Source organism: Urocitellus parryii, chromosome 4 (genome assembly GCF_045843805.1).
Source record: "Urocitellus parryii isolate mUroPar1 chromosome 4, mUroPar1.hap1, whole genome shotgun sequence".
Classification (NCBI taxonomy): Eukaryota; Metazoa; Chordata; class Mammalia; order Rodentia; family Sciuridae; genus Urocitellus; species Urocitellus parryii.
In genome coordinates, this window is record NC_135534.1 from 40,975,451 (window position 1) to 41,047,539 (window position 72,089).

Here is a 72,089-nt window from a genome sequence, read left to right on the forward strand (position 1 = left end):
TAGCGCTAGAAATCAAACCCAGGGCCTCAGGCATACATGGGAAGCACTGTACCACTGAGCCACATATTTAGTCCTTATGTGATATTTTCAGATAACTTGGCAAAGCTAATTTTCTTATTATTGTCATTGAAGATTCTGGGCAGTATGAGGTTAAATATGATGAAATTCACCGAGAAAATAAAGCTAGAGTTCTTCAAATTTCTAGCTCTATTCAACCTTTTGGAGTACTCCTATTTTCTTGATAAAAACCTACACATATTGTTTTTGATCCATTATATGTTGACACTCACAAATACACACCAGCGCCCATACATATACCGTGTCATTAAACTGATTTTTTTTTTTTGTGTGTGTGTGTGTGTGTGTTGTACTGGGGATTGAAACATGAGGTGCTCTATGACTGAGCTACATCCCCAGATCTTTTCATATAACTATTTATTCATTTTTATTTTGAGTCATGGTCTCACTAAATTATTGATGGTCTTGCTTAGTTGCTAAGGCTGAGCCCAACCTTGAGATCTTCCTTCCTCAGCTTCCTGAGTTTCTGGGACTACAGGTGTATGCCACCAGTTTTTTAAAGTGATTTTTTTTTAAAAAATTACATTTCTTTTTTTCCCAAATTACTTGCATTTCGCTTTCTTATTTTTTACTTTTTTGAGAAAATATATTTTTATACGATCACTGATACAATATTACTTTTGTACCTATAAATATTACCAATAGTTCATCAGCTTGTTGAGATATATGATACAAAAAAAGAAAATAATATGAATTAAAGTAACAATATCTAAAAGTATTGAGTTTCTTTGCTTCTTACAAAGAAGTTTATAAATTTTATCACATCTAATTCTCCTGACAACTTTGTGAGGTAGAATTTATTGCTTGCATTTTACCAATCAGGAAAATACAGCTTGGAGAATTTATGATTAATCACAGACTCTCACTTCTGTCTAGTGGTAATAACCAGAAACCAGTGTTTTAGAAACTAAAGTCTGAGCAATTTTCAGGGTTCTTGCTTTTTGCTCCCTCAATATCTTAATGGGTTTACACTTCTCTTCAAAAACAGTTCTTGTGTAATTTGTATTTACATGCTTGAATTTAGTTAGTAAAACATGGAAAATCCAGAATACTACAGTATAATAAAATGATATAAATCTATCACAATCCTCTTCTCTAAACCATTTCACTATTAAATACCTCATACCTTATATCCTATAATCTACGATGATCTGGTTTCTATAGACAGCACTGACATGTTGATATAGTGTAACCTTTCTGTTAACAGAACAATTAGTGACCAAAATATTCAACACATTGATGCACTGGGGTTTAGAGACCCATTTCTTCAACAATGCCTTGCATTGTTTGACATTGAAACAAAGTATATTGTTTTTCCTCTTATGAACCATGACTTTGTCTTCTGATTGCAAATATTAGTATTGGAAACAGCCCAACTTCATTTGGGTATCAACTGGGTAAAAGAAAGTAGAATCATATGTTCTAGGAGCAAAATATCTTTTTTTTTTTTTTTTTTTTGAAGAGAGAGTGAGAGGGGAGAGAGAGAGAGAGAGAATTTTTTTAATATTTATTTTTTAGTTCTCGGCGGACACAACATCTTTGTTGGTATGTAGTGCTGAGGATCGAACCCGGGCCGCAGCCACATCCCCAGCCCTGCAAAATATCTTTGGTACTAGAAAGAGGTTAAGCAAATCCAAGCTTGAAGCAAGTTATATTCTTTCAAAATCATTTGTGTTTGTCTTTGTTTTTATAATTTTTTTAATATTTATTTTTTAGGTGTAGATGGACATAACACAATGCCTTTATTTTTATATGGTGCTGAGGATCAACGCCGGCATGCAAGGCGAGCGGTCTACCACTGAGCCACAATCCCAGATTCTTGTGTTTGTCTTTTCAAGTAACCTGAAACAAATTCACCACCTTAGTGATTTCTCCACCACTCAGAGCCAGGGTCCCTTTGTTGTGGCACTATCCTTTGTCTACTTTCTAATTTGTTTTTTTTTTTTTTTTTTCAATTTATATGGATTGCTTATAAAATGTCACATAAGTTACTCTACTATAGATTGTGGAATAAAAATTGTATGTTTGTGAGGGAGAGATAGAAACAGAGAAAAAAGGGATACCCAGGTTAATTATATCTGGAATACTGGACTTGCAATCAGAATACTGCTTAATTCTGAAAGGTTGGGTTTGCTTGTGGTAAAAGTTGACTTTAGAAAATGAAAGACTATTTAAGAACTATGCCTTTCTATAATAGCTCTGGAATGATGTACTTTTCATGCATATCATACCAATGTTAATTACCAATTCCATGTCATTTTTCTCCCATACTGTGGAATAAAGAAACCAATGTTCCTCCATATAGTGAAAAACCTCGTGTCTATTCATAGCTTATTTCACTTCTGACATCTGGTATCTTAATCATGCCAAATTTATTAATTTCATGTTGCTGACTTAAAAAACAATCTTTTAAAACTTATTCCATAAAATTAAAAAAATTGCTTAGGAATTGTATGAACCAATCCACTTAAATATCTGCTAACACTTCACCAGTGATGACCTTTATAAAATTCAAGAATATAACTATTAAATTGTTTTTATTTGCCAGGCATGGTGGGATATATCTGTGACTCTATTTGTCCTCCATTTAAATTTTAGTATTTTTTAAATAATATCACTATTTGGGAATACAAAACCTTGACTCTGCTCTGAAATTAAGTCAAGTATAATGTAAGGAAAATATCTGAAAATAGAACAATTTTCCCCAAAATAAGTGTTTCTATTTTAAAAGGAACATTTTTCTTGGTACTGATAACTGCTGAAACACAAATGTGCTTCAAATAATTGTGGTTTATAGTTAGGCTGCATTTTTGAAGCCAGAATTTCTTTAATGATACTTGGGAGGATTTGCAAACAATCATTTTGACTAATGGGTAGAGTCAGGAGTTCCTTAAGTTCCCATCCATTACTAAGGGTAAATAAAAAAGCAGAACAAGAGCATATCTCTTCTTTGAAAGTTGTGCTAGCAGGTTCTGGGAGCATAAGCATATCTACCTTTCCCTTGTTGGATGCTGACTTTCCAACCTCCAATAGGAGACATGACATGGAGGAGCTTCCCAGAGGTAGAGTGAAGATAGGAGAAATAAGCTTTTGGAAATGATATGGTAATGTATTAAGACTGGTCGAAACTGTAACAGGAATGCAGGAAGTACAAATAAAATAGATAAGGTTGATATAAGCTAAGGGAAGGCTTCCTGTTCTATATATTTATGTCTCAGTGTCTCTAAGAGAAACAATTTCATCAAAGGATAAAAGCATCACCCACTTTGGAGATAATTATTTTATTACTAGAGGCACTATGAATCATTGTTACCATCTTCATCATTATCATCGTCATGATTGTCACCTACCTGTGTTACAGTTTAGGCACTGTTCTGAGCACTTCACCTGCACTCATTGATTCAACTGTCACAGCATTCCTATGAGATACAAAAAAATGTTTAGCTTCTTATTACTGAAGAAGAACTGAGAGACAAAAAAAGGGAACTAACATTTCAAAAACTTTCATAGATAGTAATTGTTGTGTTCAGAATTGAAGACTGTGATGACTCAAGAGTTTTAACAACCAAACTCTCTTGTTTCCCTGTAGTAACTATAGAATCAGCTAGAAGAAAGTTAAAGTATCAAATTAATTTAGGGACTGTGGTCAGATAAGAAACACATTCAGTTCCCTCATTCACAAAATTGAGTTAATAATTATATGACTGGAGTGGTGGTGCATGCCTATAATTCCAGATACTGGTTAGGCTAAAGCAGGAGGGTCACAAGTTTGAGACCAAACTCGGCAATCTAGTGAAACCCTGTCTTAAGGAAAACATAAAAAATGACTGTGAATATATCTCAGTGGTAGAACACTACTGTGTTCAACCCCCAGTATTGTAAAAAATAATTAAATGAATAAAATATGTATTATAAGTGTGGTTGTAAATAAAATTATTGTGCAAAATGCTTCCAAAAATATCTGAGAGAATTAACTTTAAGAAATCATTCCACTATTGTCATGTATGTAAGAAATAAATAAAGAGAAAAAAAAATCAAATTAATTAATTTAATAATAGTGTATGCAAGTGTGTGTGTCTGTGGGGGGTTGTGGAGGGGAGAATAGGCTGAAGGACAGAATTAATCAAATTTGATATTACCTTAGAGATTAATTTATACACTCTGAAAATCTTATTGATTGATCAACAGTAAAGAAGATTTTCAACTGAAGTGCTTAATTAAATTTAGCTAGTGGGATAAACAATGCCAGGAGACATAAAAAAATAAGGTGATTAAGAGTTCAGATATGTTTTTTTTTTTTTTTTTTTTTTTTGGTGCCGGGGAATAAACCCAGGGCCTTCTGCCTGCAAGACAAACACTCTACCAACTGAGCAATAATCATCCCTCAGACCCGCACCTGCCTCTTTTTGTTCTTACTTCCCATTTCTTGTTCTGCCTCCTAGCTTTATTTCCAGTTGTTGGAAAGGAATGTTATACCTAATACATACAGATCCTGGGAAGCAATGAGAAGCTCAGTTTCTTCCCCGGCCCCTCTCCACAAACACACTTGACTCCAGAAGCTGAGAAATGCGGAGATGCCCCTCAGGCAGACACGAGGGGAATGTTGTAAAGGAGGGTTGCAGTATTCTCCTGTCAATAAAACCTAGGGGACAGCCACCATTGCTGGTGTTACATTTTATCATTCACAATGTTTGTCCTGCACTGTCAACTTGACAAAGAGTACAAAGCCAATCACATCTGTGACATTACGTGACCATCAAAAACTGCTGAGTGGCTCAATCTTAGGACAAGTTCAGGCAGGGGATTTACTAATTTACTAATCAGCACAAATGGGCACATATTCTACCTTCTCATTTTCCTTTAAACTCATCACTAACTCTGAGAAAGTTAACAGGCATTTTTTTTTCCATTTACTGTATTTTTATATATCCCTTTGATCTTGATGGAACTACATAGTGTCCAAAATTTTTGTGCCACTGTATCCTTGAAAGGTTTTTAAAAAGGTCATATAAAATGTTCCCAAATAATACATGTTAAATACTACTAAAATATAAGAAAATTAATTGGTCTTTTGAAACAATTTCCTTCAGAAAATTCCTGTGTTCATCTTTGTTTTGTCAGAAATTTCTTCCCTTGATTCTTCCTTAAAGTGTTACCATGCCAGTAGCATTTATTTTTAGTCAAGCATATTTTGTGATTGTAATTTTACTTCCAAACACTTTATCTAAAGACATTGATCTTCTGTTTATGTACAACTCTCCAAATTGATCTCATCTATAATTAACAGGTTAAATTGATCTGCCTAAGTTCTTTGTTAGTTGATCTATTTAGGTTCTAGATCATGAATAAGTTAGCTGGTTAGCTTTTTTCAGTCTGATGCTTAAATGCAAGTTCTCTGAAAAGAATTTCCTTTATAAACCTATTTCTCTCTAGAATTTTACATAACAAAGGAAAATATTGACCTACAGAAGCAATGTAAAACTTATCAAATAAAAGATGCACTGGCCAGAGGCTTTTAGAAATATATTGTCTTAATAACAGCCGATGGATGAATAAATCATGTCTCTGCCTTGGGAGAAGAGCTGTCTGCTTTCTATGTTCTGTGCTTTCCAATTTCATTGACAGATAAAAAAGCATAGTTTATTCAGAGCTTCTAGTTGTGGTATGCTTATTTAAAATATTAGTTAGATGTTGTTGTTGTTGTTGTTATTTGAATTATGATCTAAAAACTATATGTAGTGGGCTGAACTGTATTTCTCAAAAATTCTTTGGTTGAATCCTGTAATTGTCAGCTTTTAATTATTGGAACAAAGGACCTAAGAAAGACAACTTAAAGGGAGAAAGATTAATTTTGGCTCATGGTTTCAGAAATTTCAGTGCAAGGTTGATTGACTCCATTTCTTTGGGCCTAACTTAAGGCAGAACATCATGGCAGAAAGGTGCAGTGGGAGAAGGCTGTCAGCTCATGGCAGCCAGGAAGCAGAGAGAGAGAGAGAGAGATAGTGAGGAAGGGGCTGGGAGAAAAATACCTTCCCCCAGGCCACCACCCCAGTGATTTACTTCCTCTAACTAGGCCCCACGGCCTATAGTTTCCACCACCTTCCAATAATGCCATTAGCTATGAATCTCTCAATGGATTAATCCATTAACAAGTCAGAAACTTCATGATCTAATTACTTCTCAAAATTTCCACCTCTGAACACTGCTGCATTGGGGAACAAGCCTTCAACAGATGCTGAGAGCCACAGCCGAGTCTGTATGGCCCCTGGCATTTTGCCAACAGTATTGATTGACAGGCAAGGCGTTAATATCCGCCTCTGCCGCTATTTTTGAGTTCTCGCGCTATTTTTAGTTCTCACGGGGATTCCCCAGGAGTTCCCATTGGTTGGCGAAGTGCAGGAGGAGGGATTTCCCGGGGAGATATTTCCGGCTGAGGGTTCCTGCAAGAGCCTCGTGGCTTTCGGGAGGATTCCCCAGGAGTGTGTGTGAGGTTTTTTCTTGCGGTAAAAAAAAATAAAGTTTGTTCCTGCTTCAGTGGCTTGTGATTTGTGCCCAGCCAGACTGTGGCAAACACATAAGTCTTTGAGGATAATTCATGTCCAAACTATAACCAAACCTCACCCTCAATACGACTATATATGGAAATGGAGCTTTCATGGAAGTAATTAAGGTAAAATGAGTTCATAAGGTCGGTCTATAATTCAAAAGAACTGGAAGAAGATGAAGAGTTACCAGGAATGCCTACACACAGAAAATAGGCCATGTGAGAATATAGTCAAAATGTGAGTATCTTGGGCTGGGAATGTGGCTCAAGTTGTAATGCGCTTGCCTGGCATGCATGGGGCGCTGGGTTCGATCCTTAGCACCACATACAAATAAAATAAAGATGTTGTGTCCACCAAAAACTGAAAAATAAATATTAAAAAATTCTCTCTCTCTCTCTCTCTCTCTCTCTCTCTCTCTCTCTCTCTCTTCTCTCCCTCTCTCTCTCTCTTTTAAAAAAATGTGAATATCTGTTAGTAAGGAAGAGAACTCTGCCGGCAAGTTGATTTGGGAATCTCAGTCACCAGAACTAGAAGAATAGAAATTATTCCATTTTGACTATTTCTTATACCTCCCTGTCTGTAGTATTTTATTATGACATCCCCAGCTGACTAATATACTATATCAAGAAGTGCAGATACTGTGTGGATGTAGTGGAAAAAAATAGCCCAAACTCAGACTCGATTTCTGCTACTACAAATTCATATTGCAGAACATATCTGTGACCTCCAAGGGTGTGAGTTCTCTGCCTAACATCAAGCAATCAATTCTGCAGCAGGCATCAGCTAGGCACCTTCTATTATAAATTGTTTCTGAAATTGTGTAACTGAGATATAGAGCCAGGTCCTACAGGATGAGGAATCAGTCCCCAAGACTGACCTCTTCCTCAGATGCCAATTGCCAGCCCCGCGTTGTTCCATCTGTGCTTCTGACTCACCAGCTATGAATTGGAGTTTCTATGTCTCCATCTTGGGTTCAATTAATTCGCTTGAGTGGCTCACAGTCCTCCAGAAAACACATTTACTGGCTTATGATAAATGGATGGCAAATGATATAGAAGAAGACATGCATTGAGGTATGGGCAAAGGGGCAAGAAACTTCCATGCCCTTTCTGGGGCAACAGGTCCAGGAACCTCCATTTGTTCAGCCACGCAGAAGCCCTTTGAACATTCTTCCTCTGTATTTGTATGTAGATGTCATCACCTGTCTAATGCAGATAGACTGGGTGGTAACACCTAGCAAGTCCTGTCTGTTCAGTTTTTCTTGGCTGGCCTGTTCAAGGACAATTAATCTCTCCTTAAATGGTGTCTTATTATCAACTATCAGACAAGGTAGATCAGAGAATTTCTTTATGGTAAAGTTTAAGGTAGGAGGAATATTGGCGTTTCTATGACTCACCTTGGAGAAGATGAAACTGAACTTCTATGACTTGCTTTCAAAGGGAGTTATGATCCAGGAACAATGAACGTAAAAACAAAATGCAAATACCACAGCATAAAGATACATTATTTCTTTTGATCTTTACGATGATGCCATAGAAGATGTGAATACTACAAGCTTTTTTGTGAAGGAGACTTAGAAATGTTTCGTGTCTGGAGTATTCCCAGGACTGTCCTGAGTGGGATCTCTATGGCAGCAGCATCATGATGGACTAGACCTCTGAGATCTGCCCAGAGCATGTTGTGGGCCCAGCTGCCTTCAGAGCCAACCCGGCCACAGGCCCTGGGCATAAGCCCTGCCTCCTGCTGCTGCCAGCTGCTCTTTGCTGCTGCAGCTGCTTGTCCTGTGGATCTGCACCAGGAACATGGCCCTATGGGCAGAAGCAGCTACATGAAGGTGCTGCTGTGAAATACCCGTGGTAGTATGTCATCAGAAAACTGAACCTGCAAAACTCCTCTGGCTGAGAGTGGTGAGCTGCTGAAGAGGAAGCTCAGCTCTTTCCTCATTGAAGTACCCCAATGTTGGCACCTAAGAGGAGTCATGGGATGGTCTGCTCTACATTGCCATGGGCTTCTGTAAAGGAGGTAATCTGTTTTAGAAGTTTGAGAAGAAGAACGGGAAACTGCTGCCTGAGAGTCGGATGGTAGAATGATTTGTACAGAGTGCCATGGATTTACAGTATTTACGTGAGAAGCATCCCTCATGGAGATATGAAAGCTCAAAATGTCTTTCTAACAAGAATAAAATCATCAAAGTGGCTGATCTAGGAATAACCTGAGTGTGACATGGCAAGCACCTCATTGGCACATCCTATTACATGAGATGCAAATTATTCTCAAATAGACCCTACAACTATAATATAAGTCTGATGTTTGGGCTTTGGGATGCTGTGTCTATGAAATGGCCACCCTGAAGCATGTTTTCAATGCAAAGAAACATGGATTCTTACTTTATTGGATTATTGAGGGAAAGCTGCCACCAATGCCAAGATTTTATAGAGTTTATAGCCCAGGGCTGGCTGAACTGATAAGAACAATGCTAAGCAAAAGGCCTGAAGAAAAACCCTGCGTGAAGAGCATCCTGAGGCAGCTTTATAGGAAATGCCAAATCTCCTTGTTTTGGGAAGCCACAAATTCAAAAATAGCACTAAAAATGGTGGCTCTACATCCAAGCCTCTTGCTACCATGGTTTTAAGAAAGAAAGGATTCAATCATGAAGTAATCCACTCCCAACCACATTCTGCTGAGGGTTCCAAGACATGTAATAAGTGAAGATAAATATTTGTCCCAGGAGAAACCAATAGTCATTGGTCCCTTGAAATCACTTGCTGATCTGAAAGTTTATACTAGCAAACTGTGCATGAGCAATACTGCTGAGACACTAGCCACCAATAAGTAGGGTAAATATTGATATCTTACCTGCAGAAAGAAGGCACATCATGAATGATGGCCCAGTTCATAATCAACCGGGACACTTAGAGGCCGGTAGTAAGCATGAAGGCAAATGCCACATTTCTCAAGTGAAGGGAGAGAGTCTACAGGATGACACCAAGTTCAGTTCCCATCCTGAAAACCTGATTCCCACATGGTCCTCTGCTAGTAGCAGTGAGGTTGACAGTGAACCAGTGAAGTTGTTGTTGTCCCTAAACAAAGACCAAAAACCAAAGGACGAGGATGGATTTGATGGTGAATGTAATATACAAAACAGGGCACAACCAACATTGGTTTATAGCCATACAATCTGCATCTGAACCTTTTCTGACTTGACAGAAATGGCAGAAAGCAGAGATTTTTGGTACTGGGGATTAAACTCAGGGCCACTCAACCACTGTGCCACATCCCTATCCCTATTTTGTATTTTATTTAGAGATAGGGTCTCACTGAGTTGCTTAGTGCCTCACCATTGCTGAGGCTGGCTTTGAACTCACAATCCTCCTGTCTCAGCTTCCTGAGCCCTTGGGATTACAGGCCTGTGCCATTGCACCCAGCAGCAGAGATCTCTTTGCGTTTCAACAGGTACCTCTTAACTTTTGCCTTCTCATCCTACTGTTGGAAAAGTGGTTATCATATCTGTACAACAAAATGCTGGAAAACAAAGAAGAAGGATCACTGTCAGGAAAGGTGGTGCATGCCAGTAATCTCAGCAGTTTGGGAGACTGAGGCAGGAAGATGGCAAATTCAAAGCCAGACTCAACAAATTTGTGAGGCCCTAAGCAACCCAGTCTCTAAATAAAATACAAAAAGAGTTGGGGATGTGGCTTAATGGTTAAGTGCACCTGGAATCAATCCCCAGTATCAAAAAAAAAAAAAAAAAAAAAAGAAAAGATGATCACTGAGTCTGGGAGCAGGTCAAGGAGCAGTGAGATGATGTCAGCAAAGAACCAATGATTATTCGCCAGAGACAGGAGGCGATTCCAGCAGTCCCAGGAGATGTCCAGCTCAGGACCTTCAGTGAGAACTTTTCTGAGTATGGCAGGGCCAGTCTGTCCCTGACTGCAGCATTGTTCAGGAAAGGAAATCGATTCCTTGCCTGTCTGAGGGTGAGTTAAATTCTACAAACTCAACTGGTAAGATGGGGATTCTGGGAAAAGGAAAAGTCATGCAAATGAATGAATGACTTGGTACAATTGATGAAGGAGATCTTTAAACTGGGCTCTAAAGTAAACTCTGAAGATCTCTAATTATCAAATCCAGTGTCAGAATTCAAACTTAAACAGAAATATCAGGAAACCCTGGAACTTCATGGAGAAGTTACACAGGAGACAGAAGAACTCCACTTTAAAGAGCTACTTTCAGCTATCATGCCAGGTTCTGAAAAGATCAGGAGAATAATCAAAGTCTTAAGAGTGGATGTCATCAGAGGCTTAGGGGCTTAGCTTTTAGAGCAGGTAAAGAGGATGATGAATTGGAGAGAAAGGTATGTATATGAAAGTACATGGATTAAAAAATGTACAATGTACAGTGTGAAAGTTCTCCAGTTGAAATTTTTTGAAGAAAATGTGAATTTTTGAGAGTTTATTCTTATTTGAAACATCTCAAGACCTATTTCCAAAGGTTTTTGGCTTTAAAAACAAACTATAATAAACAATTGTTTTATATTTCTTTGGGTTTTCTTAATGGAAAAAAATTGGACAGAACAGAGTAATATGAAGCAAGTTCACAAAAGAAAAAACCTTTGGTTTTCATATTCCTTTTATGAGAAAAAATGTTATGTTTTTTATTACTGTTTACTGAGCCTTACACAACTTAAATTTTGCATCTAGAACTTTATTTTATTAAGGTGTTAATTAGTTTAAAAACAGGGACATAAAACATTGCATTTGAAATTTTGTATTGTACTATAGTGATAAAAGCAAAGGAGAAATAAATGACATTATATGTCCAGTGGTAATATCTGCTGTTGTTAATAACTTTAGGGAGTAATTGACAGATTACAGTAGATTTAAAAACTAGGGATTTGTAGAGTTTGAACAACTAAATCCCTTTTTTTTACTTTATTTATATTTTTTGTAATATTTATTTTTAGTTATAGTTGGACCCAATACCTTGATTTAATATATTTATTTTTATGTGGTGCTGAGGATCAAACCCAGGGACTCACAAGTGCTAGGTGAGCACTCTACCTCTGAGCCACAACCCCAGCCCTAGATCCCATTTTTATACTCTAACGGATGTTCAACCTTTTTGTTTAGTATGTGCCCCATTTGGGGTATACAAGAATCGAATCTTAAGTATTTGGGCTTTGTAAAGCATTATGTTTTCACATACTAGTTTTGCTAGATTTATTTCTCCATCAATGAAAACATCTCTTAATTACTTTCCTAATTAAGTAATTTGTAAATAAAGTCCAAGCCTTTTTTATTATACTGGATATGTGTAATGTTGAAGCCAGAATTAGACAGGCAGTCAGTATAAATAATCAGATGGAGTCAGGTCAGATGGAGGAGGCCAATTTTGAGTGAGTCAGCAAGTTGGAGACTGTCCCCTGAGGGATTGAAATGTTAATTCCTTCAGAGCCCTTCCTCCACCCTTATCAAGAATCTGCCCCTGCTCCAACCTGTTGCCAAGGTAATCTGTCCAGGAATTTCCCCTACACTCAGAGCCATAAGGTTGTTAATTAATGTGTCCTGTGCTGCTCTGTTCCCCTTCAGCCCACCTGTTTCCCACCTTTTGGCCACCCTGAAAGGGTAAAGTTTCTAAGCTGGAAAGCTTGAATGTAAAAGATTAGGTATTATTAAGTTCCTCTGTTACACCCAGAACCTGAAATTCCTGAGATAGTTAAAACAATGCCCTACTGGCCATTTAGCCTAGGGCCCTGTGCAGTTCCTCACAGGGCCCGGACCAATCAGTTTGAATGTGTAACCCGCTTATGAATGACCAATCACCCCTGCCCGACCTGTTCCCACCAATGAATGTGCCAATCACGTCTCAGAGTTGTTGTTCAATTTCCCCGTGCCTCATGATGATTTGTTCTGATGTATGCAAAGCCCATCGCCCTCTCCAAAAAGTGTACTTAAGCTCTGCTTGACCTTTGCTCTGGGCTCTGGGCTGCTTTCCCTTCTTGAGTAAGCAAGGAGCCCCAGCGTGCTGGAATGGATCCCCAATAAATCCCCTTTTGCCAATTGCATGGAGTAAGTCTCTTGTGTGGTCTCTCCCTCCGACGCTCCGCCGGACCCCCCCTTACATTCCCACCAAGCTTTCCTGGACCTAGTCAAAAATACAGAAAGGAGAAAGACAAGGGGAAGAGGGCAGGAGAACCAATCAAGACTAGGAAATATAAAAAGGGCAGAAAAACTCACTTCTTGGGATGCCAGGATACCAGCTATGGCCCCTTCTCCCTCCTGGGAGAAGTCTATACTGCCCATTTTTTTTAATAAATCCTGCTTTATATGCTTTCCTCGGGGTGCTTCTCTTATGTTCAAACTTCAACATCTATAATCGGCAGTATCAATGTTTGTCTCTGGTAGAAAGTTTCTAGATCAACATCATAATGATGTTGGTTATCTTTCCATGTTTGTTTGTTTTAAAGAGAGAGAGAGAGAGAGAGAATTTTTTTTTTTTAATACTTATTTTTTAGTTTTCGGCGGACACAACATCGTTGTTTGTATGTGGTGCTGAGGATCGAACCCAGGCCACACGCACGCCAGGCAAGTGCACTACCGCTTGAGCCACATCCCCAGCCCCTCCATGTTTTAAATGTAGGATTTTATGTGACAATTTTTTATTAGTTGTTCTAGTAAATAGTTTTGTAAACCAGAAGTTTTGATTAATAAAAAAGAAAGAAAATGTTTAGTGTCCCAGTGTTGCAAAACTATGGTGAAATAAATCTGGACAACTCTTACAGAATCTTCCACCACTACACAAGAGGAAGGTCAGAAACATGTCCTTGGATGTTCACTAACCAGTCTTGGGCTCGACCAAATTATCCTTAACACTCCCCTTGAAGCCAAAATAAAAGACAGGCAGTCAGTGCAGACAGGTGATCCTGTGCAGGTCTAGAGAATGAAGGCCAATTTGGATAGGGAAGTTGGAGACTGCCCTTGAGAAATTTAAATGTTATTGACTTGAGAGTCCTTCCTCCACCTTCCTCAAAATAACCTGTCCCTGCTCCAACCTGTTGGGAAGGTAACCTGTCCCAGGAATTGTCCCTCCCTGCAGGGAGTTGTAAAAGTTGTTAATAATGCACTCTGGGCCCCCTTCCTGCCTGGATCACTCCACCTTGGCCTCTCCAGCCCATCTACTTCTGGCTATGCCACCTGGAGCATCTCCTGGACCAAGTCACATATGCAGGAAGGAGAGGTAAGAAGGAAGAAGGCAGAAGAACAAAGAAAATCTAGGATAGATAAAAGACACAGAACACTCTCGCTTCTTGGGATACCAGTGTTACCGCTGTTGACCGGTGACGAGTTCTTGCTCCCCGATGTTGAAGAATAACACCAAAGAAGCACGCCGAGGCAAGGGCAGGGTAGAAATTAGAAATTTATTAAAGGACAGAAGAAAAGACTTCTCCCGGAGGAAGAAGGGGACCCAGAAGGTGGAATCTGTGGAAGTGCAGTTGTCTCCCCTTTTTATAGTTCTTTCAGTGATGGAATGTAGGTTGGAAGGGTTGGGACACAGGTGAGCCAAAGAAGTAATCTGGGCATTTCCTGAGTCAAGTTTGCTGTTCATTAACATTTCTTTGGGATGGGCTATCTCCAAATCTGTTGGGGGCTGTATCCTGGGCTTCATTAACATTTCTTTGGGATGGGCTGTCTTCAAATCTGTTGGGGGCTGTTCATTAACATTTCTTCCAGGTGGACTTTGGCCTAGGGCCTTTTCGGAACTTTATTAACATTCCATGAGTTGTCCTGTTTTCCCTGAGTCATTCCCAGCATGGCTTCCATTTTAGATTTCACTTGGTATTAGACCCGATTTACCTAACTACACTGACTACCTAACTTTAAATCTGGCTTCACCAGGATACCAACTATGGCCCCCTTCTCCCTCCCAGGAGAAGTCTGTTTTACCCCTTTTTAAGTAAACCCTGTTTGCCTTGGCATGCTTCTCTAATGGTTTACTTCACATCTGAGAAAGTAGAACTCACCACTGATAACTGGAGGTATCACCCTCAAGTCAACTACATTTTAAAGAGGTTTAGTAAGGTTCCTCTCTTCTTAACACATTTTCTTTAGAAACTTGCAGTTTGGGGAAATCATTGTCAGCTCCTTTGAAATGTATGCAAATCAACCTCTTGTTAGTTTTACAGTCAACAAAATGTCTTTTTTTGATTGCTGGGAATCACCCCTTTAAAGCAAATGTGATCATCAAAAGAAAGATTGCTCCTATCTACTATTTTTGTGGGAAAGTAAGAGTCACAACTTGAATGGGCACAAATTATAGCAAATACAGATGACCTAATCACAGAAAAAAAATTATTGCAAACTCAGCAATAATTCAATGTGTTCTCCAGGTCCCATTGGCTAACCTCACTAAAATCATTCAGTACTTTTTTGCTAACTCACCCTAGTGCTTCCCAGTTCTTTCAGCAAAGTTCAGACTTTCTTCCCTTTCGCAATAGACTTGAATAAAGTTGTCTGTGTCTAACTTCTTTTAGTGCAATTTTTCCTTTGACAAAATTTAAAGCAGCCAGAAATAAAATGCCCAGAAAATCATATCAGCAAAGTAACTTTTTCACAATATGTGAAGAGTATAGTAACACAATGGAGAAAATCTGGGATGTAAAAACCTGGAGATTTATATTCAGAGGCTGTCAGAAGTGATTGATCAGATATTTGGGTCATTTAAAAGTAGAGCAGGAAGCAAGCAGCTTCCAAAACACGTATTCCCTGCTTTCTTTCCCCCAGAGGTAAGACCTGAGGCAAGGATTTAACTACAAGTAGTTTGTTTAGAATGTGAAAGAAACACCAGTGGCAGATGAGTGAGACTAGGAGAAAAGGTAGCCAAGAAAGATTACCTCTTCAATTCACCTAATACCGTGAGTGACAGGAAGTTATTCCTCCTGGGAAACTCTAGCACATTACATGAATTGTGAGGACCTAGAGTATTTGTCAGTCAGCTTCTTTTAAATTTTGAGAGTGAAGGGCATTAGTCTCCAGTTCTTATTTCCTGCAAGGTAAGCAGGCAAACACTTCTTGAGGGAGGAACACATAAGGGAGGCAAAGGGGAAAAGATAAAGGTGCTGGCGTTTGGAGGAGCTTACTGTAAAATTGCAATCATGTTAGCTTATGATTGGGACATCAATAGGGTCAACTATACTGTGTTAGTATGTTGTTTGTAGAAAAGGATCCCAGGTAAAAACATTTTGGAGAAAAGTTTAAATAATCAAACGTACATTGGCTTCTTTATTTCCTGATATTTTGGATACTTTAGGATATAAATATAAATGTACACATTTAGGCTATGAATATGAATATATAGCTTTAAGATGTGAATATTATGTTTGAATATTTAAACTGCTTAGGTTAGTATACCTTGTAGAACTAATAATGCCTTTTAACACATTTTAGGAATCACATCTAATGCATTTGGCAAATATTAAAAGTAGTTAAATTAGATCCACATTGGTATTACCTAAAAGTATAGCAATGTAGAGGAAGTCTGTATGTCTCATATTCACTAGAAAGTCTCTAAAATATTACCATGTGCTCTCATAGTTCTTACGATTAGTGGTGTAGTCTACTTGACTTTCATCTGTTTATTTATGTTGGTGCTGAGGATGGAACTCAAGTCTGGGTTACATGCTCTACCACTAAGTTACGTTCCTAAACTCTGCTTGATTTCTAATGTGGAAAAACTCAGTGCTCACAATAACTATAAACTTGTATATGGTGTCATTACTTATTTGATAAAATTGAGGTCAACAAAGTTTAATAAGCTTTTTTTTTCTCCTCCAGGAACAGCTACTGTGTAAATGGCAGAATGAGAACTCAAACTCCAAGCCCAGACTTTCAATTCTATTATTAAATTCTCCTCTACAGTGATAGGAATTATAATGTAAAATTCATATTTGATAAACCTGAGATAATTTGAAGTTCTTATTTAGAATTACTGTATAATAAGCATTTCAAATATTAATCTGCTTGGTTCATACATTGGCTTGGAATTCAACAGTATTTAACAGTGAGTTTTTTTTTCTCCCACTATTTCTCTCCACAATTCAGTAGGATGTTGAAAATCTTCATTTGCTGAACAACTAAGGACATACATCTTAGTTACCAACACTAAGTTCAAATTTCAGCTGTTGCTTATAGTCTTGACAATATTAAAGGTAATAAATCTTTTTTTTCTGTTTTTTGCCAAGAAAGATTTCATTTCTTTATATTGATTTATTTTAATTTTATTTATTTAACATATACACACATTGCTACATACATACACATGCATTCAGGCATGCATGCATTTATATATGCATTTTTATTATGTGTGTGTACACATATGTATGCACTTTCACACACATAAAATACATATTTTCTTGCATAAGTAATGTAGTTGATTTTTCTATAAAATGAGGATAGGCAAACCTTACTCCACAAGTACATGGTGGTAGAAAAAGACTAGAAAATTCTGACAACAAGTTTTCATTTCAGCATCTTATTCCTTTCACAGACTCTGACCTAAACTTGCCCCCGCCAGATTCCAAGAACATCTTTTCCTCCTTCTCCACACTTCATTGTGTACTTTAGTGCAAATTATTTCCCTTTGCTTTCAGCACACGTGGGATTTTGTTGTTGTTGTTGTTAATTTTATTTTGTTTTATTTATAGAAGTAGCTTAAGATCCAAGATTTTTATTTTCCATTTTATTTTTATTTGATTTTTAAGTTTGTATTTGTACATTATAATTAGACAAAATAATGAGGCTTCCTTGTCACATATTTGTACATGCACATGATATCACAATATAATTTGAGCTATTTCATTTAACCCCATCAATTTTTAAGTAGTAAAGAAGTAAATAATAAGAGGTTTGAGTATACTCACTATCTTATAAAAAATTTTGCTTAAAAATGTCAGTTATTGTTCATGTAGGAATAATGGCAATGCTATAATTGTTCTTTTCTTCTTTCCTTTTTAAAACTTTTCATGAATAGAGATAAGGTGCAAGATTTTGTTCAATGAAAAATAGTTTACTTTGTTCCAGGGAGACATACTTTAAAAGGCATGTTTTCTCTCATATGTGGAAACTGGAGAAAAGTAAGATAGGAAACATCTTCCAAAAAAAGCAAAGGGAGATAGTAGAATAGGGAAAAGTAATAGGGAGGGGAAAGAAGAAAGAGAATGGTATGTGCTGAGGAGTGATAGTGACCAAATTATGTTATATTTTGTGCATGTACTTGTATCTGACAAAAAATTCCACGTTATGTACAACTATAATGCACCAATACAAAATGGAAAAAGAAGGAATTGCAATGACTGATGTGACAAACAAGAACTTGACCCAAATTTAAAAAAAAAAAATGTAGATAATGACTACACAATCATCTTTGCATGATGCTAAGATATAAAAGAGCCCAGAGATTGTCTCCCCTTATCTACTGAATGTAAATGTTTAACCTCCATTTATTCACAGTGGTGCAACTGAACACAAAGTGATTAATCTCTGTGCAATTGTTAGTTGTCCTCCCCTGTTTAGCTAAACCAACCAGTAGCCACTTACTTTTAAGATTTAAAAATTTGGGAATGATATTTATAAGTTGACAAGTAGTCACAGGAGAAAATCAAATGACACTGAAAAAAAGTTACCAGGTTCTTCTAAAAGTTAACAAAAATGAATATTGAATAATTTCAAGTCCATATTTTCAATTCAATAGATAAAATAGATTTTTTCACAAGTCAATATCATGACAGAAAGCAATTTTTGTAACAAGGTTTCTTAAAATCTAATTAATATATTTTGCAAATTTTTTGGTTAGTATATTAAGTATAAAATGAATATCTTTTCACTTTGTCAATCATTATTCAAAGATTACTTTATGCCAGTATTAACCAATTGGATAATATACCTTACCTGAGAGTGCTTACATTTTTTCTAATTTACAATAAATCAAATAAGAAAATCAAAGAGATGGGATTCATACCAAAGCTTTAGTCAGTGATAGGCCACATAAGTGTACTCATCACATAAAATTATACCTGTTAGTGTCACTGTAGTCATCTTATTTTGTACACTATGATTTTCTCACAAAAGGATTACAAGTTGGAATAACAATCAAGGACAAAAATAAAATAGAGAACTAGGACAAAGTATGCAGGAGTACGAGTTTAATTGGAAAGCAGGTATTTGTAAAGTAGAGACTTCCAGATTTGATGAACCAATTCTGCAAAGTAATAGGACAGATTAATGTAAAAAAAATAGCTCTTCTGCACATCAATTATGAACTTGTTGAGAAAGAAATGAGAAAAAATCCCATTTATAAAAGTGCCCCTCAAAATAAAATACCTAAGCATAAATCTAAACAATAAATCTCACTCTCATCTATAAATATAATGCACCAATAAAAACCATAAAATTATTATTAAAGTCAGCATACTTTAGAGATACACACATAGCCATATTTATTGCAGCACAATTCACAAAAGCCAAGTTATGGAATCAGTTTAGTTGTCTGAAAACAGAAAAATGGATATCCACAAAATAAGAGTTTTATTGAGTCACAAAGAAGAACAAAATTATGTCATTTGTTAGAAAATGGATATATCTGGAAACCATAATTTTGAGTGAAATGAGTCAGAATCAGAGAAAAAAAAGTATTATAATATTTTCTAACATATTTGAAAGCTAGAAGAAAAAAAATAACAGGGAAAAAGGACACTATAAAAAAGGGAGATCATTCATGAAGAGGAAGAAGATCAGGGAGAGGGAGGAGTTAAGTGCAGGGGAAGTATTGGGAATAAAATTAATTAAATTATATTTTTAAGTAGGCACAGGTGATGATACCACAATGAAACCCACCATTCTGTATAATTTTTTTTTTATTTTATCATTTTATTTGTCACTTTTCTATATATGTGGCAGTAGAGTATATTTTGACATATTATACATACATGGAGTATAACTTATTCTAATTGGAATCTCATTCTTGTGCTTGTACATGATGTGGAGTTTCACTGATAGTGTATTCATACACACCATTAAAAATAAACTTGGGGAAGAAAAAATAAAGCAAGATAAAAAAAAAGGGAGGCAGTTGGAATACCAATAGATTTAGAAATGTAGTTGGTAGAATAAAATCAAAGAAAATTTGGAGTCTGAGCTTAAAAAGTACAGGCAATAAGGACAGCTTCAAGAGTTTGACTTGAGCAACAGAAAAAAGAGCATTGCAATTAAATATTTGGTGAAATCTGTAGGAGGAATAAAATTGGAGTAAAAATAATAGCAGTCCCTCCATTTTGAATATACTTATTTGAAAGATATATAGTCATTCAAAAATTATATCAGTAGCTTCATATGTGGGCCTGGAATTTAGGGAAGAAGACTTAAAAGGCATATATGCATCATTGATGAGATGCTCTGGATTTAAATAATAAACTGCAGAATTCTATAAGAACAGAGAGAATATTGTATGGTATAAAATACAAAAGCAGATTTACATGGTAAAAGTTTTGGCCAAACATCCTGGATATATATTTGACAGTAAATATCACTTTGAGATTTTTATTTACAGAAAAGCACAATCCCAAAGAGAAGCTTACAAAGGCATACAACTAAACTGTTAAACTTGCCTGCTCTTTAATTCCCCTTCTCACTTCTAAGCTTATTGTTTACGACAAACTAGGACTCTTAACAATTCAAGCTGTACCAAGTATCAATGAACTTCAATTTACACCCTGTCACGAAGCCATTTGGTGGTTGCTCTTATATATACCAAGATGATTCCAGGAACTTCTGTTTCCAGCTCTGTTTCTAGCTCTGTATTGTGTCACTTAACCTTATGTTGCCTTTTAAAAATAGAAATGAACAGTTGCTTGGTCTACCTCATGGATTTGATGCAACTATCTGCAAGATCATTTTTGCAAAGCTATTTGAATGTCTGTCTGTCTGTCTCTCTCTCTCTCTCTTTCACACACACACACACACACACACACACACACACACACACAGAATGTGCTATGTTTCCAAGCACGTTACTGAATTTTTTTGGCCTGGAGCATGAATAGGCAATTCATGACATTAGATTTTCCCTATATGCTTTCATTGACTGGATAAAAGGAAAATTTTTTCCTATTTGGAAAATGGAGCCAAATAATCTATGATTGCACAAGGAGAATGGTATGCTTCTCTCAGAGAAGTCTGATGATAAGGATTTGTTAAGTATTCAATAGGCACATTACATTACCCAGTGATGCCACAGAAACCCTCAAAAGCACAAAGACTACTTCTGTGAAAGTAGCTTTCTCCCTTGAGCTCGAACTTGTGTGTTGCTCATGTTATAAACCTAGGAGTCATTCAAAACATGCAATGCATTCCAAAATCCTGTGCACTCTTCTTTCATAACATTTTTCGGCTCACTGTTTGTCTCTATCCTCACCACTTGTGATTTCCTCCAGGCAATTATCATTGACTGACCTGGGCTTTTGTGTCAGTCATCTGATCTATATGCCTTCCCTGTAATTCTGCATTCATTGCTGATGCTCCTAGCTTATATAATATGGTCCCATGGGTCTGGTCTCTATCCCTTCATCTGACCCTGTGCTCCAGATATGTAGAGTTATTTTAATTCTCTAAAATCATAATTCTATTTTATGCATCTGGGTTTCATAAAATGTGGCATCTACCTGAATTCTCTTTTATGGGAGATGCAACACAGTGAACTGATTGGGAGAAATGACTTAAGAATCAAAATGTTTGTGCTCAAATCTCAGCTTTATCCCTTTCCATCCATATAGCCTGAGTCTCAATTCATTACTACTAAAATAGATATTACCTATGTTAAAAAGCAGTTACAAGGATTAAATGAGATAAGTAATGCACTTTGCACATCTTAAGGAATTAATATTACTAGCTTTTATTACAGGTTAACCAGTATGTAATAAGCCTTAAATTGCTCATTTCCTTTTTATGAAGACTTTCGCACTACACTTTTAATGCTGCCACAAGAGCGGCATGAATGTAGTCCTAAGTTTTTGTTATTTCAATATTCCTTTTCTATGAAAAATTCTAGTAAAGCAACATACTTAAACATATATTGAAGAAATATATAAAAAGAATAGTTCTATTATCTCTGTCACTTGAGTATCTGAGAGACAAACTGAGGCTCTCTTTGTCACTTCCTGGTAATATGTGACCTGTTGATGCTTTGTGGTAGAAAAGAACTCCCTTTTTTTTTTTTTCCTTACAAATCAGAATTTTCTCTTTCCTCATTCTTATAATATAATTTATCCTTGGAGAACAAAGTTTTTTTTCAGGTTTTAATTTTAGAGAAATTAAAACATCTTCATTGACCCACAAAACCCAAGTGATTTGTTTCTAAAAGACACAAAAATGTTATGGATATTACACCTTAGCCATTCCTGACAGAAGAAATTTATATAAAAAATGTTTGGAGTTCCTAATTAGCAAAATCTGCTTTGTAGTTAAGTTACTTTGGAATGATATTGCTTATTATTAACTTGTCTTTCCTGATTACATTGATTTTGCAAAGTGAGAGTGGAAGATGAAATTGTCATTTAAAAATACAGATCTGTATTTAAATTGAAAAAATGTTCAGTTCTCCATAATTGTACGCCAGCAAAGATTTATCTAAACAATTAGAGCAGTGTAAATCTATTACTATTATAATCTCATTACAAAATAACATTTTACAACTTTAAGTAAATGAACTGTGAAAAACCTATTGGTTTTCAGTTATTAAGGTCAATATTTCTATTATTGTTTTTGAAAGCAATTTATCTAAGGACTTTCCTGCATGTTGAAGTAATTTTTTTTAGAAATGCATTGTAGGTGATAATGAAAGATCTAATCAGCAGTTCCTCCTTAGACACTTTAGAGAATATTGAATTGGATTAAAAAACACTACTTTTATAGTTTACTTTAGTAAATATGTTAAAAATAACATTGATTATCAACTTTATTTCAGGAATAAAATGACTCCAGTCTTGTGGAGTCATCTACAAGCTGATGGTAGATGTAATTCTTCTTAGAGGACTTCTAGGAGATTCTAGCTGCTTTCTGTGATTCTTTGAGGTCTTTGACAAAACATTATTTATCCAAAGAAAGAGCTTTTCATCCCACAGCCATTAAGTGAATTGCTTAATAGAGGGTCAGTATATTTATGAATGTATGAGTTTTAGTTATGGTCTAAATACTATCAAAATTGCTTGAGGTAATATTCTTTAGAAAGGAGAAAGTAGGATCATTCCATTCAATTGAGTTTCAATCTTAAGAAGATCTGAACTTTTAACCTGTCTGAATGCAGAGATGGCAACATACATTCTAAAAATCAAAAGGATACGTTCTTTTAATTAGGAAGTTGAATATATGACTGATTTACCAATAAAATTCCCAACTAAGAGTTTGTATAAACTAATATTTTCAAACTTTTTTTTTGAGAGAGAGAATTTTTAAATATTTATTTTTCAGTTTTTGGTGGACACAACATCTTTATTTTATTTTTATGTGGTGCTGAGGATCGAACCCAGCACCCTGCACATGCCAGGCGAGCACATCACCACTTGAGCCACATCCCCAGCCCATATTTTCAAACTTTTAAAGACTATTATAATACTCTGCAATCAAAGATTTAAACCATTTATTCTCCATAAAAATGAATTATTAACAAGAAGTGTGAGATAGGATACAGCATATTTCTAAAGAGCAAGTACAAAATAATTTGACAAGAAAAAATTGAGTATGTAATAATTACATTTCATAGCAAGATTTCTCAAATTAATATTATTATGGGTACATAAATCAGTACATACAAAACTGTCATTTGTTTAATAAATATAGCTAATCTTAACAGATGTGTACTATTTGAGCTGTTGCTAATTTTTTTTTAATGCAAAATGATCCCAGGTGTTATGGTTTGGATGTGAGGTATCCTCCAAAGCTCATGCATGAGACAACACAAGAAGGTTCAGAGAAGAAATGATTGGGTTACCAGAACCTTAATCCACTCAGTGAATTAATCACCTGATGGTAATAATTGAGTGGTAACTGAAGGTAGGTGGCATATGGATAGAGGGAGTTGGGCATTGGGGGCATGGCTTTGGAGTATATATTTGTATCTGTCAAGCAGAGATCAACCTCTCTGCTTCCTGATAATCATGTGAGCCACTTCCTTCTGCCATACTCTTTCGTCATGATGTTCGGCCTCACTGTGAGCCCCACAGAATAGAGCCAGCATTCTATGGATTAAGATCCCTGGAACTGAGTCCTCAAATAAGCTCTTCTTCTACAATTGTTCTGCTTGAGTCTTTTAGTTGCTGCAAGGAAAAAGCTGACTAAAATAAAAATTGCTACTATAGTAACGCAGCCACATCACTGTTTATATTTCAATAGATGAATGGATAAAGAAACTTGGTATATATAAACAATGGAATATTACTCAGCTTTAAAAGAGAATATAATGATGGCATTTGCAGGTAAATGGAAGGAGTTGGAGAATATCATGCTAAGCAAAGTAAGCCAATCCCCCAAATCCAAAGGCCAAATGTTCTCTCTGATAAGTTGATGATGATTCATAACGTGGGAGCATGGGAAAAATGGAGGAACTTTGATGAGGCAAAGGGGAGAAAAGGGTAGGGAGGGGGCATGGGGACAGGAAAGATGGTGGAATGAGATGGACATCATTACCTTAGGTACACATATGATGCAACATTACATCAAGTACCACCAGATAAATGAAAAGTTGTGCTGCAACTGTGTACAGTAAATCAAAATGCATTCTGTTGTCAAATAGACCTAATTAAAATAAATAAATTAATTAAGATAATAATAAAAAATTAACAGAAATTGGTTTCCAGAAGTGGTGGTGTTGCTGTGACTAACCTGACCATGTGGTTCAGAAGGTATTGGGGATTTTTGAAATTTGTTGGAGAAATTTTGAGATGTGCAGCAGTGAAAAGCTGGAAATGCTTTATATTGGTGTAAGTGGAGCTTAATGTCTGATTCTGGGAGGAGCTTAGAAGACCAGAATGTCAATAGAACTCTGAATAACAACACAGGGCTCAACAGAGTTTAGGGAGTAGGAAGACTACATTTGAATTTGGAGTAGAGGTCATTCATGTTGTATTCTGAATAAGAGTTTGTCTACATTTTGCCCCTGTCTGGAGACTTTCTATGAGACAGATTTTAATCGGGCAGAAGAAATTTCTAGGCATCATAGAATTCAGGAAGTGCCATGAATATTACTGGTTGCTTTTAGCCAAATTTATTGTAAAATTTAGGATCAGAAAGCAGAGCAGAAAGATTTAAAAAACTTTAAATTGAAAGGCAGGAGCAAACTGAGGCTAAGGAAATTGGAGTTGTTAAAGACCTTACTGCCACTAAAGAAATGCTAAAGACTTTGCCTAGAAACTATAAGAAAGATGGCCTGAGGGCATCTCAGGAGCTGGCAAGACCATACCCATCTCAGGCTTAAGGGAGTAAAAGTGAAAGTTCTCTAGGAAGAGACCAGTGGGATTCCCTTCTTGCACAAGGGGTCCTAGGAAGTTTTTTTTTCAACAGGCTCAGCTACAAAGGCTCTCAGAGTTTGCTGCAGCCAGGGGTCTCAGGAGGCTTGGCTGTGCTCCAGATGGTGGCATATGATGGTGTCAATTACATGATGCTGGTTCTGCAAAAATACAGAATTCTAGAGTTAGGGGGTCAAGGAGGCTTCTGCCAAGATTTCAAAAGAAGGAGAAGGAGGCCAGGCAAAGTGCAGCAGGGTCAGAGTCCCTCCAGGCACCCCCTGAGAAGGCAATGTAAGGATGGAAGGAGGAAGCTGAAGTTACAGTAGAGACCTCCAAGATTAAGGAAAACCAAGAATGTGGGACATCATCCTAGCAAAGCTGCATGAATCTTGCAGAGACAAGCCAACAGAAAGGCCACTGGGGCTTCAACCAACAAGACCACAGGGGCAGAACTACACAAGCCCTTTGGAGTGGTCATCAAGCCATGTGCTCCAGAACTACAGGACTTGTGGGCCCAGCTGGATTTCAATCTTGCTTTGGTCCTATCCCTTCTTTCTATGCCCCTAATTTTGTGAATGGAAATGTTTAAGTATTTGGATACTTGTGAATTGTTTTTAATTTTACAAGAGCTCACAATGAGAGATTGCCTTGAGCCTCAGAGAAGACTTTGAACATAAACTTCCAGCAATCTCAGAACTGTTGAGAATATGGGGAGTCTTGGAAATGGATCAAATGTATTTTGCATTGTCAGGTCAATGTGAGCTTTAGGGGGCAAAAGACAAAATGTTATGATTTGGATGTGAGGTGTTCCCCAAAAGCTCACATGTGAGACTATGCTAGAAAGTTCAGAGAAGAAATGATTGAGTTATGAGGGCCTTAACCCAATCAGTGAATTAGTCACTTGATGGGATTAATTAAGTGATGACAAGACAGGTGGGGTGTGGCTGGAGAAGGTGGGGCATCCAGGCCAAGGCTTTAGGGTATATATTTGCATCTGGCAAGTGGAGATCTTTGTCTCTGCTTGTTGATCATCATGAGAGTCACTTCCCTCCGCATGGTATTCCACCAAGATATTCTGCCTCATCTCAGTGCCCCGAGGAATGGAGATGGCCTTCTAGGGACTAAGTCCTCTGTAATAAACTCTCCCTCCTCTACACTTGCTCTGTTCTTTAGTAAGAGCAGCGAAAAAGCTGCCTAAAATACCCAGTCCTTTTTATTTATTTATTTTTATTTTTTAAATTTTGAAACAGTGTCTTGCTAAATTGTCTAGGATCTTGTAATGTTGCCGAGGCTCATCTCAAACTTTTGATCCTCCTGCCTCAGCCTCCTGAGTTGTTGGGATTATAGGTGTGCACCACCACTTGTGGCTCTTAATTGCTTTACCATTTTACAATATTGTAATAATCACCTGTATACCATGGTACAATATTGTAATAAACACCTGTGTACAAATGTTTTCACATTATATTTTTGTGGGGGATAAACTATAAAAACGTTGATTTCATATGTAAAAGACAGTCCAGATTTTCAGCATAAAGAAAAATCTTTAAGAATTATTAGGATCACTAAACAATAAAATAGTAAGTAGCTAAAAAAATATACATATAAACATGTGTTCATGAATAAATGATTTTTTTTAAAATCCTATTTATAATACCAACAAAAAGTATCAAATGAAAGCATTATGTTTGAAGACTTTTATATCTTACTAATGCTAGATTTTAGCTTTATTTCAAAAGATGTGACTTAAAAATTATCTAAGGAATTAAACAAACTTCAATAGAATTCAATGAAAATAATTTCAACAGATTCTTGATGCTTTAGATGACAATTGAAAGAACTAATCACTGAAATCCCTTTGTTATTATTCAAGAACTCCATTTTCTATATTTCTTTGTAATCACAAGGAAGTATGATTTAGAGGATTGTTGAAGAGTTGTATTAAGTAAACAGAAAATAGAAGCTAAAATTGAGCACTTATTGTATTTTTTTTTGGCTTGATTTAGTAAAGTTAGACAAAATACCATGGAATGAATTAGAGTATCTTTTTTATATAGCATGTTTTAGAAATGTCATTTGTGTTTAACTGCTTTATTGAAGTGTAATTGGTACATAAAGGACACAACATATTAAATGTATACAATTCAGTACATTTCAACATATGCATACCATCACCACAGCCAAGGAAACAGACACACCCAACAGTTCCCTAGATTTTCTTGCAAGTCATCATTTATTTGTTAGTTTGCATTTATTTATTTATTTGGTAGTAACAAAACAAAGCATCTCTATTCTTAACAAATATCTAAGGGTAAAATCCAAAATTATTGACGATAAGGCCAATGTTGTACAACCAATATCTAGAATGCATTAATTTAGCATAATTGAAATGTTATGCTTTCCAGAAATCTACTTATCACTCCAGACTCTGACAACCACTCTTGAATTCTCTGCTTTTGCTTCTATAAATTCGGCTATTTTAGGTAACACATAAAGGCAGAATCATGCAATTTTCATATGATTGGCTTATTTCACTTAGTGTAACCTAGTGTCTTCCAGATTCCTGGTGTGTGCAAATGGATGATTTTGCATATCCTTGCACTGTGTATAGAGTAAGGGGGTGGGGAGAGAGAAAAATGAGACAGAGAGTTACTTTGAATATTTTCTTTGAAAGTAGTAATAATTGCATTCCCGACTTCTCTTCTCTCATGACCTCATTGCTTTCCAAAGTATCCACGAAATAATACTATATCACATTTGGGAAAAGATTTTAATATAAAAATTTTAGGGAATGCTTTCAGACCATTGCATTTCATTTTGCCCTATAACAGTGAAGTATCTAAAATAGTGAACATTCAGATGTTTGAGAGTGGAATGGCTAAGGAAAGGGAAAATGGGAAGTTTTCAATTACCAGGCATACATGTTTAGTTATAGAAGAAGAATAAATTGTAAAAATCTTTTATACAACATTGTACTTATAACAACAACATAATGTACAGTTAAAAATTCAGTAAGAGGGTAGATCTTACTTCTTGTTTATACCACAGTTTAAAACAAAAAAAAAAAAAAAGAAAAAAGAAAAAAGGGTTAGAATGGATAATAGTAATTTCTTGGCTCACCATATCCAACCATACTCTCTACCACATGCAATCAGAAAGTTTCAAGTAATTTTTTGTTTTTGCTATTTATTTCTATATTTATATATGATATGCTTAGCCCAGTTACTTATAAATTGTACACATTTTACCTTTCATCATTGTGACCAAAGTACCTGACAAGAACAACTTAGAGGAGGAAACGTTTATTAGGTCTCAGAGACTCAGAGGTCTTCATACATCATTGACCAACATTATTGTTCTGGGCCCTCAGTGAGGCAGATCATCACAGCAGAGGGGCATGATGGAGGAAAGCTTCTCTGCTCATGGTAGCTGGGAAGCACAGAAAGAGCATAAGGGGTTCAGAACAAAATATATAATCCCTAAGGCTCTGCCTCCAATGACCTACTTCCTCTTGCCTTGCCCTACCTGTCCACAATGACAGGTCGAATCCATTCAAATTATTAATCCATAAAAAGTATCAATCCATTAATCGGGTCACAGCTCTTATAGTCTAATCATTTGACCTCTGAACATTTCAACATTGTTTAATGTAATTTCTTTTAGGTGCTACCTTGCATCCAAACTATAACATATATATTATGCATTGACCTTCTGTAATATTAAATGAGAATTTAGGTCTTACCCTTCCTTATGCACATCATAACTTCCTTAAACTCTGTTTCTTTTATTTGTCTAAAATAATAATTTTAAAATATTCTGGTCAAACCATTCCATAGTATTTCCATTAATAGCCACATAAATGTTATTTCTGGTCAACTATTTAGAAAACTCTGGTTGAAGTTCATTTTTTCTAATTTTTATGTTATATAGAGTTATTTATTGTCCCCCCTTTTGTTTATTTGCTTTTAAAAAAAAAACAAAAAAAAAACTAAAGATTAAACCCAGATGGGCTTTACCACTAAGCCACATCACCAGTCGTTTTTGCTTTTTATTTAGAGGTAGGGTCTTACTAAGTTGCCTAAGTCCTTGCTAAGTTGCTGAGGCTGGATTTTAATTTGTGATTCTCCTGCTACACCTGGAATTACAGCCACCAACCCTGGCTTCAAATTTCTTTTGTTTTTGATGTACTTATATTTAATGCAGCTCAAAGTATCTCATACACAATAGCTACTTATAATGAAACAAGCTTTTGGACTGCTTTACTATTTTAAAAACATTTTATGCATTCTACCAAATTTGTGGCTCACAATAAACCCATTCATGATGTACAGTGGATCCATTTTATAGATAAGGAAACTAATGTACAATGGATTAAAGTAAATTGTTCAAAGTCTGTAACTGGCAACTGACAGAACAGTTCTGACACTGGACTTCCTGAGACAAAATCTTTTGAGATATCCATTATAATAGAGTAAGTTCCCAACTTGATATTTCTCAGTCTTCTGGTAGATTTCCTCCTAGCTACAAGTGTCAGCACTTGTCTCTAAGTCGTCTCATCATTTGCACTTTATACTTCAGGGAATTCATGTTATGCTCCAAATAATTTTCTGTGTGTTATTCTAATGGGAGCATAAGAGGATCAGTAAATAGCCCTACTTTGATGCTGGAGCATACCTTATGCAGCTTGAAATTGCAGTGAACAATTTGATTGGAATGAGGTGGTGGATTGTAATGAGTCTTACTCTATAAAATGCCTTCCCTGGGAATAGAAAGATTATTCATGAAGAACAAGAGTTTAGCGACTTTACAGTGTCTTATCAAGTACTCTGAGAGCTGAGTACAATTGCATTATAATGAGTAAAAATAATTAAAGAAGCTACAGATAACTATCAAGTCATTTTCTCCTTTAGAATTTGCATATATTAACTTACTAGGGAGGGCAGACTATTACCTATGTCACTAAGAGAAACAGATGTTCTGGAAATAGACAGTCTTGATGACTGGTTTTGCTGTTGGCATGGCACAAATGTTTTCCTAGATGAATTTCTTTGTTCTATTCTATTTAGACCTTGCCCATTCTTCTATCCAGTGCTTGTTCCCAACCCACATAACAGTTTTCAGCAACCACAAATAAAAAAGGCTAGGAGACCGAATCAATCAAACCAAATTAAACTACCCACCTTCTACTTTTTAAAGTATTTTTTTAAGTATTTCTTATACCCAGAAATTTCATGTTTCAATCTAATATGCTTTCTCTGGACACAAAATTCTACCATCCGTTCAAACTTTCAGTATTAAAGAGATCTGAGAATGTTTTGGAAAGCTAACATGTAACCATCCTCTAATCTCCAAAGTAAAACACATACAGATATATATATATATATATCTGTATGCATACATATGTTTTTGCCTAGATAAATATGTATACACACAAATGCACACACTCTGAAACCTAGGACATATCATAAAATAATAAGAATGAGAAGAAAACATACATCTATGCATGAATTTTCAACTTAGGGGCTATATCCTATTTTTCAACCCCACAACTTGCTTATTGGGTATTGTTGCATATGTAATAAACAGGTTCAGAAAACCAAACCAATCAATTGAATTTTAAAAATAAGCAGTTTAGCGAGGTTTTAGTTACTCTTAGTTTTCTTGTCTCCAAAAATTTCTGTTTTCATTTTACCTGATCACTATTTATTGGATACTTGTAACAATTATTTCACATATACATTACACAACTTTATGTTGCTGTGACAAAATACTTGAGAAAAACATAACTTAAAAAATAAGAGATTTATTTTTGTTCATGATTTCAAAGGTTTTGATCAATATACAGCTGGCTACAAGTATTCTGGGCCAGAGGTGAAGCAGTACATCATGGTAGAGGACAAAGTGGAGCACAGCTGCTAATCCCATGGGGGCCAGGAAAGTGGAGGAGAAATGAACAAGGAACAAGTTAGAGTTCCCAAGGATGAACCCCCGAGGACTCACTCTTTGTGAGTAGGTCCCATCTCTTACACCACTGCCCAATAATCCATTCAAATTAGTCCACCATCAGTGGTTAGTCCACTGATGAGGTCAGAGTCCTCATGAACTTACCATTTCCTGAAAGTGCACCTCTGGACATTGCTGCAGAAGGCACCAAGTCTTCAACACATGAATATTTCTGGGATATTCCAGATCCAAACCATAACACCATATAAACTCAAAAGGTAAAATAAGACTGATTATTTTTCACATACCTATGCCAGACATTCTTAGGAGTGCAAAATTTTTGTATTAAGAATTCCATTCCCTGTGCCTGGCATTGATTTGAATTCGGTGCAATTAGCTATTCTGTGCAAACTGCGGAACACTTCAATCTTCTACTCATTTTCTGGAAGTAGGAAGTCTTCAATATTTGTCACAATTGAAATTAAAAATATGTCTTGTGGAATGATCATCAATGATAGTTCCTGACTATGACATTCCCGTCATAATGCTTCCATGGTGCACAGGTGTCTGTCTGCATGTTTCTGCTGGGTGCTTAAAGTGGAAGAGAGTAAGTTCTCAGCTTTCCAAATATACAGTATTTCTGAGTGACAGCTAATCAAAAAATTTTTTAAATTTCTTTGATTTTTAATATTTTACATCATTCACAATTGTGGCTCTTCTTTTTAATTCTAAGAAGAGAAAAATGTAGGAGCAAGAACTTTAGATCTGCAAGAAATCTGAGAGCTCAACTAGCCCATTTTGGATTGTGTTCTACATACACAGCCCAGTAACTGTTTCTTGGAGCTTCTTAGTTATGCTAATGTTATTAATAGGCATTATTGCAGAAGTGAATGTGGTAATTTGGAGTTAATAGGGTTTTTGTTATAAAGGTCCTAGAGTTCCCAGGACCCTAATGCTAAATGTCCTGCTACTCAAATTGAACTGGGTTGATGCTAAACCTAATTGTGATAACAATAATAACTGCACCAATGCATTGAGAGTCTTCACTATCTATTTTTTTTTTTTTTGTATTCTGTCATGTAACCTTACCACAATACTCTCATTATTATACTCAATTTAGAAACAGGGAAACAGATTTGGAGGGCCCATGGATGCAATAAGTTATCAGTAACACAACTAGGATCTACAACAAGGCCTGTTGAGTCCAGTGACACGACTATTAACCACTATCCTATCTGGATGTTTTGAAGTATTTGGGGAATCAAAACCTACCACTATACATTTCTTTCATGACATTTTCATTTATGCACATTCTTTCACTAAAACTTTGACATATCAAAAAAAATTTTTAAACACTGATAAATTAAAAAAGAAGAAAATAAGAAATACACCCAAATTCTATCCACCTGGATACATGAACTTGTAAAACTTTCATATATATCCCATTAGTCCCTCTTTGACATGACTGGATGTACACCTGGGGATGCACATACTGAATAAACTGATGCCCATTATGTTTCCCTAACTCTCTGGGTCATTGCCAGCGCTGCAATCCATGTGAGTTAACTACTAGAAAGCCAGCCTCTACTTTTCCCACTTTTACTTTTGATTAATGCCCTTTCTTCTTTCTTTCTTCCTATGACCTTTAACTTAACAATTATCCAACAAATTGACAGCAGGAACATTAAACTTAGCTAATTAAACAGTATCACATTCTAATTGGCACCCAATTAATCATTAATCACACAAGGTAACTAAAAAGAATGTGGGTATTCTACCATTAAACTATTTGAGACTAGAATGCTTTATTTTCAATGACCTGATATAGCTGTGGTTAAAGTTCAGGGCTCAAAGTAAATACAGAGATTTCCAGTGACGATAAGGTGGTACAGATTCATCTGCCCTCCTTCCTAACAAAGTAGAACTATAAAGCTGAGAAACAAAGCAAGAAATCAGCACATCACATACAAATCTGAGAAATAAAGCACAGTACTCTAAAATTGCTAAAGACTCCAGGACTAGAGAAGCATCATAACAATATGGCATCTGTTAGCCTTCATCCAAAAAAAAAATACCAGATGCATCCCCAATTATCTCAGATCCACAGATGAACAGGGTCTTCCCTGAGTTTTGATGAGTTTCCCTAGCAACACCCAAGTGAATCAACAGAACAGAAAAACACATATACAATATTAATAAAGAAATAAAATTGTAAAGAATGAACTAAGGATCCCCAGCTTCTAGTTCTGCATGCATGGAGCTTGGAGGTTACCACTTCGTCCTAACACAAGTAGAAAGATGAACAGATTCTAAACTCAGCAATTCTTTTCAAATTTCTAAAACAGATGAGCTCACAGGGCAAGTTATTGCCTTCAAGGTTAGAAAGACAGACAGTCCAATACAGGAAAGCAGAGATGTATTAGTGGAAACTGCCTGAGGAATGGATACTGGGAGTCGAAAACCTGAACTCCAATAGACAAACTGCTCAAGGGTCAATGTTGATAAGCCTGAGAGTTAAAAACTCCAGACCCACTCAGTTATGGACATTGGGCACCTCTACAATAATGTGACATTTGTCTTCAGGGTTCTAGCAAATTTCCAAAGTAAATATCAGAGAAAAATTCTTTCCTGTTTCTGGTTGTGAGGCCAGGGTTCAAAATGGGAGCTGATTCAAAGGAAATAAAATATTAATACCTTCAGGACACTTCCTCCTCCTCCAACCTGTTGCCAAGGTTACCTGCCTTCAGGGAGTTGTTCCTCCCTGCAAGGAGTTGTTAATGGGTTTCCCCTAGTGAGCTCCCTTCCTGCCTGTACCTCTGGATGGCTCTCTTCCCACCCTTGGATCACTTCACCTTTGGGTCACAGAGGCAGGATGAGACAAGGGGATATGAGAACAAAGGTCATCTAAAACCTATAAAAGAGAAGGACACCCCCACGACTTCAGTCACCAGCTTTGAATCCCCTCCTCTGTGGACTCTGTGGAGGACTCCTCTCTCTCTCTCTCTCTCTCTCTCTCTCTCTCTCTCTCTCTCTCTCTCTCTCTCTCTCTCTCTCTCCCCTATCCTTTAAATAAAACATCTTTTCTGTGCTTGGCTCCATGTTTCTCGGATGTTCAATCTTCAAAAATCAGGGAATGGGGACCCCGATCCTGACTTATTCTCAACTCCAGTATCATCTTTGGTCTCAGTAGAAGGAGAAGAAAAGCAACTATTTTCAAATATTTCACAATGCTCTTTTCTTAACAGGGTCTGCCCTCAGGAGAACCTAATTATCTAGCTCCTAGGTTTCTGGAATATTATCAGAGCCCAGCTGAGCTGGAAAAAAAAAGGCAGCTCCATCTTTTAACATGGGAGAAAGAAATTCCCAGCAGTAGCCTCCTCTGGCCTTCCTGTCACACCTAAGGGAGAGAGAAAAATAAATTAACTGATAAACATTTATGAAGTTGACAGTTTCTGAGGCATAGCCTCACCTGAATCTTGGTCCTAATTGAAGAACTATGAATGTTTTCCCCATCCTTGCATCGTATCACCACATTACTAAAGCTGACTGGCTTGTAACAATTCCTTTTCCTATACATCATCCTGTCTAACAGACAAGAAAAATATGGTAAGATTCACCAAATGAAAAAAATATATAACTTAGAAAAACAGAATCAGACATGGCAGAGATTAAATTGATCAGAGTAGGAATTTAAAATATCTATTCTTGATCTGTTTAGGGATCTAATGGAAAACAGAGACAGCAAGCACGAACAGATGTGCAAGGTAATCAGACAGAACATCTGAGAAAGAAATACACAGAAATGCCACAGATCAAAAACACCCTCACAGAAATAAAGAATGCCTTGTATGAGTGAATGGCTGAAGAAAAAAAATCTCTGAACTTGAGAATATATCAATAGAAATTTTAAAAATTAAAATTAAGGAGAGTGAAGATAAAGAAAAACAGAGGGAATTACCCAAGGGTTTTGGGATAACAAAGAAAGTATAATGTACGTAGTAGGTCAACCAGGGGAGACATAAGGAAGAAAGAAGACAAAATAATAACTGTGACTTTCCCCAAAATTAATGTCAGATATCAAACCACATTTCTAAGAAATTCAGAGAATGCCAAGCAAGATAAAGGGCAAAACTAACAAACAGACTACATTAGTTGTGTTAGAATGTTTAGATGGCTATAGCAATGGCCATAATCAGAATGACTTACAAACAACAGAAATAACTAGAAAATCCAAAAAGACGTGGAGATTAAACAGCACACACCTACATGACAATAAATCAAAGAAGAAACCTCAAGAGATTTCTAAATCTTTTTAAGTAAATAAAAATTAAAATATAACTTATTGAAATTTGTAGGATACAAATATGATACAATATATAAATGAATGCATTCAACATAAAAATATATGCTCTTCAAGCACTTTGAAAATCCATGGGACACATACATTATTGAATATATATATATATATATATTTTAGGGGGGAAAAAGAGAGCTCTAAAATCAATCATCTGTGTGCATCTACCTGAGGGAATTAGAACAAAAGAGCAACTTAAATCTGAAGTAAGTAGAAGAAATAAAAATTAGTGCAGAAATCAATGAAAGTGAAAATGGGAATCAATTGAAAAAAATCAACAAAGCCCAAAGATGGCTCATTGAAAAGATCAATAAAATTGAATTGTCTATAACTAGGCTAAAAAAAGCACATAAATTAATAATATCAGAAATAGTCAATCTGAAAATACTACCTTTGCCTGCAAAAACATGAATGAAAAAAGTATAAAAATATCAAAAATGGTCATTGAATGGCAGAGTTTTAAGGTCACGAATAACCACAGTGAATATTTTCATCAATAAAACTATTTTGTATGATTTTATTAATGGTGGATACATATCATTTATACTTTTTGTTCAAAATCAGAATCTACCACCCAGAATGAACCCTAAACTATGAGCTTTGGGTGATTAAGATGTGTCAGTTTGGGTTCATCAGTGAGGGACATTTAAAATGGAGAAAGTTATTCATGTTTGGGGTGGATTTTTTTTTTAACTGAGAGAGAAAATAAAAATTATAAAAGATGAAAATGAGCCAAATGAGATTGCAGATCTAAAAAATACAATAACAGATTAAAAAAAAAACTTACTGATGGGTTCAACAGTACAGTGGAGATGATAGAAAACAGAATCAGTGAATTGAGGACACAGAAACACAATTAACCCACTCTAAAAAGAGAACATAGAGTTAAAATGAAATCATTAGTATCTCGGGAACCAGTGGTTCATTAAGATCTGAGATCTGCCATTTATCAAATTTCAGTTTTGGAAGAAGAGCAAAAGGTTTGGGTGAAATGAATTAGAATAAATGATAACTAAAAATTTTAAATTAGGTAAAAAATATAAACCCACATGTTTAAAAATGGAGCAAACCATAGGTAGAATAAAAGCTTGCAAATGTATATCAACACATTTAGCAATCGGGCTTCAAAACAAAGAACACCAAGAGAAAAGAAAATCCTAAAATCATGTTTTTTTTTCTATGTTCTTTATTGCTTATCTTTTCACAAATGTCAGTGTTGATTATTGCTGCCATAAAATAAGCCTTGAAACTTTAAACCGATTCTTCCATTTATTTATTTATTTATTCTCAACTACTTTTAGCAAGTTGAAGAGTTGTGACTTTTCATAAGAAATATCATCACAATATAATATTTGCTAAAGATGGAAAAACAATACTTGAAAGAAGGATGCTGTATTCAACAAACAGTGCTTTAGAAGTGGGACTTCTTGTGTGGTTTCAGAGGAAGGGAAATCATTGGTCACATAAATCTCACACCTTACCTGAAAAATATTTAAAGTCTTAATACTATATTATTATCTATTTTCTATGTTTTACACATGTAACAGACGTTACAATCGTATTAAGATAATTATCTGAATATATAATCTACATCATACTAGTTTCATTTCACAGTCCATAATCTTTTATACAAATATTTTATTTTCCTAGTTTTGAAAATTTTTGAACTTTCTCTTCCTTGGCCAATTTAAATATACCTTGAAAACTTATTTTAAAAATTCAGGTAGCTTTACAAAATATATCTAAAAATGACAATTGAAATGGATTATGTAATAATTGTGCAATGTAAAATTTAAATAGTAAAAAAGGATTCATAAGAGGAGTCTTCTAGATCTAAGATTGGGCAAAAATGTCAGAATTGACAACATAAGCATAATTCAAAAATGGGAAAACCTATAGATTATAATTAATTAAAAAATTCCATTTTGATTAAGTCCATATGAGTTATATGAATATACAAAATATTGGTTGGGAAAAAATATTCTTTCCAAACTGCATTTTCAAGAAACTCTATGTAGAATATATAAAGAACTCTCGAAACACAATTATACAAAATGACAAAGACAATACAATAAAAATACAATACATGAGAAAAGATTTGAAAATACATTTCATTGAAGGGGATGTAAAGAAGACAAACGAGCACATCAAATAATTATCCACTTAATCATCAGAAAAATGCAAATTAAAACCACAAGGCTATATCACTCCAAAACCTATTGGATTAAATTGGCCAATGCCAATTTTTGAGAGAATCTAGAGAATGAAAACATGCATACATTTTTAGTGGAAGTGTAAAATCTTAGGATCATTCTGGAAAACAGTTTGGTAGTTTAGTCTTATTCTTTTATCAACTAAATATATAACTAACAACTAACCCAGAAATTGAACTTCCAGACATTTATCCAGGGAAATAAAAAGTGTATGTTCTCAGAAGTTTGTACAAGAACATTCATAGTACTATCATTTGTAGTTGCCTCAAATAAAAAAACCCAGCACCCTTTAATAGGTGAGTGGTTAATAAGCCTGGGTTGATCCTTACCATGGAATATTATTCAGCAATTAAAAGAAGCACAAGCTACTTGTACACATGAGAACTTTCATGAATCTTTAAGAAATTTTGTTGGGTAGAAAAGATCAATCTCAAAAAATTATGGACCATAATATCAATTTTTGTAACATTCTTCAATGACAAAATTGCAGACATGGAGAAGAGTTTAGTGGTAATTCAGACTGGGAGAATGGAATTGATATAGTAGAGGAAAGCTGCCAGTGGAACTATTCTGCATCTAAATTGTATCAATGTCAATAGACTGGTTGTGATAGTATAATAACTGTAGATTTGTATAATGGAAAAAACTAGATGCAAAACTATTTATCTGCAAATAGAAAGGGCATGAGAAATCTATTTGCATTATGTCTTACAAATGTGCATAAAGGAATATTTATCTCAAATTTTAATATTTAAAAAACGGAAATTTATTTGTTCCAATATGAACAATTTAGACAAGCACTTGGTGATTTATAAATGATTTCCATTTTAATGTGATTTTTATATTACTATTACCCATGGCCAGGAGTGATGGGTATTAGCATGAGCTAGCTGCAGCAACACTACATTCTGATTCATTTGATTTTAGCAATAGAGAAGACAAATCATGTCACTAGTCCCAAGAAAAGCAGCTCCAAAGTTGTTTAATTCAATGTCCCAATCAACACTATAAAGGACCTGGGACTTTTTCACCTTTCTTTTCTTCATTATCAATGTGGCAGCTTAGTTCTCTTGATAAAATATGTTTATTAAAGTGGTAGGCATCAGAGGCAGATTGTTTCTATTTAATTACTGATAAAATATTTCCCAAGGGTCTCCTCTTATAAGACTTTCTGCCATATAGAAGGGGAAAAAAAGATTGACATATTTGTCTGGAATAATCAGCATTTCCCTGAATTTCATAAGAGAATTGGGACACAAACAATGTATACGACTGTCTATTACAATAAAAGTAACAGCAGGAGCTGTGAGTTCTAGTCCAGAATTAATTTTAAAATTTCTGCATTACATTAGCTAAGTTCTGTAACTTCTCTTTTTTCTGTTTGATCATCATTAAAATAAAGAAGTTAAATGAATCTCTTTTCTAGTAGTGATTTATGATAGAGCTGCAGTTGGGCTTTGTATTGGCTTAGTAATCTTAAGCACATGGGACACTGTGCAGCTTGAATTCCCCATGTAATGCTAGGACTCCAATGACTGTCAGAGAGAGCAGAGTTAGCACCTGCTTAGCATAGTTTGGGGCCCTTATCATCAGACTTATCATACTGAAGTATGACTTAAATAATGTAAATATTTGTCTTCTTCCTTTAGGTAGTAACTTCTTTTAAGGAATGGATCACATCTGATTCATTGCCCAGACTGATGTTGGATAGAGATTATGCAGAGAATATACATGTAGAGATTTTAATTCAGTGATCTGCTAATTCACTGCCATCTGATTGCTTGCTGTGTTACTTAGTTAATAATAGTAATTATAAAAATGATAAATTCCATACTTTGAGTATGTTAACAGGAAAGTAAAAAAAAGCTCCATAAAAATTCAAATTTTGCATATTGTTTTTCCTAGACATAGTGATACATGTTAAAATCTTTTCATTCTATTTTGATATATATGACAAGAGAATGTATTACAATTCATATTACACATATACAGCACACTTTTTCATATCTATGGTTGTATATAAAGTATATTCAAACCCATTGTGTCTTCTAGAATAATGATATCCATATCATTCCACCATCTTTTTTACCCCCATGCCTCCTTCCTTCCCCTCTCATCCCTTTGCCCTATCTATAGTTCATCAAATCCTTCCATGCTCCCCCTCGCAACCCCACTATGAATCATCCTCCTTATATCAGAAAAAAAAAAAAACATTCAGCATTTGGTTTTGGGGAATTGGCTCACTTCACTTAGCATTATATTCTCCAATTTCATCCATTTGCCTATAAATGCCATGCTTTCATTCTGTTTTATTGCTGAATAATATTCCAGTGTGTGTGTGTGTGTGTGTGTGTGTGTGTGTACATACACACACACATATATATGTATGTGTATAATATTTTCATTGTCCATTCATCTACTGAAGGGCATCTAGTTTGGTTCCATAGTTTAGCTACTGTGAATTGTGCTGCTATAAACATTGATGTGGCTGTGTCCCTGTAGTATGCTGTTTTTAAGTCCTTTGGGTAGATCAAGGAGTGGGTTAGCTGGGTCAAAGGGTGGTTCCATTTCCAGCTTTCCAAGGAATCTCCATAATGTTTTCCATAGTGGTTTCACCAATTTGCAGTCCCACCAGCAATGTATGACTGTGCCTTTTTCCCCACATCATTGCCAAAATTATTGTTGTTTGTATTCTTAATAGCTGCCATTCTGACTGAAGTGAGGTGAAAACATAGAATACTTTTGATTTGCATTTCTCTATTTGCTAGAGATGTTGAATATTTTTTCATGTATTTGTTGATTGATTGAATATCATCTTCTGAGAGCTGTCTGTTCAGGTCCTTGGCCCATTTATTGATTGGGCTATTTGTTTTTTTGGTGTTAAGATTTTATATACCCTAGATATTACTGCTCTATATGATGCATGAGTGGTAAAAATTTGCTCCCAAGATGTAGGCTCTCTATTCACCTCACTGATTGTTTCTTTTGCCAAGAAGAAGCTTCTCAGTACTGCCTTCATAGTGTCCCAGAGATTTTGATATGGTGTATCAGTATTCTCATTTACTTCAAATTTTTTTTAAATTTCCTTCTTGATGTGTTTTGCAAACCATTGTTCATTCAGTAGAATATTATTTAGTCTCTAGGAGTAGTTTTTTTTTTAAATTTTATCCTTGATTTCTAATTTCATTCCTTTGTGATATGATAGAATGCAGGGTAGAATCTCTACTTTTTTGTATTTATTAAGAGTTTCTTTGTGGCATAATATATGGTCTATTTTAGAGTAGGATCATAGAAGGATGAAATATTCTATATATGTTCAGATTAGTCGAAGTTATTGATGGTATTATTGAGGTATACATTTTCTTTGTTCAGCTTTTGTTTGGAAGTTCTATCCAGTAGTGAAAGAGACCTGTTAAAGTCACCCAGAATTATTGTATTGTGGTCAATTTGACTATTGAACTTGAGAAGAGTTTGTTTGATGAACATAGATACTCCATTGTTTGGGGCGTATATGTTTATAATTGTTGTGTCTTGTTGGTGTATGGTTCCCTTGAGCAGTATGAAATGTCGCTCTTTGTCCCTTTTGATTAACTTTAGCTTACTGTCTAACTTATTTGATATGAGGATGGAAACCCCTGATTGCTTCTGCACACCATGAAAGTGGTATGATTTCTCCCAACCGTTCACCTTCAGTTTATATATTTATATGCCTATGAGATGAGTTTCTTGGAGGCAGCATATTGTTGGGTCTTTTTCTTTTTAATCCAATCAGCTAGCCTATGTCTTTTGATGGGTGAGCTTAGACCATTAACATTCAGGGTTATTATTGAGACATGATTTGTATTTCCAGCCATTTTTATTTATTTTTTGTTATTTAACTTAATTTGTTTTTTCCTTTGATAAGCTTTCTTTGTAGTGTAATACCTCCCTCTGCTGATTTTCATTGTTGTTTTTCATTTTCTCTTCATAGACTGTTTTGCCAAGGATGTTCTGTAGTGCAGGTTTTCTAGCTGCAAATTCTTTTAACTTTTGTTTATCAAGGAAGGTTTTTATTTTATCATGAAATCTAAAACTTAATTTTACTGGATAGAAAATTCTTGGTTGGCATCCATTTTCTTTCAGAGCTTGATATATGTTGTTCCATGATATTCTAGCATTCAAGGTGTGAGTTGAAAAATCTGCACATAATCTGTTTTTTTTCTTTCATGGCTTTTAATATTCTCCCCTTTATTCTTTATGTCAGGCATTTTTATTATAATGTGCCTTGGTGTGCATCTGTTGTGATTTTTACTTTTGATGTCCTGTAAGCCTCTTGAATTGGTTTTCCAATTCCTTCTTCATGTTTGGAAAAATTTCTGATATTATTTCATTGAAAACAGTGTTCATTCCTTTGGTTTGGAACTCTTTGCCTTTCTTTATCCTAATAACTCTTAAATTTGCTCTTTTTATACTATTCCATATTTTTGAATGCTCTCCTTATGGTTTCTTACCATGAGGTCTACATTCTTTTCAAGATTGTATATTTTGTCTTCATTGTCTGAGGTCCTGCTTCCAAGTGGTCTGATCTGTTAGTGATGCTTTCAATTGAGCTTTTAATTTGGTTTATTGTCCCTTTCATTTCAAGGATTTCTGTTTGGTTTTTCTTTAGCACCTCTATCTCCCTATTGAAGTAATCTTTTGCTTCCTGTATTTGCTCGTGTAGCTCTTTGTCAAAATGATCTTTACTGCCTTTGTTTGGTCTCTTATATCATCTTTTAGTTCACAGAACATTTTAATTATTTACATTCTGAAGTCCTTACTGTCAGTTCATCTGCTGTGCTGGCCATGGATTCTAATAATGTGGTATCTTGATTTGTTTGGGCATTTTCTTCCTTTGTCTTTTCATGTTGCTTGTGTTTCTTTCATTCTAGCTCTGTGGATCTGAGTTGGTACTGTTTTTAACCCTATAGGCTTATAGTGCTCCTGTGAGGTTCCAAAACCTCACCTAGCTATTTGGTGTTCCAAACTGGTAGTTGCCCGACTAAAGAAGGTGATGGACATGACCCAAGATGGAGGCAGCTGCTTTTAGGGATGGGGTGTTGTGTCGGGTTGGGGGAGCTGGGTGATGATGTTGTACAATGCATTCAGAGATGAGCTCTGTGGTGCATAGTGTTGTGGCTGTCAGCTTTCTTCTGAGCCTGTGATGTCCCCAGGGGCAGGTAGGCTACCATGAGTAGGGGACTCTGGCAGTAGCTGTCGAGTCCCAAGATGGAGGCAACCAGGAGAGCCCTACATTAGTAGATGGTGGTCCACATGGGAATAGTGGCTGATGTTCCTGCTGTGGGTAGCAGCTGAGTGTCCTTTGTAGGAGCAACACCTGGGAATTCTGAGCCAGTGCTGATTTTGGTGATCCCATTAAGGCATCCACAAGACCTGTATGGGCAAATAGTTGGGAGTGATTTTCTAACGCTGAGGCCAGAGGCCCTGTGTGGCTTGGTGACCATGATTCCTGCATGGGATCATCTCTATCACTTTCAGCAAAGCAGTATTCCCACTAGTTGAGACCTGGGTCACAGAGTGACACAGAATGCTGCCTTCCTCTGGCCCACCATCTGGGATCTCCCCCCCCCACGTTAAGGAATCTTAATCCTTCAAAACTATCTGTTGTCTTTAAGTTTTGACTATTAATGTAAACGATTCTTCTACTAAGTAGAACTTTCGAAAGTTTCTTGAAATTATATTAGCCATTCAGAAATATATAAAATACTGACTTGAATTAAATGTTGTGGTAAACATTAAAGGGAAGGACAATAGTACATCAGAACCACCCCACATTGTCAACTACACACATTCACAATTCTATGTTATAATTACTGATTATTGAAATATATTACTGATTATTATAATTAATGAAATGCTGCCCAAGATATTACCATCAAACAATGTTGATGATTGAATACTATTTCTAGTTTTTTACTTGCAACCATTAAACAGGTAAGCAATCATTAAATATAGATCAAAGAGCCAGGGGTGGCAATGCATGCCTGAAATCCTAGACTCAGGAGGCTGAAGCAGGAGGATCACAAGTTCAAATCCAGCTTTAGCAACTTAGTGAGGCCATAGCGGCTTAACAAAACCCTGTCTCAAAATAAAAAAATAATAAAGGGCTAGAGATGTGGTTCAGTGGTAAAGTGCCTCTGGGATGGAGGCACATATCCTGCGTTTGATAATCAATAACAGAAAAATAAATAGCAAATGTGGATTATGGTTCTACTTTTTTCCATATTTATAAATTAAATAATTATTGTGACTTAGCATTTAGCACCACATCACTTAATATGTTAATGCACTTATAAATAGGTTTTAAGTAAAGACACTTACTGGTATTGAAGGACCAATATAATTTACAAAAATACAAAGAAAATGTGAGCTGTGTTTCTAAATTCTCTATTTGTCTTTGGTGATAGTTTCTTTCAGTAGAAAAAGCAAGTTACATATACAAAACTACCATAAAGTTAGTATGTATATTATCTGTTACTTTTGAAACAAACTATTGCTTCTCTTATAAATAACATCTTGAAATAGCTGGGCTATGATTCCAGTGACCCAGGAGGCTGAGTCAGGAAGATCACAAGTTTGAGGCCAGCCTCAACAACGTATAGAAGCCCTAAGCACTTAGTGAGACCTGTATTAAAATTAAAAAATAGAAATGGCTCGCGAATTGACTCAATGCTAATGTGCCTGGGTTAAATCCCCAGTACCAAAATAAATAAATAAATAATTCCATATAATAAACATATTTTTAAATTTGGTTTACCTTAGTTGAATACATATATAAGTATACAGCAAATAAATATCAAACAATGTCTTTAACTAGCTTGAAAAAGCATTTGCAATATTGCCCTCAGTTACTTAATTCAACAATTATTGCGTGCTTATTTTATTCAAGAAATTATGTTGGAGTCTGAATTTGCATTATAAAAGGAAGGCCTCCATACAAATATAATTTCAAATTCTAGCAAGGTATATATTATATTAAGTCACTATGCTAATTGTTTAATTAAAATTTGAATAATTTATACCAATTTAAAATGTGTGTAGAGCACTTACTGTATACCAGGCACTGCTCAAAAGCCCTTGGGATGATTCAGTGTTCCAAATCTTGTAAGACTTCTTTTGTAATTAGATTATATTCTAGTAGAGAATGACAAACTATAAACATATTTGAAGAGGAAGGGAAATGCATCAAATAATTGTTTTGAGGAGAGTTAGAGAATGAACACTCTGGAATGTTCTGTAGGACTGTTGAGAAACATTGAATACCTGTTTGAGATTCATGTTCCCAAATGCAAAGGGGATCTGTGAGCAACTTTGGAGTATTTTTTTGAAAGAAAGTCCCCAAAGTAAACCCTGAAAAGGAAAAGCCCTGTTTCTCTTTCTGGTCAAGCACAGAGGCATAGTTTGGTTTAATTATGAGTGCAGACTGAACTCATGCAGGCACCCCTTCACATTTAGGTTACAGAATTATTAATCCATAAATCTGAGTAAAGTCATTGGAGGAAGAATTTGCTTTTTTATATCATTCAGGTCTTTAGGCTTGATGATGAAGTTGACCAAAGTCCCATCCACACAACCTATATCCACTAAATTCCAGCTCACAGACAACTTTGAGCTGGAGTTTAACTCTACATAATGACAATGAAAAAGTGAGTAGTAAAAAAATTTCAGAAAGTTTTCAAAGAAGGAATCAAAAAGAGGGATGATGGAGTTTAGGCTAATCAGGAAGAAATGTATGGATATTAGCTGGGATAGTTTAAACCATTCAATAAATAAGTTTTGAGACCTGTAAACCCAACGTACATTGTTAGACAATTTAGGAGAAGCCTCATGTTCAACATGCTCTCCCTCTTCCAAAGCAGTTTCAATGTTTTTGGAAAGAAAATGTTCTTATATAGTTAATAACATATCTGTAAAAGTTTCTTTAAGCAAGTTTCAAGTGGAAGATACAAACCAACAAATGTCCTAAGCATAAAGAGCAAAGGCATGGGGATATGGAATTATCAGCATTGACTTTTTAGGAAAAGATCTGTCTATAGGCAGCGGTCAGGAGAGCAAAGCTATGCTGCTTCCCAGTCTGTCCACGCACAAGTCCATGTTTCTGAGGCTTGGACCCAGGCATCAATACTTCTTCTTTGCTCCCATGGCATAAAAGAGTAATATTTAAACCTACTTTGAGGTCCTTGAGAGTAATTCCTGTTGCAGATTCTTAATGCAGTTTTTAGCTCATAACTGGAACTCAGTATACCCTTTTTGAATTGGTCCATCAACCACTCAGTCAACAACCAATAAATGAAAAATAGCTATCAAAGTTCTGTTGCGTTTATAATTTAGTCTTTGCTACTAAAAGCAAATTTTAGTATAATTTGATATAACTCCAATTAAAATAATGTACACATAAGCAGATTTCTCATACTGTCATGCTAAAATAAAAATCATACTCACTTAGGTACTTACACATGATACCTAGCAAGTAGTTTTTCTCTTTATTTAACTATTCTACCTTATGAGTGAAAATGTAAACAGACTGCTGTGTTATCCAAATAATTTGAAAATTTAACAGCAATAAAATGTTGAAGAGCTGTCAATCTTCTGTCTCTGTTTAAAACATGAACCTTTCCATCAATCGTCAATGACAACAACCTCCATGTGAAAATTTGGGGCAAGGTCGCGATAATGAGTTTCTTAAATTGTGTCACCATGTGTTATTAAAACCCTGCTATAACATGATGAGGAAGGATGTTTCAAAGCTGACAAAGCAAATTCTTTTTAATGACAGTTAAGTTAAGGATCTGGGGAGAATATGACACTAGAAAAGACAGGGAAAAGAGTAATTTAAAAAGCACATATTGGAGAAAGTTCTAAATCGAAAGCTGTACAGTTAATTAACCAAGTGATCTTGGGAGAGTCACTTAACCACTTTGATTTTCATTGCCCTTATGCTGTCCAATGTAGGAATTGAATAGGAGAGTCTCCATGATTTTTGATGTTCTTCAATCCTACAATTCTCTGACCCATTTCTAGAATCATATCTGAATAATGGCAGGACAATTTCCCACTGTTAATGTCAAACTAAGCGAAGTAGATGGCTCTAATTTAAAGTTACTTGTCTTTTAACACTAAAAGCTATGGAAGATGTAGAGGGATTGATTTTTTAAATGAAGATCACAGGATTAGTTATACATAAAAGAGCCATAGAACCTCTTGCTGAAGAATAATGTCATTTGTACTAAAAGAAAGAAGTTGATAGCCAGAACCTACCATTGCTAAAAAGCAAAATGTTTATACCTATAAAAATAGCATCCCTTTAGTAAAAATCATATAATTCACTAAGGATTGATAAATTGAGTATACACACTCACACACATACACAAAGACACACATGAGGAAATCAGATCAGTGAATTCAAAGGCATTGTGCCTTATGATTTTCTCAAGCACTGAATAAGGAAAGTTGGGAATATTTCAGAGAGGAAAGAGAAAGAGGAGACTCAGGAACAGGAAAATGTCCCCTGACAAAGGTCTGGTGTAAAGATTCAGTGACCTTGAGGAGGTGCCTCCACCATGGCTTATTTTGGATGTGGGCAGTGAAAGTCATTGTCCCAAACTCATGGCCTGCACTGCCCAGCCCCAGGGCTTCATCCTGCAGGATGCAACTGGCATGATGCTCTTACTGTCCTCCAGGATGGCCTTACCCACTGTGGTGCCACAGTTGCTTCCCTGCTATTTCTGTGTCTTTGATGAGGATGATTACAGGGTCTTTGTCAGTCCAGATCACATCTGCAAACTTCTGAGGGAATGTGGACAGAAAAAAAGGATATGGAAAGGGAACAGATGCCTTCTTTCCAAAAGCTTTTCTAGTGATGGGGATGAAAACATGAGGTCATGGTCAAAAGTAGAGATAACCCCTCTACTCAATAATATCTGCTGGAAGAAGAGTGGCTTTTTTCAACATTACCACCACCCATGGACTCTTCTCAAAAATTCCCTTGAAGTCTCTGTTTCTTCTCAGCTGTTCCCACCACATCTGTTCATCATTAGATAAAAATTTTTTGGAGTCTTCCATATGTGAGCGTATGTGTCCAGAGTATCATTCTGTCCTTTGATGAATGAAGTGGTTAATTTATTTGTTATAGGAGTTTATATCTACCATTCTTCAATGACTAAGTACAGCGTATTTTTCTGTTTTTGTCAGAGGAGTACCAAAAGGAAAACAATATGAAATAGCTTCACAATAAATGGACATGAAACTTTCTTTAAGACTTGTGTGAAAAAAAATTAGAATTCCATTTGGCCAAGTCAGCAACTGTAACTGGTCTTCACATAATTTAAAGAAAAGAACAATACATACTATGAGTTACATGTGTAAAAGCCTTCAACCCTAGTTATATAGTAAAAGAAAATCTGCTTGGTTTTGCTCTTGCTTGTGGGGAATGGACTGAGTGTAACAACTTGGGAGTAATAGTGTGGGCCATAAGAAATAGAGCTACCAGCTACCAGTTTTTTTTCTTTTTCATTTTTTTTAACAGGGTCTTACTAACTTGCCCAGGTTGACCTCAAACTTGAGATTCTCCTGCCTCAGCTTTCCAAGTAGCTAGGATTATAGTTGTCTGTCACCACAATGACCCAGCTACTAGGTTTCTGTCAATCTAAAGAAGGTGACCATATGCTTTCATCTATCAAAATGACAAAGTTGGATGGGACATTGCTTTGATGATCAACTCTTTACCCCATTAGTGAGGGGGAATTTCCACCTTAGGGTATTGTTGGTGGCCAAACACTTGACCCCTGTCCCTGGAAAACTGAGATTGATAGCACTTTATTAGTTATATTTACTAAGTTGAGGGAAGGAAGTCAAGCCCATGTCAGGAAGAGCCACATGGTGCTCTTGTCCTTTGTTCTCACATGAAGATGTGACTGACTTGGTGGGAAAAATCCTGTGGAGATAGGGGCTGTCTTTCTCCCCTTGATTAGGAGTACTATAATGCGGGGGGTTATATTTATGGGAGCAAAGTGTGGAATGTGGAAAGATACTTGTGGCTCAGCCCTTCAAGGCACTCCTAGTTTCACCAGATATCTAAACAGCACTTAAGATTAGGCCTTAACTTTAAGCCTTGGCTTTGGATTTTATGAAGTCAGAACCCAGAGACATCCAATGGTAACTTAATGTCACAAAGCATGAAACTGAACCCAGGGACACTTAACCACTGAGCCGCATACCTATCATTTTTTTGTTTTTTTACTTTGAGACGGGGTCTCCCTACGTTGCTTAGGACCTCACTAAGTTGCTGAGACTGACTGAACTTGTGATTCTCCTGCCTGTGCCTCCAGAGCCATTGAGATTATAGGTGTGCAACAAAGCACTTGGCTTATTTATAATTTGTACACCACTTACTTTCTAAAGAATTTGAAGTGATATTCCATTAAACATACACAAGATTATGAATAAATAAAGTGCTCACATTCAAGACATCACAAAGTATAGATTTTTCCCATATTTTATTCATTGACTAAGATAATACCAATATGCTATTCTTTGATATTTCTTAGACTAAAGCTTCAAACCTCTTCTGAATGGTCTATTTTGGAAAACAATAGACAATGATTAAGGTTTATGTGTTGAGTATGTCTCTCCTTTATCTACTTTAAGTTTTGTCTGTAGAGTCAGAATAATAAGTTAAGACCAATAAGTAAAACCAATTTTCTACACAATGAAATAAATCATTCTTACAAATCACACTCACAGGGCTAAAGTTGTAGCTCAGTGGTTGAGCACTTGCTTAGCATGTATGAGGCAACCGGTTTGGTTTAATCTTCAGCACTGCACAAAAATAAATAAATTAATTAATTAAATAAGGGTATTGTGTCCATCTACAACCAAAAATTTAAAAAAAAACACACACACACTCATAGACATGGACCTTTGTTTTATTTTTAATTAAATTAATTTTGTGTTACATTTGAACACAAAGATAATATAATGGATAGAGATCACTGGAATCAAGGCAGTCTGACTTGGACATTACAACCAGGGGCTAGATTAAAGGATGACCCGGAATCATCTTTGGCTCTCTGTGCCAATGCCTTTAGAGGGCAACAGTGGGCACTAAGCATGTGAGCCTCACTGTACCTGATCTCTTCTCTGACCTTCATCCTCACCTGGTTTTGGATTACTTGTGCTTGTGTGATGTATATTTTATGTACATCCTTCTTTGGAGGAATGTATCCTTTGCTCTGGCTTTTCCCCATCCCATTGACTTTTCTCAGCCATTCAAAAATAACAAAATGATTGATTTTTTTAAAGCACTGTAAGGATCCTACATCAATAAGTTGCATTTGTTATTCTCTAAGTCTCCTTTAAAGATGGTGAATGCTTGCAACCCATTCTAGCTCTGCTTTCGTTAGCCCCCTTTGCTTTCGTTTCCTTTCTGAACTTGCTTTGAAACACTCGATTTTCCTTTGAAGTGGCCACAGCTCTTTTTTTCTCCTCCCCACATGAGAATGTTCCACATTCTCTTGAAGAGTGAAATGTTAAGACCTGAGAGTTAAAAGTTACATAAAGTATAAAAAGAGTAGCCATGACTAACAAATGCATCTTCCAAAAGATGACTACTTAGGTTTCCCAAGTAAGTATATGCTTTTTGTATGAGCAAAAGTCAAAAAGAGAAACCTAAGGTAATGTTTTAGGAGTCTAAGAAGTTATTTATTATGTAATGATAATAATAACATGTTCCTAAACATATCTAAAGTGTTCCATATTTTGTATTTGATTTAGGTGTTTTTTTTGTCTATTCTGGAATTCTCATCTGTCTTTTGATATACCTTCCCCTATTAACAAATTGTTCAGAATGAATTTCATTCACCATTAAAACAATAACTAAAAACTATCACTTGCCTGAAATTGTTCTTAACCTGGATAATTTATCTGCAGATGATCACAATGATCTATTTTCTAAATAGTACTTCAGTTATATCTATAAAACAGATATTAATCCTACATACATGATTAAATATTTAAATATAATTATAATCAAAATGATATCTTTCAAAATGTTATCACCAAGACAGACTAAGCTATACCCAAGAAACAATCTGAATTTCAGTAGCTTAAACACAACACAAGTTCTTTCTTGTGTTGAAAGAGGGGAAAAGAAGATCATCTATGGTACTGCAAAAACCATTGTATTGGAAACCCAAATTCTGCCTTCATCTCTTCATAACTATGACTTTGTTCATTTATGTAATTTGATCATTTTTAACCTCAGTTTCAATATCTATATAATAAAGCTTGTAGTGAGGACTGAAACAAATAAATGTATTAAATAAACCTAATACTTGTGCCTAGTATATCTATTCAGTAACTACTATCATCATTATTATTAATTATCCTTACCAGTTTCTCATCTGTTAAGATGGTTCATGGAATAATTTCAAAGGCACACCAATTTTTAAGAATCTTAGATGTTGTTTCAGCCAGATTTTTTGCTCCTGTAACCTACAGACCCAACCAGAACAATCATAGAGGAGGAAAAGTTTATTCGAGGGCTCAGGGTTTCAGAGGTCTCAGTCCATAGAAGGCTGGCTCTATTGCTCAGTGAGACAGAATATCATGGCAGAAGAGTATGGAAGAGGGAACCAGCTCACATGATAATCAGGAAGCATGGAGAGAGAACTCCACTTGACAGGTTCGAATATATACCCCAAAGCCATGCCCGAATTCCCACCTCCTGCAGCCACACCCTACCACTTCAATTACCATTCAATTAATCCCTATCAGGGGATTAATTCAATGATTGTGTTAAGACCCTTATAACCCAATATCCTCTGAACCTTCCTATATTGTCCCACAGGTGAGCTTTTGGGGGACACTTCACATCCAAACAATAACAGACATTTGCTATAACTATTTCCCAAACAAAATTCAAAAACAAAGTTAAAATTAAAATAACTTAAGCCCATGTATTAATTTATAGTATATAGTAAGTTTCCATATATAGTCATTAAATTCAGTACAGCTTAAAGCCAACCTGTTTAACATATCATTAAAATCTCTGTTTGAGAAAGGAGAATAGGGCACTGTTGTAGGAATAAAATTCATCCCCAAAGGATATCAGTGTCCTTTCAATGGAACCTGTGAATAAGTAAGGTCACATGGAAATGGAGCAAATCATATTCCAAGATGTATGATTATGTCAAAATGAACCCCACTATTATGTATAACTATAATACACTAATAAAAATAGTTTTAAAAGGACATGCTAAAGTAAGGTTGCTAACTAGCTAGTCTTAAACTATATTATCTTTGTGGGCCTAGAATGTTCTGAATGTTCTGTATCACCTAATATCTACAGAATGAATCCAAATTAGCAAGTTAAAGCATTAGAATGTGAAGCATTTTCAACATGATTAGCTTATAAGGTCTGCAGCTCCATGAATGAGGTTAATGTTCTTAAAAGGGACCCTAGAGAGTGCTTGCCCTTTAGCATGTGAGGAACACAGCCAGAATTTGGCATTATTCCACTTGAAGACAGACCTTCCCAGAATTCAATCACACTGGCCCCCAGATCTTGGACTTCACCGTAGAGCAGGCTTAATAGACTAAGACAGTTGTCCAATCATCACAGAGCTAAATATTGGAGAAGTACTCAGAAGCTTGAACCAGAGAGCTGACTGTGGGAGTAGGAGTTGGCCCAATAATTCTGACTTTGAAGATGGAATAAGGCCCTCATTATTTAAAAGATGGTGGGAGACTTCTAACACCTGGAAAAGTCAAGCCTCTTTCAGAAACCTCCAAAAAGACATGCCCTCCTAACAATTTGATTTTAATTCAGTATGATCCATGTGAGGTTTCTGATCTTCAAAATTGTAAGATAATAAATGTATTAAGGCATTCAATTTGTGATAATTTATTACAGCAGAAACAGAAAATTAATATAGTCTTTGTTACCTGGGTGTGGAATCCTTCTATAACAATTGTTCAAAAATGTGGAAGTGTCTTTGTAACTGGGCAAAAGCAAAGGGTACAAACTTGAGGAATATGACAGAAATATCCCAGATGGAATGAATGAAAGATTGTACTAATGATGCCTAAGGAGGAAGGGAATACTATGAAAAAGAAAGCACGTTTTCTTATAGAATGCCTAAATTATCATGAAAATAATATCATGAAAAGACCCTATGTTTCTGGCTTAGGAAATGGGATGGACCCATTTGTTGGTGAAAGTTGGTAGCCAATAGAAGATGCAACACACAAGACCCTTTCTGGAATGTCTCCATTTCATTGTATACTGTCACACAAAACCCTAGACTGGGTAATTGACAAAGAACAGAAATTAATTTCCTATTGGCCTGATGTCTAGGAAGTTCAAGATCAAGGCACAAACAGATTTATTGTCTGGTGAGTGTTGCTCTTGGCTTCCAAGATTGCATCTTATTGCTGCAGATTCCAAAGTAGATAAGCCTTGGATGCTCATATGACAGAAAGGATGGAGAAAGAACTTTCCCTCTTAAGCCCTTTTATAATTTATTTCATGTGTTGGAACCTTAATGACCATCCACTTCCTATAAAGTTCATCTCTTAATGCCGTGGCTCCGGGTGTTACTTGTAAACACAGATATTGGACACAAATATTCAAACCATATTATACAGTCTCCTGAAAAAAAAAAAGTGTGCCCATTGGTGCCTTAGTTTTAGCCCTGTGAATCTCATGTCAAACCTCTCATCTCCAGAACTAAAAACTTAGAAATTTACATGTGTTGTAATTTGTTACAACAGAAATAAGAAGTTATGAAAAGCATAGTGGTCAAGTTGTGCAAAATTGTAAAGTCTGAACTAAGCCTGAATATAAGGTTTTTCCACCTTTGTCAAATGCCTTTCCATTTTTACCAGTGTAGATCTGTTACAGAATTGTATGTGTTCTGTTCTTAGTGCTGTATTTTTTAAAAAAGGTACTGAATTAAATTTAAGTGCTCTTCATTGACATGATTGCATTCATTATTGTTGTTTTAAATTCAGTGATCCCTAAGGTATCTGAGGAGTTTCTTGAGGTTTATTACATTTTGGCCATGGCCATGAAAGACAATAAAAACAAAGAGTATAATAAGAACAAAGACTATGACAGAGAAAGCACATTTTTTTACCATTTCCCATTCTCTATCTCCCAACTACCCTAAGAGCTGCCCTACATTTTTTTTTTTTTTATTTTCCTATACTTCTTGAAGATGAGATACATGCCCTGGCACATCTTTTCTAGTCAATGGTTGCGGACTGGGAAACTACATATTATACTCACTGCTTAAGAGTAAAAATTCTGATTGATAGCTTATAAAGAGAACACAGGAATTCAGGAGCTTTCAAATATACTCAGAGTTCTCTCACACATATATCAAATAAATTCACCTTTAAACTATTTCTTTAACGTGTCAGTACTGTGGAAACAGAGAAGTTTTTTGTCTTATTCAGTATTATAGATACTGTACCTGGAACAGCAAAATTAATACGTGTTTCTGTTAACTTGGATTTTCTAGAGGATTGCCATAGTCAAGACAGCAATTGTTAAATGTGTTCTTGTTGTGTGCATCTGAGTTGCATTGTATATTCGTGAGTAATATAACTTCCACAAACTTTATTCTTGAAGGTATTGTTATTGTTTTTATTTGTATAATGAGTCCAGTGATTTTGTTTTGGAGGTTGAAGCACATTCTCAGGACATTCCCCAAATGCTGCATATCTTTGCTGCTTGAGTATAGATCTCACATGAGGATTGGAAGATTAGGATGACCAGTGCATTAAAAATGAGTGTCAAAGACTGTGAGAGGTTTTTATTTTTTCTTCTACTTTTCTATTATTTTGTGCTTAAACCTATCCCATGGAGTTCTCTAAAGTGTAAGAAGTACATAACTCAAAAGTGGACTACTGGATATTGGTAACCCTCATATGGATGTTTTTAGTTACATAATTTTGAATTAAAAAATCTAATTTAAAGATTCCACACATAATATGAATTTGTGATCTCCATGGATTTATAATCCATGGTTTCCTATGTTAAATATTTTAGAGATACAACCTTTTCTAAATACAGAAAATTCTCCTTTGACAATATATCAAACATATAGACAAAAGGGATTTGATTTTTAAAAAATTTCTGTGAAGGACTTACTTTGTTAGACATATTAAACAGTTATCACAATTTCAGTGGCATCAAGATAATGCATGATGTCTGCTAGGTTCTGCAGCATACCATTTTTATTTTGTTCACTGTAAACACTGTTAAAGCACTACTTGCAGTGCTCTAGGCAGAGTTTGAGTAGAATATTAGGTAGAACATTATCCATTCCCAGCCTATTTCTTCTCAAGGTTGATGGTTTCTTTCATGATTTACTGAAAGTTTGTAGGTATGACTGAATTGCAGGGTATGCTCTAAAATATAAGGATAAAACAGATGTTACTTAAGAAGGATGAGAAATGCCTGCTTGTAATGTCACTTCCTGCCATTTAAGTAAATTTCCAACATCAGGTGACATGACTATCATCTCTAAAACCTTGCAGTTAATAGATACTTCAAGCCACATATTTATAGAGTATGTACCCTGTGTCAGATACTGTTCTATCCCAGCCAGATTTACCTAAGAGAGTTGGCAGAGATTTACTAGAAAGGGGCTCAAGACAACATTCTGGTGTTAAGGAAATGTTCTATAATGACAGAAATGAGGATTGCACAAGTACATGCATTTGTCAAACTTTATTTAACTGTACATTTAAAATGACAGAAATTTTATGTAGGTAAATCATACTTCTACATAAGTGATTTTTCTCTGAAAAAAAAAGATAGATAGTAAATCAAAACCAAAATGTAACTGAAGTATCACTAAGAGTCATTTGACTAGACAATTGGAAAATAATTAATGTTAATTAGATTTTGAGTTAGTTACTAAAGGGGAAGACTTGGACATGCTTGCATGTTTAAAAAAAATGCTAAGAACAAAATGTGACTTTTATAAAAGATCAAGGAACCCACAGAGAATAGAGATGTTGTTTTTGTTGAAACATGGGGTATTTACACTCATCAAGCCTTTATGTGAGATTCTTTTAGCACGTATTAGGATATCTAACAAATCAAATTAATGAGTGCTAAGAGTTTTTAAAAGGATCAAAGAAGCCACAAATTCATGTTAATGTTAGTTGTATTGACTGTGTGAGTGTGGTTATTTGTAGTGGTCAAAGTGAGAGTAAATATTGTCATAGCAGTTATTCTGTGCCAGGTTCTATTCAAAACATTTTTTATTTAATGACTTAAGGGAGGAAAAAAAAATCAGACTTACATAAAGAAAGAAAAAAAGAAATATCAGATTCAGGTACTATTTGTGTCCCCAGTTTAAAGAGATGCAGAGTTTTAGCAACGTTTTAAAAGCCACATACAAAGTAATTGGTCAACTGAGTTTTGAATACAGGCCATTTGAGTATCAGTGTTGGTGGTCTCAAGTAAGACATCATGTCACAATGATGAGGCATGGGTTAGTTAGTTCCTTGGAGCAGAGTAAAAAACAAAAGGGCAAATCAACACAAATTTTGTTTGGGGCTTTGCTGAAATCAGTGTTTAGACACAGGGTTTTTGCCTTTTTCTCCAGACATTCTATTCTAAACCTTGGGGATATCAGTGCACACTGTAGACAGGTGTCATATCACCATTCATTCACGAAAGTGGTTTGCAGAAGGAAGGAAACAACACACTGCCAAGTATACCTTCTTCTAAGTTCAGAAGGCAGGAATGCAGACACTGGAAGTATTTTTAGCTTTCTGACAATTTGCTCTCTCAGACCTAAGAGGAATAAGTGATACTGAAAGAGATCTGGAGACAGAGTGTACCCAGGTATTGTTACAAAGATTTAAGCTCATATCCTATTAGTGTTGTATTCTGTGCAGCTTTGGAAGAAATAAATGGAAGTCACTGGGTGCAGTCACATCTGGTCAACCTTTTAAGTTCCCCCATTGCTTCAAAATAGTAAGAGAGTTTTGTTTCATTGAGGGAATCCCTAAGAGATCTGAGAGTGATGTAATTTTCTTTAAAAAAATCAGTCAATCATACTATTCACATATCTAGTTTTTATTTAGTGAAGTAGACAGACATGTAGTACTCGGAATTATTACATTATAACAAAAATTGATACATGACATTCTCTACAGATTCTAATATGTCTACAAACATCATTGTAAATATCTAGTATGCAGAAGGAAATATTTTTATAGACTAGGATTGATAATTATAAAGTGTAAAACTCATATATTTGGAAGGAAAATTGAAGGCATTAGAAATCTGGAAAATCTATACACTTTTATTAGCCTCCATGAAATGCATACTAAAATTACGATTAAAATTTAACATGATTCTGTGATTCTGGGTACTATGAAAATAAACCACAAACTGCACTGATTTGGTAGATGTGTCTGTCAGAGGTAGATGTGTTTGTCATTCTTTACAAACCTTCAAAAATATCTGTGGGGGAGAATCCTGAGCTTCTGAATTTTTTTTAAATGGGAAGAACTTTCATTGTCTGGGGCTGTGTTAATCATCTGTTACTGTAACAAGTACCCAAGACAATCAGTATAAGAAGAGGAGGGGTTTATTTTGGTTTAAAAATTTAGAGCCCAATGCACCAGCAACTGGCCCCATTGCCTTTGAGCCTGTGTTGAGGCAGCACACCATGGTGTGGAGGGTGTAATGGAGCAAGTGGCTTACCTCTAGTTGGCTCAGAAGAGATACAGAGACAAAGAGGCCTGAATCCCATAAGCCCCTTCAAGGAAAAAAATCTACCATTAGGCGCCACGTCTTAAATCATCTCCCCAAAGCAGCAAAATTGTGATCAAACCTTTGAAACATGGATTTTGGGAGATACATTTAAGACCTAAGCTATAGTAGGAAACCCTAATCATTGTTTACCTATATCTCTCATGTTATGCTCAGTCATAAAAGTGTTAATCTCCTTTTAAAAGTTAATGATCTAAATTGTTTACAGATTGCTCTGCATATCAAACCGTATTTTTGAAATAATAATTTAATTGGATTGCTGGGCAGGGTGGCTCATGCCTGTAATCCCAGTGGTTCCTGAGGCTGAGGAGAAGGATCACAAATTCAAAGCAAGTGTCAGAAATGTCGAGGTGCTAAGCAACTCAGTGAGACCCTGTCTCTAAATAAAATACAAAATAGGGCTAGGGATGTGGCTTAGTGGCTGAGTTCAATCCCTGGTTACCTACCCCCCTAAAAAAAAATTTAATTGGATTTGGTTTCCAACTTAATCTTTGAATGTACACAAATAGAAAGTAGCAAATGTAGATTGTGTGATTTACTAACTCTGCACCTTAAGAAAATAAGGAGCCCTCACTGAATTTGCTTCTTCACCACCATATATGTCTGAGTTGCAGGAACTTTCATTTTATAAGCAATTTAGAATAGTGAATATGTGTCAAATATAATTCAAGGTAATGTATACACACGATAGCAATTAGGACAAACAATAAACCCTTAACTCGTAGTGTACATTCTAATATAAAAGAAAGAAAATTAAAAAGAAACATATAAAATATTATATAATATGGAAATAATAAAGCAGGATAAAGGAATGGATTATGCGGTATTATGATTATGATTGTGGATCATGGTCCAGCCAGGTATGTCTGAAGAAATGACATATGAGCATCATCCTCAATAAATGAGTATAAGATATGATTATACATAGAAAATATTTGGAAATTATAAAAATATTATATGCAAAGATAATAATCCTAAACTACTTCCATTTAGCTAAGAAATGATGACAGCTAAGAGGATTTACTTTACCTTGAACTTTAAGTTCATTCTGCTAGGAAAGATTGACATGACACTGGGTAACATCCCAAACTATAATCTCTAGAGATTATTAGGAAAAAAAAAATTCAGGTCAAGAAATAATTTTTGCAATAATGTTCTTTACATTTGAGAAATTTTAGACTATATGAACTAATATGCATCATGTCCAATATAATTTCCCCATCCTGAGGAAGAGCAGTTACTCTAAGAGGACCAGCCACAAGTTGTGTTTCCCCCAGGCCAACCCTGATGCCAGAGGCAGTGCATCCAGAAGGAAAAATATGTGTCATTATTAAAAATTTAAGCCTCGAGCATGGGGTGAGGAATGAAAACCTACTGCTGTCATCCATATTTTTATGTTTTATTCTCACACTTCTTAAAAGACTACAAAATTTTGAGGCTTTTCCTTTCAAATTCCCCAAATATTTTAAAAGTGTAGTTTATCTTAAAAATACTTCTAATTCTCCTAACCACTACCATTTTTCCTATAAAGTAATAACAGATATACTTCATCATATCCCACCCGGCAAAGCTTCTTTTGTAGCAGGAACAGATGCTCGTGCCATTTTAATGCAACCAATTAGCACCCTTCAGTAATTGATGGTCATGCCTCTTGAATAAGAATATTTGAATATTTGGTTCCCTCCCAGCATAGACTCTGAGTTCCAAGGCATGCATCCCAAGAGAAGAGAATAGAAAATGTATCAGCTCTTTGGATGGCCTCAAAAATCATAGTATAACATTCACTGTGGTTATAGTTGTTTATTGAAAGGAGTCTTGTTGTGCAAGAGGATAAGCCCAAGATATCTGCTATACAAATACAGTGTCAGTATGTGAATAATAAATTATTTTTATTGTTAACTTGAAAAATTTAAGAGGATAGATTTCATGTTAAGTGTTCTTACTGTAAACAAAAACAAAAATACAACAATTAGTGTTTGTTTATCAATTAAGCCTTAATAAAAGCATTGGAAAAAATATTCAAGAAGAGAAAACATAGGTCACACTTTTTAATGGAGATTATGTAGACATCACATTATCAGAATAGCATATAGATGAGAAACATTGATATGGCATTTTTGAAAACATAACTTTCCGTAGTCTTCTTTCTAGCCAGAACTAGCCAAAATATAAAACACATTCATCTATTTTTATAGGACCCTGTAAAAGTCTTATGTATAATGACATAAAGTTCAGTTTGGAGACTCAATATCACATCATGTAAATCAGGTAGACTGCATGGGAAGTGTCTCAGAGTGTGGCTTCTTGAGTAGAGCTTCTATCAGTCTGAAGACATCTGAACTGAAGATAAAATTGATGTGCCACATCTGCACGAATGATTAACTATATAAATGGTGAAATGTAATAACTGAGTGGATTGTACAAATGTCAATTTCATGCTGTTGATATTGAGTTATATTTATGGAGTGTACTAATATTAGGAAAAAGTTATAAAGAGGACATGAACAGAAAACAAAATGAAAGATCAGCTGGGATGTTAGGGCTATCAGCCAGAGTACACCAGAGATCTTTTCAATGGTTTCACATATACCCTGGGCAAAAAGTAACTACAGAAATTGCATTAAATTTGCTTAAAATTTTGACTTTGTCACCCTCTACTTTTATTTGTGTGTTTTCTTAGTGTCTATGTTAACTGAACCAATCTGGAGAGTCCTGCAAATGCTATATGGTGGAGGTGTGAGTGGAAAAATTAAAATTATCAAGAAAATTAGAAAAAGTTAAAAGTTAAGAATTTCCCAAATAATCTTTTTTTTTTTTTTTTTTTTTTTACTTTCCGAGTTTGGTTTATTTTACTTAACACAATGTTCTCAAATTCCATCCATTTTCCTCCAAATGAAATAATTTCATTTAAAAAATTTATTTGTTCTTTTTGGTTATACATGAATGTAGAATATATTTTGACATACATACATGGGGTATAGCTTCCCATTTTTGTGTGTGTACATGATGTGGATTTACATTGAAGGTGTATTCAAATATGAATATAGGCAATTTATGTTCTATTCATTCTACTGTCTTTCCTATTCCCATCCTGCCTCCCTTCTCTTCATTCCTCTTGTCTACTCCAATGAGCTTCTACCTACCCACCCCATTTATTGTGTGTTAGGATCTGCATATCTGCCTCTGGCTTTTGGTTTTTTTAGAATAGGCTTAATTCACTTAGCATGTACAAGGGATTTTAAAAAAAATATTTAATTGATTTTATTTTTAAAATACAGAGCAGTAGAATGCATTACAATTCTTATTAAACATATAGAGCACAATTTTTCATATCTCTGTTTGTATATAAAGCATGTTCACACCAATTTGTGTCTTCATACATGTACTTTGGATAATGATGTCTATCACATTCCACCATCATTACTAACCCACTGCCCCCTCCCTTCCCCTCCCACCCCTCTGCCCTATCTAGAGATCCTCTATTCCTCCCATGCCCCCCTTCCTACCGAATTATGGGCCAACCACCTTATATCAGAGAAAACATTTGGCTTTTTTTTTTTTTTTTGTGGGGGGTGACTGGCTAACTTCACTCAGCATTATTTTCTCCAGCGCCATCCATTTACCTGAAAATGCCATGATTTTTATTCTATTTTATTGCTGAGTAATATTCCACTGTGTATATGTGCCACATTTTTTTAATCCATTCATCTACTGAGGGGCATCTAGGTTGGTCCCTCAGTTTAGCTATTATGAATTGTGCTGCAATGAACATTGATGTGGCTGTGTCCCTGTAGTTTGCTGTTTTTAAGCCCTTTGTGTATAGATTGATGTGGGAGGCCATCCTCGCACGTGATTTGAGTTACCTCCCTGGCTGGGTGAGAGGCACTTAGACACAGCTGTGTTAGAGCTTTCCCTACCCTTTTCCAGGTCCAAGGGTTTGTCCGTGCAGAGGTGTGTCTGGCCAAGAAGACCCAATCGTTGCCCCTGGCCTTGGGATTCTGCCCACCTTAACTTTCATTGGATGGGATTTTCCCCAGAAGTTTTTGTTCCCCAATAAAAGGGGGAACTAGTCTCTTCTGTAAACCTCTCTACCGCATTAGGTGGCTGGAGGCAGCAGCTAGGAGAAGCCGTCCCGGAGCTGGTATTAAAGGTAATGAGAGTCTTGTCTCTTTAATTTAAAACTTTCTAGCAATTACTCATGAATTGAACCTTCTTTCATGAAGTCAGTGCTGGTCGCGTGGCAGAAGTGGCACCCAGAAGTGAGGCTCTTGGGTTAAATTGACTAGGTTGAGTTAGGGAGCACACTATAGAATACAGAATTTGTGACAATTTTTAGGGTCATGGAAGTACCAGGCAGTTTTTGGAGCAAAGGGACGTTAAAAATTTTCAATAATGGGGAATTCAACTTCTACTGATAAAGACATGTATTTGACTATTTTAGAGACAATAATTAATCAGAAGGGAAAGCTCTAACACAGCTGTGTCTAAGGGCCTCTCACCCAGCCAGGGAGGTAACTCAAATCACGTGCCAGGATGGCCTCCACAGACCAAGGAGAGGGATAGCTAGGTCAAATGATGGTTTCATTTCCAGTTTTCCAAGGAATCTCCATACTGCTTTCCATATTGGCTGCACCAATTTGCAGTCCCACCAGCAATGTATGAGTGTGCCTTTTTCCCCCTATCCTCCCCAACACTTATTATTGTTTGTCTTCATAATAGCTGCCATTCTGACTGGAGTGAGATGCTATCTTAGAGTAGTTTTGATTTGCATTTCTCTAATTGCTAGAGATAATGAACATTTTTTCATATATTTGTTAATTGATTGTATATCCTCTTCTGAGAAGTGTCTGTTCAGGTCCTTGGCTCATTTATTTATTGGGTTTTTTGGTTTTTTGGTGCTTACCTTTTTGAGTTCTTTATATACCCTAGAGATTAGTGCTCTAGTGTGAGGGGTAAAAATTTGCTCCCAAGATGTAGGCTCTCTATTCACCTCACAGATTGTTTCTTTAGTTTGAGGCCATCCAATTTATTGATTATTGGTTTTAATTCTTGTGCTATAGGAGTCTTATTAAGGAAGTTGGGGCCTAATCTCACATGGAGATTAGGGCCTATTTTTTCTTCTATTAGACACAGAGCCTCTGGTTTAATTCTTAGGTATTTGATCCACTTTGAGTTGAGTTTTGTGCATAGTGAGAGATAGGGGTTTAATTTCATTTGGTTGCATATGAATTTCCAGTTTTCCCAGCACCATTTCTTGAAGATGCTATCTTTTCTCCAATGCATGTTTTTGGCACCTTTGTCCAATATAAGATAATTGTAATTTTGTGGGTTAGCCTCTGTGTCCTGTATTCTGTACCATTGGTCTACCAGTCTTTTTTGGTGCCAATACAATACTATTTTTGTTATTATTCCTCTCTATATAGTTTAAGGTCTGGTATTGTGATGCCACCTGCTTCACTCATTCTGCTAAGGATTGCTTTAGCTATTCTGGTTTTCTTATCTTTCCAGGTGAATTTCATGATTGCTTTTTCTATTTCTATGAGGAATGTCATTGGAATTGCATTATATCTGTATAGTACTTTTGAAACTATGGTCATTTTGATAGTAATAATTCTGCCTATCGAAGAGCAAGGTAGATTTTTTCTATCTTCTAAGATCTTTGATTTCTTTCTTTAGGGTTCTATAATTTTCATTATATACATCTTTCACCTCTCTCATTAAGTTGATTCCCAAGGGTTTTTTGTTTGTTTGTTTGTTTGTTTTGTGTGTGTTTTTTTTTTTGTGTGTGTGTGTGTGTGGCTATTGTAAATGGGGTAGTTTTTCTCCTTTACATTTCTGAGGATTTATCACTGATATACAGAAATGCCTTTGATTTATGGGTGTTGATTTTATATCCTACTGCTTTGCTGAATTCATTTACTAGTTCCAGAAGTTTTCTGGTGGAGTTTTTTTGAGTCTTCTAGGTATAGAATCATATTGGCAGCAAATAGTGTTAATTTAAGTTCTTTTCCTATGTGTATCCCTTTAATTTCTTTTGTCTGTATAATTTCTCTGGCCAGTGTTTCAAGAACTATGTTAAATAGAAGTGGAGAAAGAGGGCATCCCTGTCTTGTTCCAGTTTTTAGAGGGAATGCCTTCAATTTTTCTCCGTTTAGAATGATGTTGGCCTGGGGCTTAGCCTAGATAGCCTTTACAATGTTGAGATATGTTCCTGCTATCCCTAGTTTTTCTAGTGTTTTGAACATAAAAAGGTGCTGTATTTTATCAAATGCTTTTTCTGTGTCTATTGAGATGATCATATGATTCTTATCATTAAGTCTATTGATTTGATGAATTACGTTTATTGATTTCCTTATGTTGAACCAACCTTGCATCCCTGGGATGAATCCCACTTGATCATGATGCAAAATCTTTTTGATGTTTTTGTATTTGATTTGCCAGAATTTTATTGAGAATTTTTGCACCTATGTTCATTAGTGATATTGGTCTGAAGTTTTCTTTCTTCCATGTGTCTTTGCCTGGTTTTGGAATCAGGGTGATATTGGCCTCATATAATGAGTTTGGAAGTGCTGCCTCTTTTTCTATTTCTAAAAACCAATTGAAGAGTATTGGTATTAGTTCTTCTTTAAAGGTCTTGTGGAACTCAGTTGTGTATCCATCCAATCCTGGGCTTTTCTTGGTTGATAGGCTTCTGATGATGTCTTCTATTTCATCACTTGATATTGGTCTGTTTAAATTGTGTGTATCTTCTTGATTCAATCTGAGCAAATCATATCACTTAAGAAATTTATCAATATCTTCTATTTTATTGGAGTATAAGTTTTCAAAATATTTTCTAATCATCCTCTGTATTTATGTAGTGTCTGTTGTGATATTTCCTTTTTCATCACATATGTTTGCTGTCTCTCTCCTTCTCTTTGTTAGCATGGCTAAGGGTCTGTCAATTTTATTTAGTTTTTCAAAGAACCAACTTTTTTTGTCAATTTTTAAAATTGTTTATTTTGTTTCAATTTCATTGATTTCAGCTCTGATTTTAATTATTTCCTGTCTTCTGCTGCTTTTGGTGTTGATTTGTTCTTCTTTTTCTGGGGCTTTGAGATGTAGTGTTAAATCATTTTTGTTGACTTTTTCCTTCTTTTCAGGAATGAACTCCATGCAATTAACTTTCCTCTTAGAACTGCTTTCATAGTGTCCCAGAGATTTTTTTTTTTTTTAAAGAGAGAGTGAGAGAGGAGAGAGAGAGAGAGAGAGAGAAAATTTTTTTAATATTTATTTTTTAGTTCTCGGCAGACACAACATCTTTGTTGGTATGTGGTGCTGAGGATCGAACCTGGGCCGCACGCATCACATCCCCAGCCCCTGTCCCAGAGATTTTGATATGTTGTGTCTATGTTCTCATCCCAATAATCCTTAAATCAGTAAGTATAGCAATAGTTTTATATCTATTATATTTTTAGATTTTCAAATTTCTCTTAATATTTGTTGTGCTTTATCTTCTAAAAATTTTCAAGGTAAAATTATGCTGAGATAATGACAGAAAGTCTAATTAAATATTCTATGTATTCTTTCACATATTATTTAAATAAATACGTTCACATTTTAAAATTTTAGTTTAATAAATATTTTTTTAAAATTTATAATTCAATGTGATAAGAATTGAAGCTAAAAAAGTATTTTATTTTACTTGGAAAGGATACTTGGAAAAGATTAGTCTCATTTTGAGAAAATTCAGTCATCCATTAAGGGACTATTATGATTTCTCCTGCCTAATAAAAGAAAGCAGGTTAGAAAGCTCAGAATCCATTTTTATCATTGAATCACAGAAACTGCTACTTCTGTGCTGCTATTTTTTTGGTAATTGTTAAAATATTTCTAATGTATTAAACATTTAAAAACATTTCAAAATTATCTTAAAGGTAGAAAAAGTATTTTTAATAAATATTGACAATACAGAATATTCTCCAATTAATGTTTTCAGGTATATTTCTGGAATAGTCTTATAATGCTCTATGTAGACAAATGCAGAGATCACAACAGTCTTCTTTTAAATATTATAGCATTAAAATGTGTAGCTATTCCATTTAATATAGTTAAAATGTATTTTATTGCACTCTTCTGCTTGCAGTATAAAGTTGTAAAAACTTAATCATACAGAAACTAATGATTTCTCAATACTTAACAAGTTATACCAAGAGAAAATATAAAAAGTCCTGGATCATTTATCTTTAAATACTTTCTGCATTTACTATGAAAACATGCACTTGATTTCTATGGGTAGTCAACTGAAAAGAGATGTGATTAACATATCTGTAAACTGAGCATGATTTTTAAAGTACTATTTTTCAAAATAAGGCGTTTTACTTTTTTAAGCCAATTATGTTAACACCAGGCTGAATCTTTAAAAGTCAGTCCAATTATTACAAAAAAGGAAACTGGTTATTTCAGATGTCATATCAAAGCTACATAATGGATTTAAAAATATGATCAATAGTTACATTGTGTTATTTGGTGGTGATCATGAGGGCTCAACTGGTAAGGAAGGCACACTTTAGCTCATTCTCAAATATAGAGAAATATTTAACCACTAAAGGTGACTTTTCAGGTACAAAAGACACCAGAATAAAGGCATGCTATTCAACAAACATTTTGCTGTTTGTAGAAATCGTCACTGAGGTTATTTTGAAATTGACTCATTTTGGAACTCGTGATCAAAAGAATGACTGTGAAATATTAGATGTGAAAAGCCAAACTCAAGAGGAATGGATCTTTGAAAAGCAAGAGTAAAATAAAAAAGAAAATTTAAACAGCTTTTTATAAAATAATTCCAATGAAGACATATAATGTTCTACGATATTCAGCAGAAATCATTACCTTCTATAAATAGATGATAGATTGACAGATAAAATAGACAGGTGGTAGGCAAACTGATAAAATGTGGAAACATTCTGAATGTGGCAGTAGATAACAAAGGCAAGTTTTCCAAAAGCATTTGACTAGGATAAATTTCAAACTGAAGAAAAATGAACTTGGAATATATCTTCAAGTTTTCTCCAACTGATTTTTATGTTTAAATGAAATCCATAGTAGTTATAAATTGATGATTAACATGTCATCAATTTTATATGAAGTATTTCCTGCCAATTCGAGTTGATGGTACCATGGACATCTTCTAGGAAAATATCTCTATTTTTCTCAACCATTTCCTGTATGCTGTAGTTTCTTTGTTGGTTTAGAAGGTTGGTGGTAACTGTCCTCTGAAGGCCTGGATTAAAAATAAGATCAACTTCCACCCAATTATTCTTGGCAATAATAGGAGAGCAAATACAAAAATTGTGAGCTTACTTCCCCAAATTCTATCATATAGCTCAGAGCTATAAAATACTTAATCTCATAGGTGAATTATTTCCTTGTATTTTGGTAACATTTTTTCCTTTTACTGCCACTGTTGTTTTTCAAGGAGTGATGCCTCTTGAATGTGACTCCTCACTTCCACATTTCATAGTCATGTTTTGGGTCTTTTTCCCTCAATATAACTTTATGATATTTCTCTTGAGTTTTTCATTTCTGCTCTACATTTTCTAAATTTCCTCATGTCCTCTTTAAAAATTTCATTTTAGAGTAAGTCATTCATTTTCATAAGTATAATATATTTTGTTATTTTTCTGAGTATAATTTATTAGAGTTATGTTCTAGTTTATATTTAAGAAAATGTATTATAGTGAATTTCACTTTTACTTTGAATTTCACATTCACAGTCCCTAACCATATGATGATATCATACCTCAGGAAATCATCTAACTTCTTTATAGCTCTATTTTCCTATGTGGAAAATTTACAATAACTCCTCAGTGCTTATTAAATTAGATTCATCTAAATTTTTAAAAGGAATGGTATCTTGACTTAGACTCTCACATTTATGTGTGTGCATACTTGAAGACTGAAAAAAGTCGGAAAGATTTTTTTTTTTGGTGAAAGTAGAATAGGCAATATGCAAGGCGAAAATAATAACTAATTATAACAAAGAATTGGTTATTGAAAAGTGGTACATCATTTTTTTATCTTCTTTTTATTCTTGATGACATGGTTTGTTTAAACCATGTCTGTACTAAGTGGCAAGAGTAGAATGTAGGCTAAATTTGTGTGTGTGTGTGTGTGTGTGTGTGTGTGTGTATGCTGGAATTATTCATTTAATAAATGTGGAGAGTCATGCTAGGAGCTCTCTTGAGTCCAGGAAGAATGGTTTGACACCCCTTCCCCAACCCACTACTCACTTTTTTCAAATAGACACACACATCATGTGAACATGGAACACATGGAATCTGCTCCCTGTGAGTTTGTCTCTTTGAAAAATTTTCTCACAATTTTAATATGTGCAGACCTTTTTTAAGAACCAGAGATATTTTATTCTTTCTATTATTATCTAAAACCTTTTACTCCTCTAGTAGAGTTTATTGCCATAAATAATGTCAAACAATGTCTAATTTCTTTGCATGGTGAGTGAACACAAACATGGCATAAATGAAACTTTAATTTTAATGATGGAAGTATTATAATTAATTCATATTGACTCACTAAGATTTCCCATAAAAGAAACTCTAACCTCACTATGACACTAATAAATATTATTGAAAATGTGTTTATTATGACCATAATTATGATAGTTAATCCATGGTTTTGGTTCAGAATTAGACTTCTGAAAACTCAAAAACTCTTTTCAATTTTATCAACATTGCTCTTAACATTTTAGTACCTATTTTTTAAAATGTGTATTTCCCTAATAATCTAAAGTAACACTGCCACAATGCTTTTACATGCTGTACCAAAAAGAAGACCTGGGTGGCCACTGAGTCAGCAGCAATCAGTCTCCAAGCTGCTCTTCACATATCCCTTCAATCGGAATGGATTTCTTTATGATGTTGAAGAAAAGAATGCTCCCACATCCAACCTGATTTCCACACTCTGAGACTGTGTGAAGAGAGAACTTCTTGTGGATGGAAATGTTCTGGAGATGAGAAGTTCAAATGGCCTTGTGCAGGATCTCATTTTGGGTTTGGGGGTGCATAGTTCTCTTCTTAAAAATATTATTTATGTAACAAAGTTATATGCATGAAATAAAAATAAAACAACTACCAAAAACCTTTGAAATGTCTATGGAATTAAAAATTAATGAATACATAAAACAAAATGTATTTAATGTCTTCTAGGATTCAATGCAAAGAGTTTTTCTAAAAGTTAAAATATGTTTTTTAATTTGTTATTCACTTTTAGGAATAGCTAGAGAGCTGCTTTTTATATTACCAAATTAGAATTTATATTCATCAATGATGTCCATACTTATTGTATCTTATCATAAGTCTATTATTTAATAGAAAACAACTCTGAATTCACAGTCTTAACATAGTAAAAAGGTCCTTTTTAAAGTCTGTTTTGTCTACTATTAGTGTAATAGTAAAATAATCTCTCCCTCCTTTCATGTTATTTGGTTTAACTATTTGCATTATATATGTTATTCATTATTTGCTTTTTTAAAGTCTATTTTCAGGAAAAGCTTAATATTCCCAGAAAATTTAAGAGAAAAATGCAGAGATGTCTCATATTCCTCTTGCCTGCACATATGCATAGCCTGTCCTTTATCCCAACAGAGTGGTACTTTTGTTGCAATTGATAAATCTATATTGGAGAGAGAACTCATGATGCAATGATGCATCTACCTTGGCTCTTCATGATGACCCAAAGTTTTAGTTTGTATTAAGGTTTATCTTTGGTTTTGTATATTCTATTGGTCTGGAAAATATGTGACAACATATCCATTACTGTTACATCGTATAGTATTTTCACTGCACTAAAAAGTACTTTGTGATTTACTTAGTCATCTCTCCCTCCATCCACCATTCTGGCAACCAGCATTTTTTTTAGTGTCTTCCTAATTTTGCCATTTTCAAAATGTCATGATTGTAATAAGTGTGTATTGCTTTCAGATTGAGTTCTTTAACTTATAAATAGGCATTTAAGTTTCCCTTATGTTTTTTATTCATGACTTGATAGCTCATTTAAATTTAGCCCTGAATACTATTCCATTATTTGAATGTATCCCAGTTTATTTATCCATTCACCTACTCAAACATTCATTTGCTTTCAATTAGTGGAAATTAGAAAGAAAATTGCCATAAACATCCACATGAAGGTTTCTAGGCAGATATGTTTTTAAAAAAATACTGAGGAGTATAATTGATGGATTATATGGTAAATGTATGATTAGTTTTAGAAGCAACCAAAAACTGTATACCAAAATACATGTACTATTTTTCATGTATTATCTTTCTACATTTTTGCTGACATTTGACATTTTATTACATATGTAGTCATATATCTTTTTCTAAATTTGCATTTTAATATGGTATGGAGCATCTTTTCACATGCTTGTTTTATATTCATATGTATGTAATTTTTTTGCAAAATATCTCCTTAGGTGTTTTTGCCTTTTTAAATCCAGTTGTTCATTGTGTTATGTTGAATTTTTTTTTACTGCTTTTTGTATATTTTGGGAAACAATAATTTATCAAGCATTTCTTTTTCTTTAGATTTATTTTATTTGTTTTAATTAGTTATACATGACAGTAGACTGCATTTATGCATTTTGTTGTATCATATATAGATAGAATATAATTTCTTAATTTTTGAGTGTACATGTTGTAGAATCAATCAGTCATGCAGTCATATATGTATATAATGTCTGTTCCATTTTACTGTACTTCCTGTTCCAATATCCCCTCCTCTCCCTTCACTCCTCTCTACCTAATCTAAAGTAACTCTACTCTTCCATAGCAACACCCTCCTTATTGTGAATTAATATCCACATATTAGAGAGAACATTTGGCCTTTGGTTTAGGGGGATTGTCTTACTTTTTTTAGCATATTCTCCAACTCCATCCATTTACCTGAAAATGCCATAATTTTATTCTCTTTTAATGCTGAGTAATATTCCATTGTGTGTATATACCACAGTTACTTTATCCACTCATCTATTGAAGGGCATCTAGGTTTGTTACACAATTTAGCTATTGTGAATTGAGCTGCTATAAACATTGACATGGCCACATCACTGTAGTATGCTGACTTTAAGTCCTCTGGGTATAAACCAAGAATTGGGATAGCTGGTTCAAATAGTGATTCCTTTCCAAGTTGTCGGAGGAATCTCTACACTGCTTTCCAGAGTGGTTGCATCAATTTGCAGTCCAACCAGCAATATATAAGTCGATCTTTTTCCTGACATCCTTGACAACATTTATTGTTGTCTGTATTCTTGATAACTGCCATTCTGATTGGAGTAAGATGAAATATTAGAGTAGTTTTGATTTGCATTTCTTTAATTACTAGAGATGTTGAACATTTTTTTTTCATATATTTGTCAATCAATAGTATTTCTTCTTCTGTGAAGTGTCTGTTCACTTCCTTAACTCATTTTTTTGACTAGGTCATTTGATTTTTTTTGGTGGTATTTTTAACTATTTTTTATATATCCTAGAGATTAATGCTTTATCTGAGGTGTATATGGTAAAGATTTTATCCCAATTGGTAGGCTCTCTCTTCATGTTATTGATTGTTAATTTTGCTGAGAAAAGCTTTTAAGTTTAAATATATCCCATTTATTGATTCTTGATTTTACTTCTTGTGCTTTAGGAGTCTTGTTAAATAAATGAGATCCTAGGCCAACATAGTTAAGATGACCTCTCATGCACCTGGATAGGCAGAATTAATATTCTCAAAATGGCCATAATACCAAAAGCATTATACAGATTTAATGTAACTCCTATTAAAATCCCAATGACATTCTTCATAGAACTAGAAAAAGCAATCATGAAATTCATTTAGAAAAATAAGAGACCCAGAATTGCCAAAGGAATACTTAGCAAGAATAGTGATGCAGGAGGGATCACAGTACCAGACCTTAAACTGTACTACAGAGCTATAGCAACAAAAATAGCATGGTATTGGCACCAAACAGACACGTAGACCAATGGTAACAGAATAGAAGACACAGAGACAAACCAACACAAATACAATCATCTCAAACTATACAAGGGTGCCAAAAACGTTCACTAGAGAAAAGATACCTTTTCAACTAATGGTGCTGAGAAAAATGGAAAGCCATATGTAACAAAATGAACTTAAACCTCTTTCACGCTGCACAAAAGTCAACTCAAAGTGAATCAAAGACTTAGGCACCAGAACAGAGACCCTGGGCCTATTAGAAGAAAAAGTAGGTCCAAATCTTTAAGCAATTTTTTTGCAAATATTTTTTTCATAGTTGGTGCCTTTCTAGTTATTCTTTTAATAATATCTTTGCCAAGCAGAAGGTTTTTTTAAAAAAATTTCAATTATATTTAACTAATCAATTACTTCCTTCACTGATCATGAGTTTGGTGCTATATTTAAAAAGCCACCACCATAACCAAGATTCCCTAGCTTTTAATTTATGTTGTCTTCCAAACAACATAACATATTTTAAACTTTTATTATTATTATTTATATCCATGACCTATTATGAGTAAACTTTTGTAGGTATGTA

At 35.1% G+C, this 72,089-nt stretch overlaps 2 pseudogenes; both read left to right on the forward strand.

The window, feature by feature from the left end:
- The first annotated feature begins 8,298 nt into the window (after positions 1 to 8,298).
- LOC113179491 (serine/threonine-protein kinase Nek4-like) lies at positions 8,299 to 9,811 on the forward strand (annotated as a pseudogene).
- Positions 9,812 to 10,385: 574 nt separating this feature from the next.
- On the forward strand, positions 10,386 to 34,969 carry LOC144249021 (serine/threonine-protein kinase Nek4 pseudogene; annotated as a pseudogene).
- The last annotated feature ends 37,120 nt before the right edge of the window (positions 34,970 to 72,089 follow it).